This window comes from Panthera onca, chromosome C2 (assembly GCF_046562875.1).
Source record: "Panthera onca isolate mPanOnc1 chromosome C2, mPanOnc1 haplotype 2, whole genome shotgun sequence".
Taxonomy (NCBI): domain Eukaryota; kingdom Metazoa; phylum Chordata; class Mammalia; order Carnivora; family Felidae; genus Panthera; species Panthera onca.
Window position 1 is genome coordinate 80,174,180 of NC_138347.1, and position 66,680 is coordinate 80,240,859.

Below are 66,680 nucleotides of genomic sequence, written 5' to 3' on the forward strand. Positions count from 1 at the left end.
TGGAGCACGAGAGGAACCTGGGAGCAGAGGCCAGGAATAGGTGGAAAAGCAAAGTAGGCTGGACTTGGGTGAAGGTGGTTTTCTCAGCTCAGGTAAGGAGTGAGGCAGGAGCATTTTGATTTATGGTAAATATTTTATTGTCAGTTTCAAAACTTGTCTTTGAAAGAGAGCAAAAAGGTAATGGTGAACAGCAATCCTACTCCTAGTGCCTTCTAGAAACCTTTGAATGCCTGCAGATGTTGAGGCTCGCAACACCTATGTATGAGAGGAAGCGTTCAGTCTTACCTCACTATAGTGTTCATCCAGCCTTCTCTCTTGCCTCAGCAGCTGAGAATAGTCTCAGCTTTCACTTCAGGGATCAGAATGGATGATCTCTTCAAGTGTTCTGCGGGCAATGAGAATCTGGGCTGCAAATCACAAAACTATTAACTTCAGTCAAGGAACACAGAAAGCTTTGTTTATTCAATACCGAAATAAGGTCAACTAACTATTTTAATAATCCCTGAAAGTAGGCAATCTGTTTCTGGTCCCAATTGTTCACGTATGTTGAATTCAACTGAGGGCAGTTACAGTGCAAATGATTTTCCTTTTTTGCTTTTTTGTTCCTTTTTATTTCTGCAATCAAATACATCACTTCCTTAAAGATTTAAATATACATCTGTCCATATCCATTACATATCGTAGATGCATGAAGTAAGAATAAATGTGTCAAATAGAATAAAATACGTAAAACTTTTCATGGTGCGTGTGTGTTCATATATCAAAGTGCTTATATAAAGGATGAGAAAGAGAAGAGCAGTCACGGACATCTGAGGGCTGGTCTGGCTGCCACGGTTACGTTGTGGTGGTCAATTCACATACCAACCTCAGACCAGACCCCTCTGGGACGATGCTGGATCTAGGCAAGCACAGGACCACTCCATAATCGTCTCCGACTACAAATGGAAGCATGAACATTGTCCAAACCACACATCACCAAACTGGCCCCTATTGTGACCAATATGAGTGGTTGCTATTTCTTTGCCAGTCATACCTTCTGTCCTTCCAGATAAGACTAAAGGCACTCCATCATAGAATTATCCCCACTTTCTGATAATATCCACTCCAGAGCACAGCCCATTTACATGAACCTTCCCCTCCCCACCCTCCCCCGCCCACCCCCCTCCCCGCACATGTCCCAATGCTATAGTGTGTCTTTTCTAATACCCTCTTCCTGAGATTCCTCAGGGTTCCTAAGTGCATCCTCCTTCTTTGCAATGAGTCTAAACACCTAACTTTGTTCAGTAACACTAGTGTTCCTCGTGGTCTTTGGCTGAAGGAAACTGACAAGGAGGTTATATAGCCCTTCTTCCACTGTCCATGAGGCTACCAGATGTCTCAGTGAACTATAAATAAATAAATAGATAAATAAATAAATAAATAAATAAATGCAGAAAGATTTTCTCTGACTGTGAGATATTTAACTGAGAAAACCAAACAGTTGACCAAGTAAAATAAAAGTCAAGAATTAAGAAATTTTAAAAGGGTGTTTCTAGGGGCGCCTGGGTGGCTCAGTCGGTTAAGCGTCCGACTTCGGCTCAGGTCATGATCTCACAGTCCGTGAGTTCGAGCCCCGCTTCGGGCTCTGTGCTGACAGCTCAGAGCCTGGAGCCTGTTTCAGATTCTGTGTCTCCCTCTCTCTCTGCCCCTCCCCGTTCATGCTCTGTCTCTCTCTGTCTCAAAAATAAATTAATGTTAAAAAAAAAAAAATTAAAAAAAAAAGGGTGTTTCTAAATCTGAGGATAGAAATGAAATAAACATATTTGCATTTATTTGCAAATTAAGGAATGCAACCCCACGTAAAAATTATTTCTGTTTTAATGCTTTTTAATCCTTTAACGATTTATTTGATAGTATTGCTAGGTTTTTAAAAATCACTTTCCCATGAAAAGTTAAACAACAAATGTCTATTCTAGTACTCATTATCTTTGCGGTTTTAGAAAATGTATTTTTACCCATATTCTTACATCTATTTCAGGGAAGTTACATAAGCCATTAATTCCTTTGGTAGAATGGGGAGAAATTTCACATACCCTCTTCCCTGCCAGCTTGGATTTTCAGTTTTGTTAGAATGAGCTAGTATTTTATAACTAAATTCAGAAAATGCTTTATGGCTTACATGGTTTCTTTAGAGAATTACATTAGACACATGCATTATGTTTCATAATATTAATTTAGGAATTGACTTTTACATTTTACAAATTTATTTCTCCCACCATCTCTATACCAGCCCACTCCACTTTAGAGGTCTTTATTTTGGTTTATTTTCTTCCTTTCATTTGAAGTACTTTTATGAGTAATATTTTCAGAGAAGGTCTGTGCTTGGTTTGGCTGTCTGAGATTTCTGTTGTTCTTATTTCCCCAAAATAGCTTGGCTAAGTACTGTATTCTGTGATCACAATCCTTTTATTTTATTTTATTTTATTTTATTTTCCCCTCTCAAAACTTGGTAGGCATTACTGCAATGTCTTCTGGAATTTATTGAGACAAAAAAAATTGTTATCAGCCTAATATTTCTTTTCTTTTAAATTGCCTGATATAATGTAAATGTGTATGTGTGTATATATGCACAATAGTTTCACAATTCTGGTAAAAATACAATCTAGAGAGTTTCTAAGGTTTTGCTTGTTTCATTTTGTCTACTTTTTAAAAAAAAATTTAAACATTTTTATTTATTTTTGAAAGACAGAGACAGAGCACAAGTGGGGGAGGGGCAGAGAGAGAGGGAGACACAGAATCCAAAGCAGGCTCCAGGCTCCGAGCTGTCAGCACAGAGCCCGACGTGGGGCTCGAACCCAGAAACTGTGAGATCATGACCTGAGCTGAAGTCAGACGCTCAACCGACTGAGCTGCCCAGGTACCCCCATTTTGTCTACTTTTTTTTTACAAAAATGTTTTTAATGCTTATTTATTTTTGAGAGACGCAGGGTGCAAGCAGGCGAAGGGCAGAGAGAGGGAGACACAGAATCTGAGGCATACTCCAGGCTCTGAGCTGTCAGCACAGAGCCTGACTCGGGGCTTGAACCCATGAACTGCAAGATATTACCTGAACCAAAGTCAGACGCGTAACTGACTGAGCCACCCAGGCGCCCCTCTTTTGTTTCATTTCTTGCAGTAACGTCGTCCACAGAGGAGAGGGAGGCATTTATTCTAATTCTTTAGATCGTCTTCATGTGTTTGAACTACAATTTTTCATACCTGTAATGTCTTCTCTGCTGACGTTTACAGCGGGGGGATGGGGAGTGTTCTGTTAGAGATCGTGCCATGTCTCTTTGAATTATTTGCTCTCAAAGGGAGAAGAAAAATGCCTTATTTCACGCAAGTTTTGTTTACTAGAAGAGAGGTCTTGTTGCCAATCGGGTGATGGGAGGGGGCCTCCCTCAGAAGCAGCCTCCCCGCATGGCCGTAGGAGCAGAGCAAAACAATTCTCTGCATTTTGTCGTAGATCAAGTCACAGGATCATTCTCTCTCTGGCTGGCATGAATACCTTATTAGCAGTTGACTTTATTAGGCAGCGTCCCCTTGCTTTACATTTCTGCAAATTTAGTACAAAATGAGTGCAGTGACCAGATGTTCCTGCAAAGGGAGCTGGTGTGGTTCCAGAGGTCGGGTGGAGATTTGCACCCATCGACTGTCATCACTCGCCTTCATCTCTAGCCTTGTTTCTCCAAGCCTGGCAGGATGAGTTCATGCTCTTCTCCTAAGGGAGGTGGTCTTTTCCTCTCATTCCTGAGGTGAACTTTTGTTTGCATATGGAGATCCAGACTGGTCCACCTTCGGTCTCATTGGGCTTGCCACCATATCATACATATATCTCTCAGCATGCTGGGAATACATTTGTGGTTCCCAATAAACGCAGCTCTCTCCCTCCTTTGCATTAGATCATGCCAACAAGGAATTTGGAAAGTTAGGAAGGTTTGGAAAATAGGTGTGTTGGCCAAAGCACACCACCTTGAACCTGAAGCTACTACTTCTACCTTGCATGTTAAAATCTACTCCTGTAAATTAACTTGAATCTTCACTAGATCACGATAGTTGTAAATAAAGAACCTATATAGATTTGGATACATATTAGGTGATATTTCAGGAATTATTATTTTTTTACCCAGTACATTGTATTCGTGTGTCTCCAGTCCTTCAAAGAGTTCCTTTCTTAGCTGTGGCCGTAGTTCTGTCCTAAAATCCTCTGTCCCCTTTTCCGCAGTAATAGGATCTTAGTGGGGCACATGTCTCACAGAGTACAGAGTGCTCACCCGAGACCCCTTTGCAGGTAAGTATGACTATGTCACTAAGTCCTGGTCAATTGGCTATAAGTTACACGGAAGTTACAGGCGAAAAGCTTTGTGGAAACTTCCTTAAAAGACAGTGTTTAGGTTCCTTCTGGCTACTTAACAGAAACTTTGTGGCATAAAACCACAGTAACCATTTTGTTATCTTTCACCGGCTGCTGAGGGTCAGAAAGGACTCAACTGAGGACTTCGGATTCCCTGTGCTTTGTGTCTCCTGCAGTTGCAGTCAGTTGCTGGAGCTGAAGCATGTAGGTCTGGCTGGGTAACTTTTTTTTATATAGTCCTGGGTCTCCTCCATGCGGGCTATTGGGCTTTCTCGCAGCAGGGTCACCTCAGAAAGGGCCAGAGCAGACTGCCCTGATAGCTGAAGGCATCGAGAATGAGTATCCCAGGGGCGCCTGGGTGGTTCAGTCTGTTAAGCATGTGACTCTTGATTTCAGCTCAGGTCATGGTCTCACGGTTTGCGAGATCGAGCCCCACGTCTGGCTCAGAGCCTGCTTGGTATTCTCTTTCTCTCTCTCTCTCTCTCTGTCTCTCTCTGCCCCTCCCCCCCCCCCACTTGCACTCACTCCTTCTCTCGAAATAAATAAATAAACTTAAAAACAAAAAGAATGGGTATCCCAGTGAAGAAAGCAAAAGTTAGAACTTCTTTTATGACTTCGCTCGGCAATCGCACAGTATCAGTGCACCATATTCAAATGAGAACATTCACAAAATCTGCCCAGTTACAAAGAGATGGGGCAGGGACCTCACCTTTCAACAGGAGTTTGTCAAAGGCACATCTTAAAACATACAGAGAGGGAGCTACTGTTGGAGCCATCTTTGAGAACGGCAGTCTTTCACAGGCAATAACCGTGTGTCTCCTTTGCTCTCCTCATTTTATCCTCGTTTCAATCCTGCCGCCTCGACTCAGGTGCTACCATCTTTGGTCGTGAGGCCCAAACCACACACGGCAGAGGGACAGATAGAAGTTACCCACTAGCTAATATCACCAAGTGCCTTATCAGCCATGGATCATCAACCTGGAATTTTATGCAAGAGAAAAAATAGATGTCTTAGTTCTTAAAGCCACCGGCTGCTATTTTGAGTGTTTGGTCACCGGAGCTGAGCCTGTCCACCATGAACACATCAGGCTTGCCTCCCGATTCATTGGTCGGTTGGAGCCTCAGTCACGTAGCACTAGGGGCTGTTCCCCAAACACACCGTGTATTTCTGCTGTCCCTGGTCTCCAGCACACTGATCTCCAAGACTTCAATTCTCTGGTGCTTATTCGTCCCCAATGGCTGGCTTATTCCCTTCAAGTCCAACAACAAGTGCCATCTCTGAAGATGCTGTCTCAGATGCCTAGAGACAAAATTAAGGACACCATCCAGCACATTACCACAACGTGTTTCTTTTTTTTTTTTCTTTGAGAGAGAGAGAGAGAGAGAGAGAGAGAAAACAGGGGCAAGGGGCAGAGAGAGAAAGAGAATGAATCCCAAGCAGACTGGGTGTGAGCCTGGAGACTGGCAACGCAGGGCTCGATCCGACAACCCTGGGATCATGACCTGAGCCAAAATCAAGAGCAGGATACTGAACTGGCTGAGCCACCCAGGCACCCCCCACAACCTGTTTCTTGAACCTATGCATAACAAATCTGTACTATCTGGGATGACGGCTATTAGCATATCTCTGAATCGTCTGCTGCACTGTGAATTTCCTGAGCGTTTTACATTTACACGCTTTCTTGAGAAGCGTTTTACATTTATCTTTCTTGGTCCTCCTGTTTGGCCATTTTCCAGGGCACCAACCTCAGTGTCTCATTAAGTTTCGATAGTTTTGTTCTATGAATCCCTATTTACTATCTCTATGATGATAGGAAAGAATTTTGCATTCATAATTTTGTGTTTATTTTTTAAAGAGGCCTCTCCCTCTGGATTCACTTCTTTCTGTGAAATAAGAAGTTGGAAATGTTCTCTGAGGAGTGAGTAGACTGATAGAAGGAGATGTGCCCACATGTACTACAGACACATGGGACAGGATCAGCAGTCTGAGAGAGACTAAAGAGTGTGGCCATCTTAGGGACTGGTAGGCACATGCATTTTCTGGAGGGTGAAGCATTCATGGGAACCAGACCTGAAGAAATTGAAACCACATTCCCGAGAACCTCAAAAACATGCATAAAGAGTGTGGACTTTTTTCCAGAAGGCAGTGATTTGCATTTGGAGTTTTGAAGGGAGAAAGTTATATCATCAGAAGTGTCTTTAGAAGTTGAATCAGGTGAAGTGTGTAGAATATATGTGAAGGAACTGGGTTGGGGTTTGGGAGAGAGAGTCAACAATGGAAGACCAGTTAGGAAGTTGTTAAAATAGTTCACAAGAGGCGTAATATGGTCTTGAATTAGAGTGATGACCCATTATGACAGCAGTGGTGAGAAACAGCAAAGAAAAACATATTAAAGATTTCACAAGATGTGATTAGTTAAATATATGCCACCAAAAAAGAAAGGGAGATGGGGCCCCTGTGTGGCTCAGTCAGTTGAGAGTCTGACTCTTGGTCTTGGCTCAGGTGGTGATCTCACAGTTTGTGGGTTCAAGCCCTGTGTCGGGCTTTGCGATGACAGCACGGGGCCTGCTTGGGATTTTCTCTCCCTCTCTCTCTGGACGCCCCCTCAACTCATCCTCTCTCTCTCTCTTTCTCTTTCTCTCTCAATAAATAAATAAACTCTAAAAAAATCAATCAATCTTGGGGCGCCTGGGTGGCGCAGTCGGTTGAGCGTCCGACTTCAGCCAGGTCACGATCTCGCGGTCCGTGAGTTCGAGCCCCGCGTCAGGCTCTGGGCTGATGGCTCGGAGCCTGGAGCCTGTTTCCGATTCTGTGTCTCCCTCTCTCTCTGCCCCTCCCCCGTTCATGCTCTGCCTCTCTCTCTCCCAAAAATAAATAAAAAATGTTGAAAAAAAATTTAAAAAAATAAAAAAAAATAAAAAAAAAATCAATCAATCAATAAAGGAAAAGGAGAGAAATATGGTAAGAGAAGAAGTAAATTTAGACATCATTAGTGTAAATATGATCATTGAAGACATTGATTGACAGTCGGGTCAGCATTCATTCAATATCAGCTTTCTGTGAGCATTTCATGTGTTCCAGACAATCTTCTAGGCAGACCAAGATGGGAGGGCATTGACTCTGCTGTTGAGGAAAACCCTTTTGCAAGGAGCCAGACATGCAAACAAAGCATTGCTAGACAATGAGGTAATTGCTACAGTGAAACAAAACAAAACAACACACAGATAGGTGTCTTGCCTCAGAATTATTTAGATGTAGGGGTCTGCCCCTTTGGGTTATGGGTTCTAGAAGGACCAAGGCATATGTGGTTTGCATCAGTCCCCTGGAACTGCCAAGAGTAAATCTGTGCAGAAATGCCCAATCTCTTTTAAAGAAGAAAATGGGACTTTGGAAGGATCTGGAAGACACAGTTTTAGATGGGCATGGAATCTGAAGACTAAAGGGGACGAGAAGGTTATGGTGTGCACTCGTTGCTGGCTGCAGGAAGCTATCCCTACCAGAACTCATCCCATCTCTCCTTGGATCTAAGAACACAGCTTTCCTGCTACGCTAGTCCTCTTGTTAGGAACCCAAAGCTGACTGTGTTCCTCTGTGACCCCTGCTGTCCCATGTTGCTCAGCCAAAGGGTTTATTTTTTGCCAAGGCATGGCCTTGGCTCATCAGTGTACCAGGAAGTTTTTATGACTAGGAAGTGCCAAGCCAGGGTAAGAGGGAGACAGCAAATGAAACAGATGGTGGTATAAACAGGTTGCAAGCTAAGTGGATTTCCCATAATGCTGTTGGAAGAAGGAAACCCTAAGACTCTTCACATTTATGCTTCAGCGTTCCGATAAATACCCATCTGCCACCAGTTCACTGTGTGGTCTGGCCAGATCGTTGCACTCCTCTGGGCTCCCATCAACACACTCACCTACCATGCCTACCGCCATCCTAGGCCTGGTTTCCAGTCTCACCAACTGATGCATGTGTGGGCATTGAGGAACTTACCAGGGAAAAAATTCCACGGTTTACCTAAGTGGGATTTAGTTGATCAAGATATGTCTGTCTGAAGGGGTCTTGCAGTAGCAACCAAATTGTAAGAGGGGCTGCTACAGCCCCTTGGTAGAATCCACCCTTTGGACGAAAACGTCTGGAAGGACAAAGCTGACTCTGTAATGCAGCCTGCGGTTTGGAGGGGGAGGGGCGGTCCAGGTCCAGAGAGTGGCTGTGAGTTGAATCCTGTTCTGTCTGGTTCCCTCAGAGCTGTGGGAAAGGAGAGCCTTGGTTAGTCTCTTAGCTCCCTGTGGCTGCTGGATCAAATTGCCACAAGCTGGTGGCCTCAAACAGCAGAAACACAGTTCTGGAGGGCAGAGGTCTGGAAGCAAAGGGTCAGGCCACGATTCCTCCATAAGCTTGAGGGTCCCGTTCTTTCTTGCATCTTCCAGCTTCTGGTAGCTGAAGGCGCTCCTGACCTCGTGGCCCCATCCCTCCAGTCTATGCCTCTCTTTCACATGGCCTTCTTCCCTGTGTTTCCTCCTTTGTCTCTCACTGGCTTTGGATCTAGGGCCAGCCAGATAATCCAGGATGATCTTACATCCTTAATTATACCTGCAGAGATCCCCCCCGCTTTTTTTTTTTTCAAATAAGGTCACATTTACAGGTTTGGGGGCTTAGGATGTGGACATATTCTTGTAAGGGCTACCATTCAACCCCTTATAGTTAGTGAACGCTGCTGTTTCTACAGCCGGGGGCCAAGTTGTTTAATAGCATAGACTCCTGGCTGCTAAAACAGCAGCGAGACCCTCTGAGAGGACGGAATACAGAGGAGAGAAAGGAGATGGGAGGGGAGCATTGGCTCCCTGGGGCAGCAAGGCCTGCTGCTTGGTGCTCCATGAGGCTGCGTGGCAGTGGGGAGAGCAGCAACCCGGAATTCCCAGGGGTCCAGGCGGAGTGCAACGCACGTGGGCCATGGTCCAAGGTAGCGCGTCTCAGACCGAGGTTTATGACTCAGAGTGAGTCACACAGTTTTAATGGGTCGTGACCAGCATCAAAGACAAAAGAGATAGAAAAGAAGGGAAAATGCCCGAGTTTATTACAAGTATTAAAGGGAAGTATTGTTTGGAGAAATGTGTGCGGGGGTATATGTATGCACCGGATTATGATGTAAAATGTTTTCCTTATGTTGGTTGCAGTCAAAAGTTTGAACGCCACTGGTGTAAGAGCCCTGGGCACGGCAGTTTGGGGCATCATGGAGGGAGCAGTGGTCCAGGGAAGTGTCCTTGGCTCTGGGCGTAACATTGGGAATGACGGGTCTTGCCAGGCACCGCAGTGAGTGATGGTGTGGATATCTGCAAGAGGGAGCATTCAACACGTGTGAGATATCCTTGGGGGCCTCCCCCTTCTGGAGGGACCTTGCAAAGGAACTCACAAGCGGGTGAAAAAGTGATTATGAGACGGGCTATAACTGGGACATTAACTGAGAGGACAGTTCATGCGGCTGGAGGGCATTCAGATGACATATGGGAGGACGGTTGGTATTAGATCTGCAGTTTCCAAACAAGCCTTGTGTTGCTATAAAACTTTGTGGCCGAATCGTGTGCAATGGCACAGAATCCCCGCGACACGCCGTTCCCCTGTCCCAGCAGTCCCCAAGGCCCATGTACAGCCAGCCCTTGGCCTAATTTGGAAAGCTTGTAATGACTAACACTGGCTTGGAAGGCGCTTCTGGTCCCTTCTAGTGCGAATTCTTTGATTCTATGGTTCGGACAAAATTCTGTATCATTTACCAGATCGTGACTTCTTTTTGAAGCCAAGGATTGAATTTGGTCATCTCTGAATCCCCCCCACAGTGCCTGGCACAAAGTGTTCAATTATAGAGTGTTTGAAGAAAGTGGTTCTTTTTTGCCTCCTACTTTGCAATTCTGGGACCCACACAGTGCTCTCTGCAAAGTGAGTGCTCTTAAAATGTTGGAGGACTAAATAAATAAAGGAATGAATAAAATCCTGCCCTGAAACTGTAGAGAAAGCTGTCGTGTACCAGTGGAGCCAGCAGAGAGCAGAAGAGCTCAGTTTAACGACAGCTTCCTCCCCCGGAGAGCTGAAGCAGCCGGGCGCAGCCAGGGCAGGGAGAAGCAGATCGGTTTGTTTTATGGGGATTAGGAAATGCACAACCAGAAAAGGATGGAGACACAAAGCGTGAAGGCCTGATACATTAATCTCCAAAGCTTTCTCTATAGGGTAACAGTCTTATCAGGAAATGGGGTTTTGCTTCAGGCTAACTGCAGGTACGTGGAAAACAGGGCAGGAGTTGCCAATGCTTATAATATGACTTCGACCACGTAGGTGGAAGAGATTCAAGGAACTTCACAGTGCACTTGCATCATGGCACGGAGACAGAACTAAGAATCAGGGGTTGTGACTCTGATATCACTTATGTGACCTTGAGAGAGACCCTTCTCCTGCCTTCAGTTATTCCATATGTCAGTGGAGGGGTAGGAGTGGATGATTTTGAGGGCCCTGGTTCTGTGGATGGGTCCAGTTCTGCTCCTGCCCTCAACTCTCGGGGTGATGTCGGGGGAAGCCAATGAAGCAGGTGCTTTAGCCCTGGGCAAGGCAAAGCCACACCCCCACGCCCAATGTGCTCAGGAGCTGCCCAGTCAAAGTGGGATGGGGAGCAGTTGAAAAGGAGAGGTGGAGTTGACTGAGTAGAGAGGGTGCAAGCCAGAGAATAAATGAGAAGATGCGAGAGAAGGTACACAGGGGCGAGAGAAAGGAAAGGAGAAGAGAAAGGGAAGAAAACAGAGAAGGGACAGAGTGGGGTGAGATAAGGGAGGGACAAGTGGTGGGCAGTGGTTTACGATTCCATCATTGAATGGAATGAAGCTCTTAAAAGACATAAGCCTATGCATCAGAACCTTTGCAGTTGGGACCCCCGCACCTGTGCTTTTAAAATATGTCCTAGGCAGTCGTGATGTGAATCCAGGGTTAAGAATCATCAGTCTCTATGAATACTTGTAATTTTGAATGTGAGGAAGCGGGAGCAGCTGTCCGCAGGGCATCTCTGTGTGTCTACAGCCCCTACCACTCCGTTTCAAAGGTCTTAGGATCAGCCTGCAGAGGAGCTTCTGTCTGTTCCGCTCTATTCCAGGGGACAGGGCTCTTGACTTCTCGCCTCACTCCTCAGACCAGGTCCTCTGCTGCTGATGGCACTGGGAAGGCTCACGGAAGATCCCAGACTTAACACCTTGCTTTTAGGAGGCAAGTAGGTAAAGAGAACTGAGAGATGTCCCCTGGGCGGCACAGTGGGGCAGAGCTCAGTTCCATTTCATTTCAGTGGGGAGCCCAGAGCAGAAGTCATAGATCAACAAGTGGGATGCTTCTGGAGAGACCGATGGACCCACAAAGAGAAAGGGAAATTGAGAGGAGAATTAGGGGCCACGTTTCCTTATTTATCTCTAGTGGGAGAGGCAATGCTGGGGTGGCAGAAAGAGTTCTGACATCAGCCCAGCTCCACACTCCATAACCTGGGCCCTCCGTTCCCTTGTCCAGTTGATACTAACACACTCAATCAAACGTGGAACACCACACAGACAGGAGCCGGCATTGTTATTCGCTTCTATTGTTGTACCACGGACATATGCCCACTTCGGTGGTTATGGATGTGTCCTCCCTAGGCCTTCCAGAAGAGGTAAAAGCTCTTAAATTCTCAGTGACCATATTAGCACTTTCACGTTATGACTTGAGTTAGTTCTTAGCATGTAGGAACAATTACACTGAGTGGTGTTTAAAGGTTTTCCTTTCTGAAGCTCTGAGATGACTAAGGGATCAATGGATGTGTGTTCTTGAGAGTACCCGCAGTCTAGGGTTGTGGGGGGGCGTCATATGATACTGTCATCAGTTACGGGAGGTTCATGATGTTTGTCCTACCTGCAGAATCCACACAGACCTCACACGGAAGGAGAGAGAAATTTGTCTTCAACCCAGCCATTATTTTTTATGGATTTCTCTGTGCTTCGCATATTTATGGTCTCCGAGGAGGATACAAACGCAGCTGAGACAAAGTTTCTGCTCTTCTTATGGACTTCCAAGGAACAGAAACATAAAGTGACCTGTGAAGGTCTCATCCAGGAGCACAAAAGACACAGTTTGGGGCACAGGAGAAGGTGATATTGATTCTAAACGACTCTCTTTAAAAAAAAATTTTTGTTGTTTAAGTTTATTCGTTTTTGAGCAAGAGACAGAGCATGAGCAGGGGGAGGGGCAGAAAGAGACACACACACACACACAGAATCCAAAGCAGGCTCCAGGCTCTGAGCTGTCAGCACAGAGCCCGACGTGGGGCTCCAACTCACGAGCCGCGAGATCATGACCTGAGCTGAAGTTGAACGCTTAACCGACTGAGCCACCCAGGTGCCCCTAAAAGACTCTTTTAACCATCTTAGAATAAGCTGTCTGATCTTAACCGTCAGAGATGAATCAAAGGCGTTCCAGGAGGAGGGAGGGTCATGCACATAAAAATGGGTGCAGGAAGGAGCACCTGGGTGGCTCGGTCCGTTAAGTGTCTGACTTCGGCTCAGGTCATGATCTCTGATTCATGAGTTTGAAGCCCACATCAGGCTTTCTGCAGTCATTTGGCAAGAAGTCTACATACTCACCATAGCCTCAAAACCATCCCCAAAATCACACACCAAGTCTGCCCTCTATTGGGTGCATCACTTACTCCAAATTGATCTCCTCCCAACTTAAGTTAAACCTTTAGCCTAAAAGACAATTTGATAAACGAATTCACACTAAAGTGTTAATAGCTACTGAGTTTTAATGTCTATGTCTCCAAGGAAAAGTATACAAAAGAAAAGAGACTACTTTCTTTCTTTCTTTTTTAATATATATATATTTTTAACATTGGTTCATTTTTGAAAGACAGAGAGAGAGTGCGAATGGGGAAGGGGCAGAGAGAGAGAGGGAGACACAGAATTCGAAGCAGGCTCCAGGCACCGAGCTGTCAGCACGGAGCCCCATGCAGGGCTCAAACTCACAAACCGCAAGATCGTGATCTGAGCCCAAGTCGGCCGTCCAACTGACTGAGCCACCCAGGCGCCCCAAAAACGAGACTACTTTCTAACAGATGGATTTCAGCACCCACCTACCGCATTTTTGTGGAAGAGATCTTCCGGGACCTTCAAATCACACATCCCCAGTGTGAGGAAGGCCTCTCTCCTTTGTCAGATCAGAGGATCAGCAGGGATACTCGGGTCCCAAAGCCTGACTCCTTAATATCACCTCTTGGCGTAGGACTGGCTGTGTTCATCTGAGCGACAACAGCAAAAACAGGTCTTTATTTTTTATCATGTTTTATGGGTTACCAAGCACCTTCACTTACATTGTGTGAGCCGGTTCTTAGATCATATTTTAGCGAAAGCATGGATTATCAGGCCCATTTGAAGCAGGAGAAAACTGGGCACTTAAGTCTAGGGCCTCAGACATCTAAGCCAGTGCTCTTTCTGCTATTCCATGTTGCTTCCTCCACTGCCTGAAATTCTCACTGGTCTTCCGACTGGTAAATCGAATGGTTCCCATTTGCAAAATGTCCCAGAAGTCTTTGTCAGAAATCCACTTCCTGTAGTCTCAGGAATTTTGGGATTTTAAGGCATTTTAGGGAATGTCTGCATCAGTCTTTTGGAGTTACCAATTGTTCTTCCCATTTCCTTAACTTGATATCCAAACAAACCATCAGCTCTACTTCAGGATGGACTTCATACCTAATCAGTTCCCACTTCATGGCTACTCCCAGCCCAGCCCCAAACCCCGTCTTCTCTGGCCTGACTTAGTCTAGGGAATAAGGTCCCCAATAACAAACACAAACCACCTTCTCTTCCATGGAGTAGTGGCTGGGTGTTGGCTGTAGGAGGCCTGGGAGGAATGAAATGCCTTTATGCTAAGCCAGCCAGTTGGGCCGCTGGTGTTTAAGGGACAATGTGTCTCTTTCCTTCTGGCTCCTCTTTTTCTCTTAACTGGTTCTTAGACTCCTCACTTGCCTCTCTGCTTTCACTCTTGCCCTCCTACTGTGAATTTGCCACTTAGCAGAAGGCATTACTTTTAAAATATCAAATCAGGCCAGTCCCTTAGTCAACCGCCCCCTTCCTAATCCCAGTGGTTTCTTTAATAGAGCCTTTAAGGCTGTAAGTGATCTGGGTCCTGCATGCCTTGCTGGCCTCATCTAGTCCTCTCTGGTTCACCTGCTCTGTTCTCGTTCCCTTGCCTTGTTGCTCACGTTTGAATGTACTAAGCATGCTTCCACCCCAGGGCCTTTCCACTGACTGTCCTTGACAAGGAAATGTCTTTATGCAAATATTTGCATGGTTAGTTCCCTCACTTCCTTCCCATAGCTGCTTAAACAGTTCCTCCTCAGAAGGGTGGTCCCTAGCCATCATACTTTCCTTCAATCCTTATCAATTTGAACACACATTAATTAATTAATGTGGTTATGTTTTGTCTCCTGCAGTAGGACTTAGTCTATCTAGTTCGCTACTGAATCACTGGCCTCTCAAGCGGTGCAGATTCTCAGTACTTACTCGTAAAAAGAATCTGAGTGAATTAATTGTACAGGTAGAGGAACTGAGGTCCGGCGTGGGAAGGGCTGGTCAGTAGCAGAAGCATGACTCAAGAGCAGTTTTTCTCTAACAGGCCTGTGAAATATCCATTGCACTGGCCTCCTTCTTCATATTACAAAAAAGCCCGATTCTTTTCCCGTATAAAGTCCTCATTTTCAGAAGGAAATAGCATTTTCATATTACAAGTATAGTCTAGTTTGCCCCTTTACTTCCTCAAACTTAAACTCTTTGATTATCAGGGCTCGGTGGGAACCACAAAAGTTACCTATCAAGCCTTTTATCTTGCAGAAGAGAAAAGCCAAGACCAGAGAGGAAGCTGGATTGTGGTCGAAGGGGAATTAGAACCTAGGTCTCTCAACTGCCAGTACAGACGCTTTCTAATTCCCTCCAGGGCTCGGTGTTGAACATCTGTATCTGCTCACAATTTTACTTGTTCTCATTAAGATAAGTCTCTACGCCTCATTTTGGCAGGTAATCACCCTCAAATGTACATTTCACAGGGTGGTGGGAATCCGTGTACCTAGCGCGTGAACGAGGCCCGGATGCCTTCTACAGACACCTGTATCCTGGCTGCAGGCTGCTCAACCAGATATCTCTGGCATCATAAAGATAGGGGGCGGGAGAGTGAAAATTTCTAACGTGGAGTAGCACCGTCCCTCTGACCTTGCCACTTACTGGCTGTGTGCCTTTGTGTGCAAGGCACTTATGCTCTCAGGACTTCAGTATTCTTCCTTGGGAGATGAGGCTAGCGGGCCCTCAAGTGCAGATGAGGAAGTACTTTGTAAACCACAGAAGGCTGCATACAGATGAGGGAGAGGTGATTCTTGGCGACCAAGGTCTGAAATAGCTCCCCACTGTAACCACAAACCTCTCCCGCTCCCAGCCTTTGGAACTTGGGAGAGAAGCCCTGGGGGGTTAGCTGCAGAGAGCTTAGGTTGGGGAGGTGTGAGGTACCTTTGTGCTAAATCAACCTTTATGCTAAACTTAGCCATGGGGGGTTTAAGGAAGAATTCCTCTGCCCTTTGGTCCTGCCTGGGCTTCTCCAGTGGTTCTTAGATGCCTAACAATGCAAGGATTATAAAAACAAAACAAAACAAAAACAAACCCCAGAAGTCACCTCATTCACAGCCCCAGTACTTCAGGAGAGGTGTGAAGGAAGCAACCCAGACCTCACTATTCCCAAGTAAAGTACTTAAATAGCTAGAGATCTTGATTATTTGTCCTGAGAAGCAGATAAGAAGGAGGGAGCCTCACAGGGAAGGAAAGACTAGAGCAGAGGCTGGGATAGAAGTTCCGCCAGGCCAGGTGGGGTAGGAAGGGAGGAAGTGCCACGAAAGAGAGAAGGAGCCAGATCAAACCAGGCTGAAGTCAGAAAACAACTGAGGAGAGGGAGGAACAACAAAGAGGAATGAAGAGAGGGGGTGCAGAGAGAAGGCAAAAAAGATAGAATGAGAAAGATCCTGGAGGGAAATTCAGAGAAACGTTAGGCAAAAGGAGAAGGAAGAATGAGGAGTGTGGGTAAAGGAAGAGAATAAGGATAGGGGAGGGGAGGGGAGGAGCAGGGGTCTGGGGAGGGGAGGTCCAAGAGGCCCCAGAGCACATAGCCAGGGAGTGGGACTGCTATTTGTTCTTGGGCTGGCTGTTCTTACAGGACAACTCTCCTTCTCTACTCAGTGGGGCCGCCAAGGGCCAAGTCTTGGCTGGAGGAGATGCGAGGTTCTTTCCTGGGAATGCCTGTGGATAGTTGGGCGGGTATAATTAGATTGTGAGTCTTCTGTCAGGGGCCAAGGAGGTTCCAGGATATATAGAGAAAATAACACGTAGTACTTAGGTTGGGTTCCTCTGGCCCAGATTCATTGCTCTCCCAGACTATTCCAACAAATGTGAGTGACTTTGTAATGCCCCACTTATGGTTAGCCTTGCCTGGACATGCCAAACCCGGAAGCTCTAACACTCCTTGCTGTGCATTCTCTCATAGCCTTGGTTAACAGACACAAAAGGAAATGGTGACAGTTCTCCAAGCCATTCAGGACACCTCTCGACCCCTCCTGCCTCTCAACATTGTGGTTATGGCCTAAGCATTGAGAATATATTCAAGATGCATGGCTGGTGACAGGATTGGCCAAGTTCTCTGCTTCACTTAGTTTCTGGAGGCATGCAATATCTTTTAACCTTTTTGTGAGCTTGAAGGCCATAAAATGCCAGTCCTTAAAGAGCCTGCAGAGATCATCTGGTCCATGCCAAGGCTTTAGCTTATCCTTCCTTGATAACACGTTATTTTATTTTATTTTAATTTAATTTTATTTTATTTTTTAAAATATTTATGTATTTTTGAAAGAGAGAGAGAGAGAGACAGAGTTTGAGTGTAGGAGGAGCAGAGAGAGAGGGAGACACAGAATCTGAAGCGGGCTCCAGGCTCTGAGCTGTCGGTACAGAGCCCAACGCGGGGCTAACTCATGAACTAAAAGATCATGACCTGAGCAGAAGTAGGACGCTTGACCGACAGAACCACATAGGCACCCTGATAACACATTATTTTAGAAAAAAAAGCAAACAAAAAAAAGCTGTTGAGACTCTGATTTGGACACCAAACATCTAACCAGACAACAGAATTCTAGGACAGCATTTCTTAACCTTCCTTTTTGTGTGTGGGGAGCAGGGGAGTACTGGATCTAACCAAGGGTCTGTTGATTCTTTGCTCACATAGACAAACAATAATGGTAACATTTGTTCAGGTGGTTCTTGGACTTTTGCATGTCCAGACTGGGGGGTTCCTGACCTAAAACTGCTCCTACTGGCCAGGAATCCAACAGATAATTTAGAGTTGAGTGCAAAGAACCTCAGTCTTGAAATGTGGAGGTCTTGCCCTGATCCAGCTGTGCAATATATGGGCCAGAGCACTTTTCTACCCATTATTAGACTCAGTGGCTCAAGCTCTGAGCTTTAGTAGATGGTTTCTGAAATCACTTTCCAGCTCCAAGTTTCTAGGCACCAAAATGAAATCAGTTTCAGTTTTTTTTTAATTTTTGGTACTTTTTGTCACAGTAGAAAGGCAAGTAGACTGGAAATCTCTCAGCTACTGAGAAAGAGGGACGTGGAGGGTGAGGCTAAGGTATTTATCCTCCTCTAGTACAGGGATAAGTGAAGTGCTGTTAGAACCCATCTCACCTTGACTGACAAGACTTTTTACAGAGATAATGGAGAAAGAAATGATTCACTCCTAATATCCACATTCCATTCGCAAATCTGCTTTTGGAAGAATGATTCTGAATCCCCACTTCTCACACACACATACTTTTGCATTTGTCTGGCCCTCTTAAAATGTTTGAGTATGGTGAGAGAGCTGTCTGGGTACATTCTGCAGCTGTGCATGATGGAGCATTTGTCTCCTCCAAGGCTGAGTGTTTGAGTGTGTGTGTGATTTAGTGTATACATGGGCATGTGTATGAGTGAAATCATGGAATGTGTATGTGAGCAGCAGTGACTGAATATAAAAGGTGGTATAGATAGTGTGGAAAGTGTAAAATCATGTGGGCCTGTGGGTGTGCAGGATTATTATTATTATTTTTTTTTTAAGTAAGCCACTTTGGATTGTGTAGCCTCCTCTTACTTCTGTGATTGATTTCACGAGGGTAATGGTGCGTAAAAGCGCTGGTGAGATCTGGGGGCGCCTCCTAGTCTGACGTCAGAGAGAGAGTTTAAAAGGGGGGGAGCCGGTGGAGAGAACACAAGCCGCTTTAGGAGTCGCAGGTTTCAGAGCCATCGCTGCTGCCTGCGGATCCGCTCCTAGAGTTTGACCAACCGTCTGGCTCGGCTTCCCCAGCGCCGCTGAGATGCTGTCCTGCCGCCTCCAGTGCGCGCTGGCCGCGCTGTCCATCGTCCTGGCTCTGGGCGGTGTCACCGGCGCGCCCTCCGATCCTCGACTCCGTCAGTTTCTGCAGAAGTCCCTGGCTGCTGCCGCGGGGAAGCAGGTAAGGAGACTTCCTCGACGTCTTTTTTCCCCCCTCTTTTGAATCCCCCAGTCTTTTCTCAGGCTTTGCCTTTCCCCCCTGGGGTGGATTTAAGAGGTGGCCCTGCAGAGTGTCGGTGCTTTTCTGGGTCCCTCCGCTCCCAAATCTCTCAGGAAAACTTTCAAAGTCCAGAATCTCCTCTTACCTCTTTTTCCCCCTCTGATCAGCGCAGTTGGCCACAGTTCAGGTAAGTTCTTTGGCATTAAAGAAAATTTCAAGACCTGGGTAGCTGAGCACTAAAGGAAGAGGCATCCCCCAGTGTTAAACACGGAGGTGCTGGCCCAGGTGCTGAAAGCGCGGACCTCTGAAGCTACTACCTTCCTCAGCAGTACCTCCTTCCCATGCTCCTAAAGGGCAGTCTACAGACAGAACACAGTATGTTTAAGATTCTGAAGGGTCTCCTTCCCCACAGTTAACTTAACAAAAACGGTAAGAACAATTCCAGTTTGTAGCTCCTGAGCTGGAAATTGAAATTGAATTAAACAAACTGTTGGCACATGTTTTATCTTTGCAAAACTGTATTAACAATCTACCATTTCTGCGTGTGTGTGTGTGTGTGTGTGTGTGTGTGTGTGTGTGTTAAGCCTATAAAGGCAGAAAACTTGCAGAAACATTTGAGCTTTTCAAGCCTGTCTATGTAACTTGATGATTATAACATCTACCCTTATTTTTATATCCTTAGCTGATTTTAAGTGTGACAAAAGTGCACAGCTGTGAACATTGGGTTTTGGGTGTAGCTGAATCTGCTTTCCAAATCAGGTTTTTTCCATTTCTTTTTCTCCATCACCATCACCTTAATCCCTTATCTCTCTCTCTCTCTCTCTCTCTCTCTCTCTCTCTGTCTCTTACCCTATACAGGAACTGGCCAAGTACTTCTTGGCGGAGCTCCTGTCTGAACCCAACCAGACAGAGAACGATGCCCTGGAACCCGAAGACTTGTCCCAGGCGGCTGAGCAGGATGAAATGAGGCTGGAACTGCAGAGATCCACTAACTCAAACCCTGCCATGGCACCCCGAGAACGCAAAGCCGGCTGCAAGAATTTCTTCTGGAAGACTTTCACTTCCTGTTAGCTTTATTAATTATTGTTGTCCATATAAGACCTGGTTCCTTTCCTCCAAACCTCATCCCTCTTCCCTAACTCCCCAATCCTCAGCAAGACCCTTGCATTAGAAATTGGAGACTGTAAATACAAAATAAAATTATGACGACATTATGAAACACAAGAATTTGTTTCTCATTGTGTATCTTTCTGCTCAAAAATATGTGATTAGCAGTTGTGATTTCGGTCAAGTTACTTGAGGTATGCATGCCAAATCTCACAGACATATGATTCAAAATTTCCTGTGGTAATAAAGATTCTGTCCTAAATGGAAACTCTTATAGTTTGGGTCATTTCAAACAGAAATAATTTCAGATAACTCTATGAATTCTTAACTTTAATCCAGTGGACGTTACTGGGAAAGGCTGCCACAAATATCAATTACACATTACATACACTTAAAATTATATATTGATATGAGTATTTATGGGTAAGCAGACTGGAGTGTCCAACTATTCCACCAGGCTAATCTGTAAAATATATGAAAAGTGGAAAGGAAAAATCATTTGGGAGTTGAAGGAAAGAAGCTGGCTTAAAAGCTAAAATGAAATTCTGAGCCTTTAAAATGTGTTTCTTGTTTGTGGACATTTATCTACAGAAATACTATTGCTTTTATATATTCTTTGACAACGCTCTCTGTAACTGAATGTGGCCAAAAGAGTGCCTATGTTTTAAAAGCAAGCTCCTAATTTTTTTTTCTCAGGGGAAAAATATTTCTTGTACCATAAGTTTCCAGGTGAGGATAGTATGGGTTGCAAATAACATATGTTGGTTCGCCTCAGCGAATACTATCCAAATGAAGGTATCAGAGCACGATTTCGTAATTGCAGAATAAATGAAGGAGAGATCTCAAGCCTTCTTTGGATTTGATTAAAGCAGGCACCAGATAAAAATGCAAACTATAATAAAAACACTCAATACATGTTACTATTATTAGTGGTATTATAATACATACTAAATAGTACCATTCAAGATAGAGATAAGAACGTTGCTGATGTAACTCAGAGACTCTAAATATATGCCCCGTTGGGGATGTATGTTCTAACTATCACCGGTATTTTTGAAGAGCTGCTAGAACAATAAACCCAATATAAGTACAAAAACTCAGTGCAAATCCCCACAGTGTGAGCTTACTGATAGCAGTATATAAAACATCTAACAGGAACTTCATCTTTTATAGAAAATATTTGCGTTAGATAATATACCTTTTAATCTGAACGTGGCTGAGTAGAATTTAATTCCTGAACAGCTGATCAAACAAGAGAAAATCCAAGCCACTTTACCAATCTCTGTGAAAACAGAAGATCCTTCGAGGTTCTGGTGCACCTTTTATTTACAAGACATTTATGAGGGAATTAATGTGTGTCCACTTAGGGGATCTGTCAGTTTTAAATGCCTTGTGGACATCTGGTAACCAATCAACTCAGTGAAATAATAGAATCACATTATTATGATTAAAGTACAGAAGAGAACATAACTTAATTGTTTTCTGTGCGGTGCATAGATTATATGAGTGCCTGGGGATCTTACCTTTTTAGTACTATCTTTAGTTGTCAGTCCCCAATAGCAGTATGAAAATAATTGGCAAGAATTATGTAGTCATGACTCCACATATATATTTATTCTTTACTTAAAGCCTAAATTGAATGGAGCATTTGGTCAAAGTTAATTATCCTTCAGCCTCAGTTTTCCCACCTTCATCAGTAGGGGGTTGTACCGGGAGGGAGAGTGATATCCCTTTCAGATCTGACTGACAATTTGCACTTCAACACTGACAAAGGTGACAGAGGAATGTTGATTTTTCACATTTTAATAAACGTATGGAGCATAGCTCTTTTCTAATGTATGGAAGGTATTATTTTTTACTTCCTAGTTAGTTCATCTGCGTTCTTCCTAAGTTTGATTCACTGAGTGTAGCATTCTAGCCTGTTTATCATCTAGCCAACATTAACCGTGTAGATAGTGTTTTCCTTCCTCCTTGCCACAACCACAGACCTCAGCAATCCTGAACAACCTGCTACTTCTTTTAATGGGAGGGCTTGAACAAGGAACTCCTCTTTTCTAGGCCTTAGTTTCCCCATCTAAAAATAGGCTTACTAGGGTGCCTGGGTGGCTCAGCCGGTTAAGTGTCAGACTTCCGTTCATGTCGTGATTTCACGGTTCTTGGGTTTGAGCCCCGAGTCGGGCTCTGAGCTGACAGCTCAGAGCTTGAAGCCTTCTTTGGATTCTGTCTGTCTCTCTCTCTGTGTCTCTGCCCCTTCCCTACTCATGCTCAGTCTCTCTCTCTCTCTCTCTCAAACATAAATAAACATTAAAAAATAAAATAAAATAAAATAAAATAAAATAAAATAAAATAAAATAAAATAAAATAAAATAAAAAAATAAAAATAGGCACACTAATGGAACCAAGCCCTTAATATTACGAGGCTTCAATAGACCATGTTTTGCAAGTTTTTAGTACGTGGTAAGTAGTTGGTAAGCTTTGAATGTTAGTGGTACTAATTTTCTTGTCACATATGCTGTGCTTTCTAGCCTCTCTTTCTTTTTTAAAAATGTATATTTATTTATTTTTCAGAGGGAGAGAGAGAGAGAGAAAGAGAGAGATAGCATGAGCAGGGGAGGGGCAGAGAGAGAGAGGGAGAGAAATAATCCCAAGCAGGCTCTGCCCTGCCAACACAGAGCCCGACATGGGGCTCGATCTCACAAACCATGATATCATGACCTAAGCTGAAATCAAGAGTTGGATGTTTAACAGACTGAGCCACTCAGGTGCCCCTCTAGCCTCTCCTTCTTCGCCTTTGCTATGTCTTGTCATTTCCACAGGCCCAAATCTAAACCAGCCTTCAAGACTTATTTTACATTCTTCTTGCTTCATAAAATTCTTTCTTTACACCCTCAATTGGAAGAGCTGTCTTCTCTGAGTACCTACTCTGCATTTTCTCCACGGTGTTTATTTACCACTCCCTAACATTTATTATAGCTATATAAATGTACGTAAGAGAGTATTTGTGTGTAAACTTCCAATGAGTAGATGTATGTCCAATTCATAGGTATAGTTCACTCAGCATGTCATGCAGCAGAGTAGGTTCTCAGTGCTCACTGAAGAATAAACGAATGGTCTGTGAGTAGTCTCAAATGGCACAAATCTCTATTTACTTGGTGACAACATTCTTTCTTAATGCCGCAGTTGACAGGGGAAAATGACATCAGTGGCCATTCTATGTTAGGCGTAGGTGACACCAGAAAGATACAGCACATGGTTTGGATTTTAATTGCCATGGCAGCATGTGATGATCAGACTCACTTATACTGGAAGCTTCAATCATTTCAGTTTTCTTTATCCATCTTATGAAGTAAGTCCCAGTAGGGCTTGCTTTGCTATCCACCAACCACGGGGCTCACACTTACAGAGAAAAAGATTCACTAAGACTTCTTTCACATTTGTTTATTTCAAGATCATGCAAATTCACTCTTGATCCTAGCGCAGGACCATTGTTCTTGGCCTTGGCTCACGCTATTCTCAATACACAGACAATTCTGTTTTATGGTGACGTAAAATATACCTTTAATTCCAAATATCAGACATGGAAGAGGGCTCAAAGATCATCTGGTCCTCATTATTCATTTTACTGAAGGCTGACATATGGAGAGGTGAAGCCATCTGCCCAAGATACCCAGTGAGTAGCAAAGATGCAGAGATGGGGCAGAGATGGGGCAAAGCCTAACTCCCCTCTCTTACCTCTTATTCTACCACACTGCCCCAAGGAATCTGCTCTTCTAGATAACTGGTGTGTTTCATTAACCTGATGTGAATGTTAGTTTTGTCCCTGAAATTTCTTCATGTTCCACTACACAACAGGTCTGCATCTGAGCGAGAACAAGACAATTGATACAAAATAGCTTCCCATAATTATAGAAAGACAGGAAGAAGCAGTTAACGGTATTGATTATGAGGAAGAAAAAAAAAACCTCAGTGGAGATAGTCTTTCACTTAATTAGACCCAAGAAAAAAGAATGATTCAGTCTTGGAATGGAGGTGCTGGGGCTGTCCCAGCAAACAGAGGGACTTTCACGCCAAGGAGATGGAACGGTAGTACCTGGAGAGATCGTCTTCAGAGAAGTCAGGATACATACCCACAGGACGAGGCAGCAAATACATCAATGACCACCTGGAATTCTTTAGAAGTGAAAATGAGTGCTTTCATTTGAGGAGTTCAGTTTTTCATTACCTAGAATGTGCTTCAGTGTCAAGGACTTGCTGGAGACTGGGAGAGAATTTGTATGACGAGGCTCCTGCTTTCAGGGAACTGAGTCTAGCAGATAAGACATATTCATTAAAAATCATCAAATGCTCTAACGGAGGTTTTTATAGACTACTAGGAAAGAAGAGAGGTGTCAGTTATTCCCTCTTTTTTTCTTTTCTTCTTTTCATTAGTATTTAAATTTGGCTTGTAAGCCTAAGTTGTTTTATTCTGGGTAGAACAGATAAATTATAGGTATAATGACATAGGATACATTTTTACAACATAATCTCAGTTAGCTTTGAAAGTGTTAATATCCTTTTACATACGAAGAGGCTGAGAATCAGAGAGATTAAATAACTCGCCCAAAGATGTCATCAGCCGGTGTGGTGTTGGAAACAGGTCATCTGATTTCCAATCTAGTGCTCTCCCCACTGTATCTTAGGGGAAAGAAGTGAATTAGAGGGAAATTGTGACTTGCTGGAGAATTAAGAGCAGATCAGCTCCAGACCATCTTAATTTAGCTCTTCTGTATATAACACACATGGGTATTACTTCTCTGTTATTGTCAGAGGAGAATTGGATTTAGGCTCTGGGGTTGAGATTTGGTTCTGTGACCTGATTAGGGGTACGATTTCCAAAGAACTGTTTGTAATCTTTCCTTTCACATACTTAATATAATCGTTTCAGTTTTGCTACGTAAACGAATAAACAAACAAATAAAATTTATAACCTCCGCTTTAAGCACCCCTTTCCCTGCTTAATCTCTCACACCCAGGTTTCAGTAAGACTCAGGCTTGGACATTTTTAGCCCGAAGCAAATACAAGCTATTAGTCTCAGTCTTTATTCTACAGGCCATGGAATCTGCCTCACTTATGACTGGATAGTGGCCATATCTTCCCCCTCTCTGCTCTTATATGTATATCCTATGAAAAGTGGTCTTGAGGCTGGGATTTTCAGAACTGAGAAATTTCATTGAAAAGTATAAATGAGGTCAATTTTTGCTAAGTAGGCTTTTATGCCACTGAAGCTGATAGAGCTCTCAAGGTCTCAGGTAAATATTCTAGGTCACATAAGTAGTTCTCTTCTTCCCATGTTTCAGATGTCTCTGGAATAGGACCCATTAAGATGGTAAAATTGTTCTCCAGATATGAAACAGTTCTATTAAAATAAGAAATATTTCAAAGAAATTCAAGCTTTCAAAGTAGAGTTCAAATACTTAAGAAAGATAATGCATTCTCAGTTAATTGCTGGTTAATTATATCTTTCTTGTATAAAAAATATAAAAGTACATTTTCAGCTCTAATGCTACATTAAGGTCAAATGGCACACTTTAGGAAGGAATACATTAAGCGACTCTAGAATTGCTATCCCTGGTAACAATTTATATGACTATAAAATACACATTATGAAAGTCAAGATTTACTAATTTAACTAGAACATAGCTCTTTATTCCTTATTGTCCATCAAAGTTCTCCCACTTACTCCCCAAACATAAGGACAGAAGGCAATGATTTTACCAGACTTCTCCCCAACATCTTCTTCATCACCATTTGTTTGTTGTTATACACAGATTAACATGATGTACTCATAAGACCACTCAAGTCAACACCACCACAGTGTTATCTGGAACCTCCTGGCTTTCATGCTTTTCTTCTCAGGTGATTTGCCTATTTGTCATTGCAGTGGACAGATTTTTAATATTTTTCTGTGTCCTTCTCCTCCTTTCTCCTTCTTTCTGCTCCCAGTCCTTCTCTGATACCTGTTACCTCCCTAACTGTGGCATTCTGAACTGTTTTGGTAAATAGCCCCCCACCCCCACCCCCGTTCATTTTTAGCCGTGTTGTTGGACAAGATCAACTCACTTCCAGTCTGGTATTGATGCTAGAATGGATTAAGTCATTTGGAATGTACCATCCCTTGGTCCTAGGCATTGGTCCGTGGCTGGGCACAACCAATCACAGTAAACCTTAAGACTTTTTTGGGGCACTGCTGGGACATCTCTTTCTTGCTGATTATGGATAAAGAAGCATGAAAAGCATGAAAGCTTTTGTCAATCATATTGAGACTGGCAATGCAGTCTGAAGTCCTGTGCTGCAGAAGGCACAGTGGAGACACATGAGGACACTGGGTTATTGGTGGCTTTGTTGAACTGTGGTATTTAAACTTATCCCCAACAGCAATAAAAAACAACAACATTTTTACTTTGCTTTTCATATGTATGACCTAACACATTCTCTTAATTTTTAAAAAGTAGTTTCGGGCACCTGGGTGGCTTAGTTGGTTAAGGGTCTCACTTTGGCTCAGGTCATGATCTCGCGGTTGGTGAGTTCGAGCCCTGCGCTGGGCTCTGTGCTGACAGCTGGGAGTCTAGAGCCTGCTTCTGTGTCTCCTTCTCTCACTGCTCCTCCCTCGCTCATACTCTGTCTCTCTCTCTGTCTCAAAAATAAATAAAACATTAAAAAAAATGTTAAAACACTAATTTGGGTCTCCTGTACTTTAGCTAAAAGCTTTCTTATACATACATTAGGGCTACCTCGTACGTATCTATGTTTATCTTAACTTTCCAATTGAGATAAAAGTTCTGAGAAGAAAAAAGTTAGACTTTACTGGACTGTGTCTTCTTGACACGTCATTATGTCACAGACTTATACCAGCTTCTTTATAAATACTGCTGATAATAAAGATGACAGTTGCTTACGTTTGTTTACTTTCTAATTTATTAAAAATACTCTACAAATGTTATCTTATTAAATATTCATTCATTTTATAATTCATAAACTTGGCATTAGGATGAAAATGTATACCTCTGCTTTTTTACAAATATAAAAACCGATGTTCAAAGTATTTGAGTAACTTGCCCAAAGCCACAGAGAGCTCACATGACAGAGCTTAAAATTAAGCCTTGCTCCTCGGAAGAATCAGGTAAAGCTGCCCGTCCATTTCAGTTCTAGGGACACTCTGATCAATTAAACAATGCTGAAAGTCTCTGTAGGTCAAACCGTCTTGATTTCTGCTTTCACTCTGCTGCTTGTTATGGTAAGCACATCCAGCTCATCTCTGGTGATTAAGTCCCACCGCTTGGCCTCTGATATCCGAGGATCCCATCCTACCCACTGGATCCAAGGAGTCCATTTTTATGGTCCGAGTTCTCACGGTCATTCCTGGCCTACAGAGAAGAGCCCTCATAAGCTTCCCAGAGCTCTTTGTGAAGCTTCCCAGATCTTTGTGGATTTTCTCGGGGCGGGGCGGGGGGGGTGGGGGGAGGGAGTGAATGAGTAGGTATTACATGATGAAATCAATCTAGTGTAGTATTCCAATCTAGTGTCTCTGTTTTTGTCCACTCTCTTTACTCTGGGCTTCCCTAGGAACTCCTCAAGTCCTCTGACTTGAGAGGTACATCTTGATGGGGATGAGAATACTGTTGACCATATCTTGAAGCCATCCCCAAGGAGGATCTACCACCCTAGGTAACATTTTATTTGCTTTTCTAAAATTGCCAAGTTGTTAACCATTAATGTATTATTTATTTTGCGTACTCTTGAGTGGCTATCATACTGCAGAATGTGCGTGTGTGTGTGTGTGTGTGTGTGTAGTTTTTGAAATGATGAGTTCTTTCAATTTACAAATATGAATTGAAGGTCTATTTGCTAGATGGAAGCTATAAGGATTCAGCTAAAATCTCCATCCTTAGGCAGTTCAAAGTTTGAATGCATAGTCACTAGTAACTATATTGCAAGACATTGGTTCTCAACATATGACCCAACTACATTAAAATTACTTGGTAACTTGTTAGACACACAAACTCTTGGGCTCAACCCTAGAATGACTGAGTCAGAAATTTTAGGAGTGGGTCCAAAAATCTGTGTTTAAGCAAGCTCTTCAGGTGATTCTGAAGCAATGAATTAAAAATAAATTTTGAGAACCAATAAAGCAAAAAGGGATTTGACTGTATTAGGGAAATCACCATGCTGAAGATATTTAATTTTTTAAAAAATTTCATTCCAAAATTTTTATCAAATAAATTCATAAACAAAGTTGAATCTCCCCAGTTATGTTCCCTTTCCCCTCTCTCCTTGTGGAACTAAATACTATCATCAATTCAGTGTTTACTCTTCTTGTCCAAGGTTTTATGTTTTTACTATATATGTAGGCAATTATAAATAATATGTTATATTGCTTTGTGCTTTAAAAATCTTTATGAATAGTAGCTTACAAATTTTTAAAGTATCACCACTTACATTTTTCATTCATTTTAATTTCTGCATAGTATTTCATTGTACAAATATATAAGAATTATTTATGCATTTCTCTACTGCTAAAGATTTAGGTGTTTTCCAACATTTACAGGAGAGGGAAGCTGTCTTTAGATCTTCCTCAGTGCTATGATACTCAATGATTTCTCTTTACCAAAGACAAAAGTCAAAAGCAAAATAATTCTGCTGGTCTCCTAGTCCCTTTCATTTAGCTATAGGAATTCCATGCTTCCAGGCAACTTTTACATTATAAGTTGCTACATTTAAAAATTTGTATTATAATGAAGTCCATCAACTTATTGCCTCTCTGTTCTTATGCATCCCATCAAGATTTGGCCTCACTGAAATTGCTTCTTCGGAAATTGTCTATAAAGAGAATACGCTGCTGCATCTCAGCAGGTGTTTTAAACTCCCTTGATTCCTATTAGTGTAAGTTCCCATCAGGTAGTCTTAGGGAGATGGACAACTGAACAAATCAGACACTAGTTTTAAAAAACTGAAATATGCTATTTAATATTCCACCTGGAAGGAGCTGAATCAAGAGATTGACCTAGGGGATTAAATAGCAAAGGCTTTACCTGCCTGAGTATATCCAGTCACAAAGAAAATCCATTGCTCACTGGGACTAGGCCACGGCCATTACAGCCCAAGGCTGTTTTATCTGCTCTCCCTCCTTAGAAATCTGTAAACCCACATCTGGTGTATTTCAGGACTGTAACAATCCTGACTGCCTCCCAGTGGTTCAGCAATGCCCTCTGATCCCGGCCTGAGGGCTGCCCCAGAGCCACATGTGGTTAGGACCTAAGGGAGAGAATCTTAGCATTCCCTGGCTATGTGCTAATCCATTATTCAGAACTTGAACCTGTGCTAGAGGCTGTGTTTTAACCCATCATTCTATACTTGAACTTGCTCTACCATACCTCTCCAAGAGTCATCCATACTCTGCTTAAGTTCTTCTAGCGATGAAGGACTTATTGCCTCCCAAGGAGCTTTAGGGCTAGAACAGAGCAAGTCTAATCACTGCTTCAAAGAAAGCCCTCTACAGTTTTGCAGAGAAACCCATGCTTTGGCCCCCTCACAGCACCCACGTACTCTCTTTTCCCTCTAGCTATCTCATTTCCTCCTCCCACTTTTTTTTTTTTTCACATGACACATATTCCAATTTTTTTTACCCAGCTGTGCTTCTCTGCACAAACTTGAATGTGGTCTATTTTTTGTTTTTGTTTTCTGAAAGTAAGAAATTATTCTAACTTTCTTAGGATTTTAACTACAGGGATAAATATATCAATTTCTTTCGCTTTTTGAATGGACTCTGCCTCATGGCACATTGCCTACGTTGATTAGCTGTTGGTTGAAATAAAGGGTAATCTACACTGGGTTTTTGGTTCTGTTTCTGTCACCAAGCCATGGAAGACAATTCCTCAAATACTGAGGACTCTTTTTTTTTTTCATAAGTGACAGAAGTGAGGTTTAGGAAGGAAAGGTGTCATATCCAATGTTACATTCAGTATTAAAGCTTAGTTCTCCTGATTTTCTTACCTATTCTGATCTAGAATTTTCCTTGGGCCTCAAAGTACAGTTCAGGCTGCTGCTTGTTCATACTTTTTTGGGGTGGTATCTGTAGGGAGACAAGTCTTTCTCTTAGATGGATGGAGGGTGAATGAGTTCTGTTTTGAGATGGCACATGAGAATTTTTCAATTTCTTTCTGAAACTAAGAAGCATTTTTAGGGGTGGAAACAAAAAGGGTTTTTTTTGCCATACCTGATAACTCTAAAGTGAAAATAAAATGTTGAAGTAGGCTGTCAAAATATTTTGTGACAATTCAACCTTAAAGCGACCTCAAATAAAAGGCAGAGTGCTGTTTGGAAGGCTGATCTATTAGCATGTAGCTTTTTATTTCTCTAAATTGCTAGGTATATCAGTCTCCTTCCTCTCACATTTGTCTTAATTTGTATGGAATGTTGATCATTTAATAATATATGAATATAAAATTCAGGACAAAGCATTAATCAGAATGTTAGGACTGAAGGGATGACCTATGGGATCATCTAGTGATTAGATCAGAAGGAAGACCTTAGTTTTATTCAAGAAGAAAATAGCTGTCTTTTGAAATTTCCATCTAATAGTTGCAGAGACCTTAATCATTTTTTTTTAACGTTTATTTATTTTTGAGACAGGGAGAGACAGCATGAACGGGGGAGGGTCAGAGAGAGAGGGAGACACAGAATCCGAAACAGGCTCCAGGCTCTGAGCTGTCAGCACAGAGCCTGATGCAGGGCTTGAACTCCCGGACTGCGAGATCATGACCTGAGCCGGAGTCAGATGCCTAACCGACTGAGCCACCCAGGCGCCCCAAGACCTTAATCGTTTACAGGTACTTTTCATAAGTATCAGTTCACTCATTTAAGATAAATGTAGGAGTGTCTTCCATGTGTGAAGGCTCTTGCCTAGTGCCAGAGATATAAATATGAATATGACATAGTCCCTACCATCAGAAACTCGTGGTCGTATGCACAAGACTGTCTTAAAAACTTAGAAATGACTAGGTGTGATAGCCAATACAGGGACAGTTCACAGGCAGGAGTACATAAATTTCTCTGTAAGAGAGGGAGTATCGAAGACTTTGCAAAGGAGGCAATAGTTGAGCTAGGTCTTGAGGATGAGTGAAAACTCATAAGATGAAAAGAGTTGGAGAATGATTCAGTCAGAGGAAAAGTAGACGTTCCACACATTGATGAATGACCGACTCATTTGGTAGCAAGTAAAAGAAACCCATTTCATCTTGCTAAGACAAAAGTGGAAATGGCTGATGGGCATCCCGCTTTGCCAAGGCAGGTTACTGCCACGCCACATGAGGGAGTTGAATAAGGACAGAAAAGAAACCTGCTAAACCACAGGTATCTAATTTATAGCTCTGAGTCTAGATTTTCAATTCTTGGTGGGGAATACAAACCCAGCCAAGCTTCAGAATCGACGCCGGCCCTACTAACATGATCAGAGGGGAAAGATCAAGTGGCACGCTAATGGCTTCCAAGGTTCTCCACTATGGGTGAAAACATCAAAGAAACGGGCTTGAAGAGTACAAAGATAATGCAGAAGGGGTCCGCTATATGCAGATCTGAGACCTCTAATAAGAATTAAGAACTTTGGTATAGTGCCAAAGAGTGGTATAGGGTGGTGGTGAGTATGTTTGTGTGTGTGTGTGTGTGTGTGTGTGTGCGTGTGTGTGTGTGTGTGCGTGTGTGTGTGTGTGTGTGTGTGTGTATGTATTAATGGGGAGATAAAGGAGCTTGGAGAGTTGGCATGAGGAACATTGTGAAAGAGTTTTTACCCTTTTTTGGGTTTTTTTTTTTAGATGGTAAAGGACTTTTAAGCATTTTGAGAGTATGGTCAGATTTGTGTTTGGGGTAGTTAAGCATAGAGCAGGCGCTGAAGATGAACTGGAAAGGGATAAACCGAGAGAAGAAAAGACAAGTTAAAGGTAGTGGAAATCGTCTGGGTCTGAGACAATCAGACCCTTGACTAGGCAATGACGATGGATAAAATGGTATGAAATGGAAAGAAATTCAGGAGAAGGAAATCAGAGAGTATCGCAACCCATTCAAGGTGGCTGGGGATTTACAGGGAAACTAACAGGATTTCCACTTTTTTGATGTGAGCAAGAGTAGCAGAGGGTGCCATTCACCAAGACAAGCAATAGAGGAAGAGAGATTTAGGGGACGCATAATAGGTTGTGGTCGGCATATTGAGTTAAGGCACTGGGGACCACTCAAGGGGGAATAGTGAATAGGAAGATAGACATTCCCCTCAGGAGTGAGCTCTGGTTGGAGATAAGATCTGGGAATCATAACTCATGGATGATAATTGACTTAGAGCAAAGGGTGAAATTTCCAGGAAAAGTGTGCAGAGCCAGCAGAGAAGTAGGGCCAGCCTAGCCAGGCTTCTGAGGGGAGCCCATATGAGGTGGTGTGTGAAAGAAAATAGCCTCAGAGGGGAGGTTGAAAGGAATGACCGTGGAAGTGAAGGAAATCAGAAACGATGAGCGTCTGGGAAGCAAGAATAAAGAATTTCAAGAGAGGGAATTTATCACCATCCTGTGCTACAGACCAGGTAGGTTTGTTTGTTTGTTTGTTTAGTATAGTTGACACAATGCTGCATTAATTTCAGGTGTGCAACTTAGTGATTTGACAAGTTCCTCCATGATGCTACGTTCACCCCAAGTGTAGCTACGAGCCGTCCCGTTATGTTGCCATCACAATGTCATTGACTCTATTCCTTATGCTGTTGGGCCAGGTAGATTTCATTTCCATTTCACAAAGAGTAAACAGAAATTTGGAGACTCAAATGACTCATCAAAATTTGTACGGCTGATCAGCGTCAATGATCAGACTAGAACCCGATAACTTCTTTTTCATTTTCATTCTGTCCTTTTTCAGCTACAGAACCCCGCAGCTGTGCTCTGGCAGAGAAATTCCAGAGCAGCCACTAAACTTCCAGGGGAGGAGAGGTGGGAGCCCAGGGGATGACCCACACTGCAGAACAGGTGTGGGACTGCAGTCAGAGGTAGCCTCAGAGCCCTGGGTGGCTGGGTGGCCGCAGTGCTGGCCTCTCAGGGCAACCCCCGTCCCCCCCCCCACCCCGCCTCCCAGAGACCAGCTCGGACTTCAAGTGTGCCTGTGGCATCAGCCAGGCTGAGCCTCAGTTTCCTCCCCTGTAAAATTGCAGAGAGGTTAAAATGTTTAGTCTTCCACCTCTAATTTCATAATTGTCTTTTATAATATAGCATAATGGGGTTCTCCCCATTGCAGGAAAGGCATCCTCGTAAACTTTCGATTCTGTTCCTAAGCATGAGGAGGAGAGGTGATGAGAGGCCCTGAGGAAAAACCGGAGACCTTATCTTTATAGACACAGATAATGCAGCATTTTACTAGCTTCTATAAAACCATGGATATGACAGGGAGATAGATGAATTACGTGGGGGGGGGGGGGTGCTGTGGAGCATGAATATGGAAAACAAATCAACTAGAGTGATAACAGACGAAAAGAAAGAAAGAAAGAAAGAAAGAAAGAAAGAAAGAAAAAGAAAGAAAGAGACAAAAGACAAAAGACAAGGAAGCCTCACTAATTAAAAATAGCTGAAGCCCTGGAGATGCGTTTAAAAGCAATCACGTTGGAATGTTCAAATTAAGAACAACAAAGAAATGGCAATGCAGCCTCACTCCATATTCTGAGTGCCTTTTATAAAAGAAAAATAAACTGATATTAGGAAAAAGCTTTTCTGTTTGCAAATTCTCCCCTTGTTGCAGAAAAAGAGAAACAGACAACTTTCATATCATTTTCCTCTAGTCTTTGGGTGCTAGAATAAAAGGAGAATGAAATTAAATTCACTTTAAATGTTTTCCTTCCGGGCTGTAAAGCTGCTGACATCATTTATCCCAGCCCTGGCACTTACATAATCTGGGTGCCACGGGAGCCCTTGGAAGTCATTAAATAAAAAGAAGGCATCAAATAATAGAAAAGGAAGGCAATGAAAATGCTAGACCCAATAAGGTAGTCAGAAGTCGCGATTTAAATGTAACCCCAGGACTCCGAATATTAGACATTCAGGAATGAGAAGATTCAACTGGGAAGGATAAAGGGAGTTTAAAAAAAATGCCTTTAGGATTGGGGAGGGGACCACGGTTCCCCAGGGGCAAGGTCGTCCTTTGTAGAGAGGAGGAATGCCACCGTCAACCACAGACTCTGGGAATTCTCGGGCTCCCTGAGCTCTGGAGGGAACATGGGTATTGGGTAGGGTGAATCCAGAGGGTACAGATCTCAAATGTAGACAGCCTGCAGAAATGGGAACTGCTATGCAACAAGACATCTTAGCCTGGGGGATGAGACTTCAGGGCATGCCTTCTTTTGCCTTTCCTTTGCTTCTGGTGTGTCTGATTCTGGGAGTGAGCTCAGGAGGTCTTGTGGCTCTGTGTCCATCGGAAATGGCACCAGCTCAGACAGGTGACTCTTGTATGTACCGCAGGTTCCAACATCCCAAACGCAGGCCCTTCTCAGTCCAGACAGGGTCTGAAGTTACCCTGGGAAACAGGACCCTTCAATCATGTTCCAGAAGGTCATCTTCGTGGTTCCAGCACTGAGACACTGTCCACTTGTGTCAGGATCTCATGGAGTCCCTCGAACTCCTCACCACCCCTTGCATCTGCCCTTGGTTGTCCTTGGGACACTGGCCCAAAACCAGGGACAGGAGCAGAGGGTCTAGCATGTTGTAGCACTATGCATGCTATTTTCCACTCTTTCCTGGGTAGGTTCAGAAGTAGGAAAGCCCAGAAAGAGTCACTGGGTTTAGAAGGGGACTCTAATGGGCTTTCCTGAAAGGGCACAAACTCTCAAATAGGGGAGTGAGAGGTCCCACTGCACACACATTCAGGGTGCTGCCACTTGCTCATTGCCATGGTCCGAGGAACGTGTCTGTTTACAACTGGCTGTGCCGATCTCCATAAGAGTCTTACCGCCTACTGGAATAACTTTTGGGGATGCTCCAGGAAAGAGGGCCTGCCAGCTTTCTGACATTCCATCACATTGGTGAGCCCTCAGATTTATTTTACTTTGGAAGGAGTCAGATTCACCACCCTCTCCTACTTCCTAGGATATCCCCCAAAGAAATCTAGGTCCTAATCCTTGGAATCTGTGAATGTTTCCTTGCATAGCAAAAAGGACTTTACAGATATACTCAAGCTAAGGGTACTGAAATGGGAAGAGCATCCTGAATTGTCTGGGTGGGCCCTAAATGTAATCATAAGTGTCTTTATAAGAGGGAGGCAGAAGGATGCCTGAGTGACTCAGTTGGTTAAGCATCTGACTTCAGCCCAGGTCATAGTCTCATGTTCAGTGAGTTTGAGCCCTGATTTGGGCTCTATGCTGACAGTGAAGAACCTAGGTGGGATTCTCTCTCTCTCTCCCTCACTTGTGCTGTCTCTCTCAAAATAAATAAATAAACTTTTTTTTTTAAAGAAGAGGGAGGCAGAGAGAGATTTGACACAGAGGAAGGCAAGGTGATGCTGAAGCAAGACTCCATCGAAGCTGCTGGCTTTGCAGAGGAAGGAAGGAGCCATGAGCCAAGGAATGCAGGCTAAGACACAGATTATAGCTTCTGGAAGGAACTCTGTCTTTCTGAGTGATTGACCCAGTGAAACTGATTTTGGACTTCTCACTTCCAGAACTATAAGAGAACAAACGTGTGTTTTCCTAAACCTCCAAGTTCACGGTAATTTGTTTAGCAGGCACAGGAAACTAATACAGAACACTCCGTCACAGCTGGTACTTTTATAGGCTGAAAGAGGAAAAGAAAAAAAGTATTTTCAACCCCGGGTGATAGGCACTCAAGTTCAAATTCACAATTTCCTTTTGCTTAAATACAAGTAGGGCTGCCATTCTTTCTGGATGAATGACAGAAAAGACTGGAAAAGAGGCAACTTGCCGGGGGATTGGGAACTCTGCTGAGCTCCTCTTTTGTGGGACATAAATACCCAGGTTGATCACAAGGTGTCTTAAATCCTTAGGCTTCACTGGAGAAGGACTTGACACACTGGAGAAGGACTTCACTGGAGATGCTTGGCACAAATTTGCTCTTCTGCTTGTCCCTTGCTCCCGTTCTCCAGGCCTGCCCACATGGGGCTTAGTCTCCTTGGCTGACCATGCCTGATGCTGGAGAGGAATTTGGTTCTGGAGGCCCGGTACCAAGAACTAAGGGTTAGTTTCTAGCTTAGACTTTAAGGGATGGATTTCAAATGTTCTCATGTCATCAGGCACATCTTGCCATCAAGGAAAGAAGGTGGATATTGAAGGGAAGAACAGGTCTGGGCAAGAAGCAAGTCTTCAGTCTGTGTGTTCCCTGTGCCTTGGATAGGAAATGGTTCCAGCAAAACTAGGCTAAAAATCTCTCAACCTCAGGCTATTTCTTCGAGTAGAGACCTTGGCCTCCCTCAGGTGTTTTGACTCAGGGGAGCACAAGGCTCCTTCTTCTAGCTTCTAGCAATTGTGGAGGCTATAGGTTCAGCTTTGGCTTCTACACTTTTGATTCAGGCAGGCAGACTGGCTCAAGGTTGAAACCAGGGACCCTGCCTGGAGTGTCATATTTTGACATAAGGAAGATATCCTAGAGCTTGGCATTTTCCAGAGTTAGTACCTCTCTCGTGAGGCATCCCCAAAGTGCGTGATGACTGAATCTTATGAGGTTAGTGAGCACGAGAGACAGAAGTCATGGTTGAAAGTCTTGATGTAAAGCAACTCTAAGATGACCAGGAAGATTGTTTTGCACGTGTCATTGCTATCCTCACCTAATGAAATAAACTTTAGCCTTCAATTCAATTTTGTACATAGTTTTTATCTCTAAGCCAACCTATCTCTCTCTTCCCTTTTCTCCCTCTCCCTCTCTCTTGTTCCTTCTTTTTCTCTCTCATAGTTCTTGCAGCATTGGAAGGCTGAAGAAGCTCAAATAGAAGAATCCATTGGACGGAGGGCCTTGTCTTCTATCCTTCAGATCTTGAAACTAAGGCCAAAGATTAGTTGGTGACAGAGTTAATTACTTGGATTTTAGTATAAGATAATCTTTCTTTTGCATTAGGTGATAACATACTGCAGAGACTATCATTAAAGTGACTTTCATTTTAATATCAAAATGACCCTTTTATGCTCCAAGAATTTGTTGGTATAAAAATCTCTGACTGCCCTTTTTTGCTGTCATTAAACTCACAGGATAGCTGCCTATCCTTGGGTTCTATTTATTCTAGCACTGTATGGGCTGCAGATGGGATATCTTCTCATTGACTCTGCAGAGTCAATAGGGAACCAATAAGGGATTGAGGGAAAGGAACCAATAAGAAATTAACATTTTCCGAATCTAAGAGGTTCTTCAGTCTCAGCAGCTTGGGTAAGTTTCAGAATCATGAGAGTTTTTGTTGCTGTTGTTTGTTTGTTTTTCCTTTTCTATTTAAGAATCCACAGGATGTGGGGCGCCTGGGTGGCTCAGTCCATTAAGCGTCCGACTTCGTTGTGATCTCTCGGTCCGTGGGTTCAAGCCCCGCGTTGGGTTCTGTGCTGACAGCTCAGAGTCTGGAGCCTGTTTCAGATTCTGTGTCTCCCTCTTTCTCTGACCCTCCCCTGTTCATGCTCTCTCTCTCTCTCTCTCTCTCTCTCTCTCTCCCTCTCTGTCTCAAAAATAAATAAACGTTAAAAAAAATTAAAAAAAAAAAAAAGAATCCACAGGATGCAGTTTAAAAAGCACTGGACTTTAAACAATAGCATAGATTCTCTCACTTAATCCTTTCAACCTTATGAAATAAGTATTATTATCATCCCTAGTTTACACTGAAGCTCAGGGTGGTGACGACAGAGCTGGGGCTAGAATCCAGCTGTGTTTGACCTCAGAGAAATACTTTGCCATCAGCTCTATATTGGATAAGAGTTATTACCCCCAGGCATCTCCTCCTGTGAAATTGACAGAGGTAAAGGAGTGACTTCCAGCACAGGCAAATTTCTAGGGGGTCTTGTTGGATAGGATGTATAGGAAAGCAATCTGATTGGCGTAAGTATTAAGTAAATAATGGGAAATACAGTTTGAGAGGTAGAGAACCAATTGGAAACCAGTTGGATAAGTTGGATTTGGTGTGAAATCGGTGTCAACCCTGAAAGGATTGTGTGAGTGAGTGCGCAAGCCTGGGACCAGGCAAAGGTCAGAGTAGATGGAGAGGCCACTTCCAAAGCCCATCCCAGCATTCACTGGTCGAATCCAGGATGACCTGGTGGAAGGGAGATCCAAAGTGATTGTTGGATTGGGTAAGAGGTGCAGGCCTGAGAATAAATCATGAGACGTTTTGGAGGAAAAAAAAAAAAAGACAAAATTTGATGACAACTGAAACATAAGACCTTAAGGAGAGGAATTAGTCAAAGGTGACTCTGAGATTCCTTATGGAAGAAAGTGTGTGCACACAGATTTCTTTTATATCTCAAAACTGTACTAAGACAAGGGCTCCACAGGGACCAAGTAGGGCATAACCCAAGGATTTGGGGAGAACATCAGAAAACATTGCTCTCTGGAATAGAATTTAGAAGAAATGTATGACAGTCGCTGTACATGGAGTATTTCCAGGACATAATCAAGTGGAAGGACTTATGAGTGTTGCTAGTGAAACTAGAGCTTTTTTTCTATACTCCTCTAAGATATTTCAAAGATCCCAACTTGAAACAAAATTAATGTAAGATTTACGGTAGCCCTGAAGCTTCTAATTGGTCCTGTCTATCAAGATGTGTTTAGGTGTGACCCTGACTGACGCAAGGTGAGAGGTGTTTTTGTGACTAATTAGGCCGAATAATAAGGGAAAAGTGGAGAAGGAAAATTGGCTGCTGATTATCGTACTTTCTAAGCAAGAAAGAATCAGTACTACAGACCTGAACAGTAAGAGTATTAAAACAAGACACAAAGGGGCACCTGGGTGGCTTAGTAGGTTAAGCGTCTGACTTCGGCTCAGGTCATGATCTTACAGTGTGTGAGTTCGAGCCCCACGTTGGGCTCTGTGCTGACAGCTCAGAGCCTGGAGCCTGCTTCGGAGTCTGTGTCTCTCTCTCTGCTCCTCCCCCACTCGCACTCTCTCTCTCTCTCTCTGAAAACTAAATAAACATTAAGAAAAATTTTAAAAAAATGCCAGAGAGAATTTATTAGATTTTGCCATACTAGAAAAAATACTTGAAAAGATAATCTAATTTCCTCTGTTCTGATTCTTCCATCACTAGACAATCTTCTGATAAACAGTTCCATTTTCAATATCCTGATCCCAGAAATGGGGTGTTTTGGGTGAAATAATGTCAATACATCACAATTAATAAAATTAGTTTCAGGTTGTATTCTCAGACTCTTGTGAATTTGGATAGCTTGAGTCAGTTCCCCAGAACATGATCCACCCCTAGATGAACTCATCCAATTAAGGCATAAGTTGATTTCATCATTATTAGTGTGTTAGTTTCCTATTACTGCTATAACAAATTACCACAATTTATCAGTTAAAAACAACACAAATTTATTATCTTACAGTTTTGGAGGTCAGAAGTCCAAAATCAGTCCACAGTGTCAATAGGGCCACGTTCCTTCTAGAAGTTCTAGGAGAGAATCCATTTCTTTGACTTTTTCCAGCTTGTAGAGACTTCTCCTACTCATTGATTCATAGCCCCACATCACTCTAATTTCCCCTTGCTTTGTCATACCTTCTTCTATGACCCTGACCTTCCTGTCTCCTTCTTATAAGAACTTTGTGCTTTGGATCTGTCTAAATAATCCAAGATAATTTCCTCATCTCAAGATTCTTAACACAATCATAGCTGCAAAATCCCTTTCGCTATGTAAGATAACATATTCACAACTTCCAGGAATTAGGACATAAATATCTTTGAAGAGAGCAGTTATTCTGCCTACCAAAACCAATATTGCTACATTTTGCCAAACAGGCTAAGGACCACTCCTTGGTTTTTTAATGTTCATAACTAAGGCACAGGTGCATTCTCGAGGTCCTCCTCTCTGAGACTGGGTTTGACCCAAGCAGGTCAATGGCAGCCTTAAGATGGGTCATAGGAAAAACATCGTTCATAGCTAACTGGGAACCGTGAAGACAAATAGGACTGTTCCCAAATGAGGGGAGCAGAATGGGGACATCTCGGATATTTGTCACATAATGAACACTTGAAAGAAGTTGGCCCCCAGCCTTTGGATCTGTTCAAGCAGAGGCGAGACTACAACTTGGTAGGAATGTTAAAAGGACATTCAGATGATGGCAGGACTCAATGACCTTTGTGATCCTTCTATTCATGAACATCTATTAGTTTCTTAAATGAATTGGATGGAGAAGTTCCATTTTGTTCAGGAGCCGCTGTCCCTTAGTGGTCATTACCCAATGTATATTTATAATGATGAGTCCGATAAAGCTCCAAAACTTACCATCAAGAAGCAAAAGTCCCAGACAACTAAATGGACTTCACCCTTTACAGCTTCCATTAAACTTAATGAGAAGTTAATCATGTCAATAGAAGTGACATAGTCACATCTTGAGACACTTGGGGGAACGCAAGGACTCTAAATGGTTTTGGTGGAATACTAATTCAAATAGCTCAACTTCACATGGAGGGGGCAGGATAAAAGACAGTGAGAGGTTGTGTTAATGCTGCAGCCACATTACCTCTTAGCCTAAAGTGTTTGTCCAAAGAACCACTTCATTAAAAAAGAGTGGTTTGAGCTACTTAATAGCTTTACTATCAAGTCATGAAGGCCCTGAAAAGATGGCCTTGCCAGAAAATTGTTCCCATCCTGTGTGCAGAAACGCCTGGTCTTCGACCTCAATTCCACCTCTGCTTTTCATATTTTTAACTCTTTGCTGGTAGTTTCACTTTGGGATTCCTTACTGGCATGTTATTATTTTAATCCTATCTGCCTGTGTATAAATGAAGGAATTGAAGGGTCAGGAAAGATAGGTGAAGGGGCAACAAGGCAGGGAATGGAGGCAGGCACTCAGCTCTTGGAAAAATTGCAGAGTCCTAGAATACCAAAGCTGGAAAGGTTTTTGGAGATTATCCAACCCCGTATATTTTATTATAGTTGTGGTGATTGGGGTCCAGAGGAGCATAGGGAATTGCCCAAGGTCTCACCAAGACTAGTAAGAGGAAGAGAAGGGAATAGATTTCATTTCCTTTAGCCATCAGGTAATGTGTGCTTTGTGCTGTCTTCTGGTGGCCATCTGTGGCTTTCCTACCCACTTTGGTCTTATAGACCAAAGGTCTACATTAGTGTTTATTTATCTCTATACCTACCTATATATCTATAACTAAAAAAGCTCTAGTGAGTGGTATTCACTCAGATGACCTCTCAACCTAATTAATTACAGCTTGCATTTTTATTATGAACCAAAGTAGTGAGATTGTAGGTTATTGAAGCATCAAAGCAGGTTGAGTGAGAACAGTCCAGGAGCAAAAGTAGAATCTCTCTCTCTAAATTGTCTCAACTAAGAAATGTCCTGGATTTTCTAGGAAGTGAAAACGAGGAGCGTATCTTGTTGTTAATTATCTTTAAATGCTCTCGGTTATCCTATTTACCTGGGGAGAATCGAGACAAACACCCAAAGGTGTAGGTACATGGAAGCGATAACCAGGCTGTGTTTTCACAAGAGTAAATAGTAACGTTATTTGGTTTTCTTGTTGCCCCATCAAGATAGGTTCCAGAAGCTTTAATAATTAATCAAATTAAGACTTAAAAATCAGTCCCCTTTGAGGAAGTTTGTATCAGTTAGCTATCAATTAACACTGATGACTTCAGTTCCCTTCTCAGCGTGCTCGGAAAAATGCGGGATGGAAAAGTGCCACAGTGTGTTAATGGAGCCATAATACACATTGCCTAATGAAGCATGAAGGCCTTGTTTACTCTGAATGCTGTAATTATTTAGGAGCTTTTAAAACCCAATGTCAAACCTTGACTCTCACCTACCTCTTTCTCACGACTGGAATGATGATGCACTTAATGTTTTATCTCAACACATGGAGGTGAACTGAAAATAAATAGCTAATTATACAATTCCATTTGCCAGATTCTTTCATTGCCACGAAAAGCTTTTGCCAGCCTGGGCTCTGTCACTGAGAGATGCTTCGCAGCAACGTTCAGAGCTACCATTTACTGAAGGAGAGCAGGGCCTCGCATGGGGTGTCCTACGTCATTTACCCCACGAATCCTCACCACCACCCCATGACCCGCAGGTGAGGTATGTGGGACCCAGGTGTGGCGGAGGATACGCAGGAAGCAGAAACCAGGATCCTCGTCTTTCGAGCAGAGTATGGTCTGTGCATTCGTGGGTCTTTGAGTCTGACTCTCTGTGTTTAACCCCTGATTCTGCCACTTTGTGGCTGTGTGACCTCAGACAAGTTATTGAACCTCTCCGTGACTCATCTCTGAGGTATAAAACAGGGATGATGATAAAAATGGACCTCACTTCAAAGAGTTGTTGTTTGGACTCAACGACAAGCTGGTGGAGTGTTCATAACAATACCTGTCACGCTGCAAGAGCCCAGCAATGGCAGTTCCTGCCATTACTTAACTCCTTGTCCCTGATTGCATGGCCTCTGAAGAATGTCACCACGCACTCACTACATGCCCGGAAGAGGCCAGGGGCCAAACACTGGTGAAGAAGAAAGATCAGGAGACAAGAGAGCCGGAGGGGCTGGGATCAGCAGGAGAGGCTTCTTGAAGGAGGTCATGCTAGGGTTAGACCTCAAAGGGTGGAAGACATCTAGACATGTATAGAATAAGGACAGGGCCTACCAGGGGAAGGCAAAAGCACCAATAAAGGCATAGAAGAGGTGACCAACTAGGCATGCCCATTCGAAGGTTCAAAGCCAGGGACTAACTCGAAGGGAGAGTAGTCACCTAATGCAAAAGATTTGGCTTTGGTTTGAATCTCAGCTCTACTTTAATAACTGTGAGATTCACAGACAAGTCATTGGCCTTTCTCAAACTCATTCTCCAAGCCCATGAACTGGAAGTCATAGTCACACACAAATCACGTTTACAAGTCTTCATCAAGTGATGTATGGAAAACATTAAGAGAGAGGGGAGCCAAATGTCAAGAGGGAAGAGTGATGTGATGTGATCATTCGTTGTTCATGTGCTGTATTTCTCCCGAGTAGATTACATATTGTGGGAGGCAGAGTGGCCCCTGGTGGTTGGTCAACAGATACTACCTGGTGTTGCTTATCACTACGACACAGGAAGTAAAAGTAAATTGGGGTCAATTTGAGAAGGACTCGGTCTTTTCAAATGAGAAGTGTGGACTTCGTCCTGTAAGTGTCAGGGAGCCCCAGAAAACTCATAAGCAGGTCAATGAGATGATGCCCACTCAGAGGCAGGGAAGCTATCCTCAAAAGCGGCCTACAAGATGACCACGTATAGGAGTTCAAAGGCTGAGTGAGCCTGGCTTTAATAGGTGAGGTTATCTGCTGGTAGAATCTCAGGTGGCATCTCACATTGTGAGATGAAAAAGAGAGGCATCATTTCCACTGCACATATGAGGAAACAATGTCCTAGAGAATCCAATTTGCCTAAATTTGTATCGTCCATTCACAGCAGACATGGGATTCGAATCCACGTGTTTGGACTTCTGATCTAGGACTTTATCCTACAGATAAATCCATGAGTGTGGGACAATTCAGGGGAGGAGGGATCACAGAGAAGTTCTCTGGTACCTGTCATTAATGCCAAAATGAGCTATGACTCCCAGGCATTGGGTCCTTGTCCAAATGCAAATACCAGCGTATGTAGTGGGAGGAGTGGATCGGGGGGCATAGTAAGGGACCACTCATTTTAGCCATTTATTTATTTATTTATTTATTTATTAAAAATTTTTTAACGTTTTATTTATTCTTGAGACAGGGAGAGACAGAGCATGAATGGGGGAGGGTCAGAGAGAGGGAGACACAGAATCCGAAACAGGCTCCAGGCTCTGAGCTGTCAGCACAGAGCCCGACGCGGGGCTCGAACTCACGGACCGCGAGATCGTGACCTGAGCCGAAGTCGGCCGCTTAACTGACTGAGCCACCCAGGCGCCCCTCATTTTAGCCCTTTAGACCCCAGTGTCGGCAGAATCCTTGGGTGAGGAAAGAGCTTGAGGTTTCTAGCACTCCACAGGGTATGAAGTAGCCAGTGGGCAGGGCACACTTAGAGAGAAAGCCAACTGTGTCAGATTTGCTCAGTGTCATCTGCCCTTTGCAGGCCTTGGCCGGTGTCATGTCTCACCTTCCTGTTGTCATCAGGACAACATATTTCTGGGCAGGATCTCTGACTTAGTGTTCTTTCTGTCCTCCTCCACCGCAGGTCACGGGCAGACAACATTGTCGTGGGTTTTAAAAGTCTGGCGTGGCCAGTGCCCGCTGCCCAAGGCGAGGGCTGAGGTGTGAGGGAGAATCTGGTACCGGACGTTCCCTACAGACAGATCCCTTTTGCTGCCTTACCATTTTCCACCCCCAAGGGTGCTCAGGGAGCAGAGGGTCATGGCAGTGCTCCGGGCGTGCTGACAGTCACAGGCTCACACAGTGTCTGTATAGTGAGTACTGGAAGTTATGTTGACGCAGGGCCCCTCGAGGCCTGTTGGGACAACAAAATGCCACCAGGCCATGTTCCTGTCTTGGAAACAGCTGCTCGAGAATCTATCACGGAGACGAGGAGGTTTACACGAGTCCTTCCTGATAAGGCCCCCAGGCCTCTTCAGCGCTAGAGGTTCACAGGGCTCCCTTCGGGAGAGAGCAACGTGATAGCTTTTTGGAAAATGTTTTATTTTGCCCTGCGTTGTATCATTCTTATCATTTCCTTCAGCTGAAACTAGAGGCTGATGGTGAGAATTTCTGGTTAGACGCCAGCGTCCAGAGTGAATTCTGCGATCTATTTGTGATGATCTGGAGTTACTGCCTCCCTCTCTGCCCAGCCCAGGTTAAATTTCACCCTCTCAAGCATGACCTCTGATTTCTCTTGCCCCAAGGAGGAGTCCCACCATCTACCCTCTTCCATCAAAGGCCTCAGTCTTCCTGCTACTGCATTTCCTATTGATTTCCCCATATGCCTTAAGCTTCATACACTTCCTCAATCTCATTTCTCCAAAGCCCCCAGCTCTGTCCACCTCCTTGTCTTTCTCACGCACTTCTCTACTGGAAAGCTGTTTGCCAACATTGACTATGTATGAAAACCCCCCCTTACCAAAAGTTTTATTCTCTTTGAAACCTTCTCATGTCACTTTCTTAATTAAAATGCAACCTTCAGTGCTCCTAGAGCCTACTGCTTGCACTAGGTTATTGCCTTCTTTTTACTCATGTATTTTATATTTTTTTTAATGTTTGTTTATTATGTTTGAGAGAAAGAGAGAGTGTGAGTAGGGGAGGGACAGAGAGAGGGAGGGAGACACAGTATCCGAAGCAGGCTCCAGGGTCCGAGCTGTCAGCACAGAGCCCCGACGCAGGGCTCGAACTCACCAACTGTGAGATCGTGATCAGAGCCGAAGTCAGACGCTTAACCGACTGAGCCACCCAGGTGCCTCTTTATTCATTTATTTATTCAACCATTCAATATCTATTTTCTCAAAAGCTACTGTATTTATGGTCCATTGTTGCAACTTGTGCAGAGGTATGGAGGTGAGTAACAAGAGAGAGGGAAGACAAATGTCAAGAAAGAAGAGTGATGAGATGTGATATGATAATTGGGATGGGATGTGATAATTAATTGTGCACATGCCATATTTTCCCTGAGTAGACCATATATTTGTGGGAGACGGGCAGGGTTGTATAAAGAAAAAGTGCTTGGTTGTTGTAGTCAAATCAGCCTGGGTACCATTCACATTAACTAGCTATGAAACTGGACTTCAAGTTCCTATTCTGTAAATGGAGATAGTAATATCTCCTTGGGGATATGCTGTGAGATTCAATTGAACAATAAATATAACGTGCCTAGCTCATGACACAAGCAAAACGAATACAACTTCGTGCCCAATTTTACTACACAGTAGATGTTTGATTAATTGAAATTTAGTCTACAGAAAAAAAAAAAATCAGATGTCTGTGTACCTGAAATGAAGATGCTAAAAACTCTACGCATAATAAGGGGTCCCAGGGTGGTTCAGTCAGTTAAGCTTCCAACTTCAGCTCAGGTCATGATCTCACAGTTTGAGTTCGAGCCTCGCGTCGGGCTCTGTGCTAACAGCTCAGAGCCTGGAGCCTGCCTCGGATTCTGTGTCTCCCTCTCTGCCTGCTCCTCCCCCACTCACACTCTGTCTTTCTCTCTCTTAAAAATAAATAGATATTAAGGAAAACCCCAACTATCCATAATAAGGATAAATGAAGGCAAGAAAAGTGTTGTGTTGAAGGTGAATTTTCAGGGTGTATTATTGATTATTCCTGTTTACTACAATCTAAAATATGTTAACCCACCAGTATTTACTAACCTATCATGTACCTAAACTGGGCAAGAATAAAAAACAAATAAAATTGATATCATCTGGAAGGAAGAATCATTGACCCAAAAAGAAGATTCCGAGAATAGAAGAACACTGGATTTCTAAGGAGAAAGAAGCAAGTGTTTATGGATTGGGTAGGAAAACGATTAAAGAAAAGAGTAGATGAATGTTTATGATTAAAAATACAACAGGGGTGCCTGGGTGGCTCATTTGGTTGAGGGTCCGACTCTTGATTTCAGCTCAGGCCATCATTCCAGGGTTGTGGGATGGGGCCCTGTGTCAGACTCCATTCTGAGCGTGGAGCCTGCTTAAGATTCTCTTCCCCTCTTCCTCTGCCCTTCTCCCCTGCTCATGCGTGCTCTCTCTCTCTCTCTCTCTCTCTCTCTCTCTCAAATAAAAAAAAAAAAAGGTACAAAACTTAAGCCCAACAGAGGAAGACAAATACTGTATCACTCACATGTAGAATCTAAAATAAATAAATAAAAGGTCAAATTCAGAGAAACAGAGTGTGGGGTGCCTGGGTAGCTCGGTCAGTTAAGTGTCCAACTCTTGATCTCACGGTTCGTGAGTTCAAGCCCTGTGCTGGGGCTGTCAGCGCAGAGCCTGCTGGGGATTCTCTCTTTTACCCTCTCCCTCTGCCCCTGCACTACTCGTGCACAAGTGCTCTCTCTCTCTCTCTCTCTCAAAATAAATAAACATCTTTTTTTTTAAGAGAGAAAGAGAAACAGAGAATAGAAAAGTAATTGCTAGAGATTGGGGTGGGGTAGGGGCGGGGGGTTAGGGAGAAGTTGGTAAAAGGTACTAACTTTCCCCTGTAAGATGACTGAGGTCTGAAGGTCTAATGGATAACAAGGTGACTATAGTTGATAACACTGGATCGTGTAATTGAAATTTGCTAAGTAGAACTTAAATGTTCTCACACACCCCAAAAGATAAATATAGGGAGCGATGGTTGGGCTAATTAACTAGATGGTGAAAATCCTTTCACAGTGTATGTGTATATCAAATTAGCACAAGGTACACTTCAAACACCTTACGATTTTATTTGTCAATTGTACCTCAGTAAAGCTGAAAAGAATATAACACAACTCTTCACCTCAGTTCCTTTGATCTTGAACATTTCTAGGATGGTGTGCGAGGGCCAGAAACCCAACGCCAAGTGGTAACCACTTGGTAAGCTGGGGAAGTGACATCCTAGCTTATATCAGCTCTAGAGTTTATTACATCCAAACGTAAATTATGCTTTCCTCTCTCCTGTTGGACTGTGAGATGCTTGGGGCAGAGGACAGGATCTCATTTATGTCTGCTCTCCCAGGCCCTGCCTTGAGCCAGTAACTCTAAATCACAGTGGCGGGAGGATAAGGGGGAGAGGAGGCAAGGAGCAGTGAGAGGTGATTAAAGGGAAAGTGGAGACAAAGGAGTATTTCCTCTCTATTCTTCTTTTTATGAAATCATAAAAAACAACCTAACCAGAAGTTAATTTAATTAAATTGTTACCTTTGAGCTGGGTTTACAGATACTTGCATAGTGTGGTCTCAGCAGTTCGCAAATAATAAGTCACTCCGAGTTCACATTAAACAAGCTCTACAGATAATCCTGGAGCAGGTAGTCTCTGAGCCGCTCTTTCAGAGACACTGGGTTACGTCGTTGGCCCATTCTACCATCCATGCAGTTGTTGAGCGTTTCTCAAGGCCCATCGTGCGCCTGGTGCTGTGTTAGAATCTGCAGACCCAGGGATGAACAGGTTGGATACAACCTCACTTCTGAGGTGCTTGTAACTGAGTGGGGAACCCATGTGAATGTGCTCTGAAATAAACATAACAGATGAAAGCCCATTTTCCTCGGGAGGAAATGGAGACCACGCGGGGAAGTGCTTTTCCAACTCAGAGCCGTTCGGAAAAAAAAAAGTAAAATAACACAGCCAAACAGCATCTATAAATATGTAAACATAAAGCATATTGCACCAACTTGATTCTTTTGTGCTCATTCCCGCCATTTCCCTTTGAGAAAAAAAAAGGGAGTGGATGGGCAGAGGGCTCTGTAGTGTGGCTTGTGTATGTGGTTTGCACCACGTTGCCTGCCTTTCGGTGGCTAGCTCCAAATAGGAGGTGGTTAGCGATCTTCCCCTTACTGATTGCTGATAGTGGTTAACAGCATGGAGTGGAGCCCCAGATTCTATCACGGACACCCTGGAACAGGTGTTCCACGTCTGGAACAGCTCACATAACCTTCATGCAATGTTCTTCGCTCCATCAACTGGTGATAAAATAGCACTTGCCCACTAAGGTTAAGTTGGTGAAATTATGTGGATGCTGATGTAACAAGTGTTCAATAAGGTTTAACATTTATTGTTGTTGTTACGATGTCAGCTTCCAAGCCCTTTCAAATACTAAGAGTTCCCTGTGGAACGCCTCTCCCAGGAGCCCATTCTTCAGAGGAACATTCTTTTCTTCCGGTCCACATTCCGCCCTAGAGTGAGCTTGGTATACACAGCAAGGTGCCGGGGGCTGTGGGGGACACGGCCTTTAGGAAGCTCACAACCTGATGGTTGTAGGCACCTACACAGCACACTATTTTCTTCTTCTTTTTTAAATGTTTATCTCAAAATGATTTTTGAGAAAGAGAGAGAGTGTGCATGTATGAGTGGAGGAGGGGCAGAGAGAGAGGGAACAGAGGATCTAAAGTGTGGGTCTCGAACTCACGAACTATGAAATCATGACCTGAGCCAAAGTCAGACGCTCAACCAATGGAACCATCCCGGCACACCAACACACTGTTTTCTATAGCAAAATAGAGCCAGTGCTGAGAAAAGGCATCAACACATTGCTGTGGGGTGATAGGAAGATCTGGGTTGGCCAGGGACGTCTTCACGGGGACCTGGGGCTAGATAGTGGAATGGGAGAACAACAGAAAAGCAGAAAAACATACAGTCCATGCTAGAGATTTAGGACTTGGTTCTCCAGGCCAGAGATCAGGGAAAGTCTTTTTAAGCCATTTTAAGAATGGCTCCAAATGATTAACACGGTGTTTTCAGACAATGCCAATGACGTTGAGGGATGCACTGGAATTGGTTTCAGTTTTCTATACTATTCCATCCTTGTTGATCATAAGTGTCATGAAGGCAGGGAGAGGTGAAGAACATAGCATCTTCGGGAAATGACTAATTTTTGTAATTACAATGACTAAATGTGAAAAGAGGTAATAGGAGGTAAGGCTGAAGGACTAGACAGAAGGAAAAGAACTTCCTTCTGAAGCCAGGGGGAGCTGTTGGCAGCTTGTGTGTGTGTGTGTGTGTGTGTGTGTGTGTGTGTGTGTGTGGTGGGTCCTATGACCCACTGAGGCTGCGTTCAACATACAGATACATACTTGAACGCATCTATCGGTAGGCTGAGATTTTTAGAAAATCTATTTCCGAACCATGAGGTTGACATCAGAACACAAAAAGGTTTCCAATCCTGTGTTGAAAAGTTTGGACTTCATTCTGCAGGATGACAGAAAAGCTTGATAAAAAGGGAAGTAACAAGCACAGCAGTGGAGGCCTTGGTGCCCCATCCAGCTTTGCTACCCGAACACACATCGCCAGGTGGGGTGTGTTGGCCCCAACGCTCACAGCCATGTCGCTTCTCTGAAGAACGGGAGCCTTCCCAGACCAGAGCTCTGCCAGTGGCTAGTGGATGTGGGGTGCAAAGGGCTGCTTCCCTGGCCTCAGGCTGGGTGATTTGCACTACAGTGGGATTGGATCCTACTGAAATTACCCAGTGCCTTGCCCTGCTTTTCTTACTCTCTCTACCAGGAGAGCCGCAGGAAAAATCACTGGAATAAGAATCCCAGCCTTAGGCTCAGCCTCTAAGAAACTTGACCTCAGACGTGTGCTACCCCGCTTTAGGAGATGTTAACTCCAGCACCAGTGTGTAGGGCAGATTGAAGAGAGATTGAAAGCCTCATTTTCTTCCAACTCAGGTAGGAGTTTACAGCAATGATTTAACCACCAGCATGTGCTACCCTGAACCGTTATTTATGTTTTTATGTTTAGTTTTGTCCCTTCTATTAAGCTTACCATTCATTTGTTCATAGGCAATACCCTTTATGATGCCTGCAAAGGGCTAAGAAACAGAAATTCCCAGGGCGCCTGGGTGGCTCAGTCGGGTGAATGTCTAACTCTTGGTTTCGGCTCGGGTCATGATCTCACAGTTTTGTGAGTTCAAGCCCTGCATCTGGCTCTGTACTGGCAGCACAGAGTCTGCTTGGGATTCTCTCTCTCTCCTTCTCTCTGCCCCTCTCCTGCTCGCTCTGTCTCTGTCAGTCTCAAAATAAATAAATAAACTTAAAAACATTGTTTGAAGTTTTTTTAATGTTTATTTATTTTTGAGAGAGAGAGAGAGACAGAGTGCAAGCGGGCGGGGGGTGGGGTGGGGGTGGGCAGTGCAGAGAGAGAGGGAGACGCAGAATCCGAAGCAGGCTCCAGGCTCTGAGCTGTCAGCACAGAGCCCGATGCGGGGCTCAAACCCACAAACCAGGAGATCACGACCAGAGCCGAAGTCGGATGCTTAACTGACTGAGCCACCCAGGTGCCCCCCCAAATGTTTTTAATTAAAAAAAATACAACAGAGAGAGAGAGAGAAATTCCCAAATATCTTTGGGTAATACTGCTAAGTTCCGAACATTTTTTTTGAGAAACAAACAAGCAAAAAACCTTTGCCTATAGGTGGGTATCTGAAGGCCACGGTGTCAGTAAGTTCCCTCGTACTCCCTGAAAACCTGAATCTTATTATGCGCAAACATACACACCCACAACCACCCTACCTTCGCCAGCCTAACGTTCTAGCACAGCGTTGATAAATATTTGTGTTTAATGGCACTTAAGGGGAGCATTGTGATCTCTAAACATTGGCTGGTGAGTAATGATTTTGCCAAGAGCGCAGCAAGAATTTTGCAATCGTGACTATTCCTAGGCTTTTGATGGCATACAATTACTCTGCACTGCAAAAAGGAGGGGGGGGGGGGAATTCTTTAAAGAGCTTGTCACCAGGGAATCATTTCACGGGGAATAAGGGTGGGAGCGGCAAATGACTCTAAAAGATGTTCAATTTTGCATTTTAAACACCATTCTCGCTTTTATCTAAACATTTGAGCCTTCTGCAGGGCTTGTTTTCTGCACTGGGGCAAAAGGAGCAATGGTGGGTCTTGTTCTTGTTCTGCCGGGTCTCAGAAGAGCACCTCCTTGGCGCTCACAGAGATCGAGAAATGAATCCCTACTTGCGGGGGGCAGGAATTGAGCAAGTTGCCAGGCGCCTCCAAGAGGCAGGTGTGTGAACTGAGAAGAGCACAGGAGGCCGCCCAGGTGGGCGGGCCAGGCTCCACTGGCTGTGTTCCGTCGTTCCCATCCCAGGGTCTCAATTTTTATAGATCTAAAATGAGAATCATGGTATTTCTGCAGCAAGTCGCCGCGAGGATGACTGAGACGGCATACAGTGCCCTTCACGGACAGGGCGTGTGGTCAGTGTGAACTCTCCTCCAGGTGCCACGTTCAGAGTCAAAGTCTCCAACTCTGGGTCTCTGAGTCGCAGAGGCACTGAGGACACCCTGCAATGCAGCCGAAGGGCCCTGGCTGGGGACACTGAGGGGGTGCCATCCCCTCCCCCTGCTGCTTGTGTGCTGTGGATAGTTGACAGGTGTGGCCTTTCTGTGAACTTTTCCTCCTATCTTCTTTCCTCCCCCTGTGCGGGTTTCAATACCTCTGCTTTCTGAACCCTTCTGTGCCCTTGAGCACTAGCTACATTGTTTCAGTTATATTTTCAGATGCACCTGTCTTAACTCCCCAATCGGGGTATAAACTTCTTCCTGTTAGGGGCTACTTGTATGTATCTCTGTAGCCACACCCTTCTCTCGAGTTTACAAAATGGGCCCAGCACCCATCAAAGGCCAGCTGGATATGCATTGATGGGTTTGGGCCGGTTTCCGTGAATCAGACTCAATTTATAATATAAGGTACTCCTCTTATACTCATTGATCTTATGTAAATTCATTCGGCACTTATTTCTTGGGTACCTATTGTGTGGTAGGCCCCCTTCTGGCCTCGAGAAAACACTGGTGAACACAATAGAGAAGCCTTGATCATTGTTCACTGAGCTCGTATCTTTGCGAGGAAGGGGCAGTTGATAAATAATTAACTCTGGAAGAAAACAGGTAGTGACACGTGTAATGATGGAAACAGCACAAGGTGATTGGCTGGAGGCGCAGGAGGGAGTTCGTGGGGTGGCCGGGGAAAGCTGAGGTGGAATCTAAGCTGAGCTGTGAATGACCAGTGAGAACCAGCCAGAAGGAGTATTTCGGGCTGACAGAACAGCAAGGCCTAAGGTCTTTGGACAAGTGCTCATGTGAAGGTCCTAGCTCGTTAAGTTAGAAGTTCAGAAAGAATGTGAATGTGCAGAAAACCGAGTAAGGACAATGGTTGGGGACCTGTTTATTTATTTATTTATTTATTTATTCATTCATTTATTTATTTACTTACTTTTTTAATGTTTATTTGTTTTTGAGAGACAAACAGAGCACGAGCAGGGGAGAGAGAGAGAGAGAGAGAGAGAGAGAGAGAGAGAGAGAATCCGAAGCAGGCTCCAGGCTCCCAGCTGGAAGCCCGACCCGGGGCTTGAACTTACAAACTGTGAGATCATGATCTGAGCCGAAGTCAGTCGCCCAACCACCTGAGCCACCCAGGCCCCCCTGGATCGTGCATTTTCTTAATGTTTATTTATTTTTGAAAGAGCGACAGAGAGAGACACAGAGAGACAGGGTGTGAGCAGGGGAGGGGCAGAGAGAGGGAGACAGAGAATCCAAGCAGGCTCCAGGCTCTGAGCTGTCAACCCAGAGCCCGACGTGGGGCTCGAACCCATGAACCGTGAGATCGTGACCAGAACTGAAGTCGGACGCTTAACCAACTGAGCCACCCAGGTGCCCCAGGGACCTGGGTTTTGAATACTTACGTAGTTGAAGTGACCTGTTCTCGAGGCACTGCCATCCTCATTCAGCGGCTCAGTGCTTGTGCTTTTCCTATTCAGCAGGCAGCACTATTTTGAGACATCCTCTTGTCTACATGGAGGAGTAATAGCCCCAAGTTTCTCCTTATTCTTTCCTCCCTTTGAAACAGCAATCTCAGAGCCTTAATCACTGCTAGATTTGCCTCTCTCCCTTGCACGTACATTCTTCAGAATTCGTAAGAAGAAAAGCAAATGTCAGTGGAAGAGTTCTAAAACATGTAGCTACCTACTTACTTAGGCACTTATTTATTCTTTATATTCCACCTGCCTCCCCAGAGGGGTTGTAGTTGCCTATGTTAGAAAGCATAGCTACCAGTTTAAAAAGCACAGATATCAGACAAGACAGGTCAGACCAGAGCCTGCACTGGTGGGATGGTGAGGAGACAGTCACTATGTCAGAGACGTAATTGAGGGGCACAGCTTTGCTGAAGCTTTGCTCCAGCCAAGGCATGAAGGGTGTCTTAAGAGGTTCCACGGACCTGGGCTTGAGCCTCACGTCAAGGACCGACTGTGAGGCCTTAGATAGTTCGCCCCCACTCTGGGCTCCATCTGAAAAGCGAGCAAATTATTAGGTGAGAGGAATTCTCTGGCTTGTCCAATGGCACCATTTTGTGATCCCGGGTGGGGTTGGTGTCACAGAAGGCCAGGGTGGAGTTTGCAGGTGACAGAGGGCACCTGGGAAGGGTCAAGCCCTGCTTTGGGAGGCAGCAGGGGTTCCTGAGGAGACCTTTGTGCTGTTTAGGCGGCGTAGCATGGTGGCCGGGAGTCCACACTCTGCCAGGTGACTTCCCTGGGTTTGCATCCTTGGTTGTGTTACTGAGTCTCTCTTTACCCCAGCGTTCTCATCTCATCTGTAAAAGGGTATAATGGTAGGCCTTCGACAATAGGGGTGTTGACAGAATCAATGACATTCATCCATCAGGAGCAATTCTGGGCACTAAGCAAATGTTCAGGAAATGAGAATGACCGCTGATGCGGTTGCTGCTACCGTTCAGCCACCAGAACTCATCGGAGGAGGGGACGTCATTTCTCCCTTGGGTCGTCTTGCCCAAAGAATGACCGGGTGAGGCCTCTGGATAATTATGCTAGGCAGATAACTCAGCCTGATACCAACTTCATGGGTATGACGTGGGCACAAACAGGGCACTCACAATAACTGCTCACATGATGTGAACACTGCCTGTGTGCCATGCCCTGTGATTGAAACTATACTTGCTTTTCCATATAATTTTGGCAATGACCCTACAGGCAGGGAAGGACCTTGAGGTTCAGAGTAATCCATTCTTGCTGGAACCCACGTCTGTGATTCCAAAGTCCATGCTTTTGAGGCGAATCAAATTCTTGCCACAAGTGTGGAATGAAGCCTTACCTCCGGGCACACACATACACACATACACACACACACACACACACACACACACACATACATACACTCACCACACCAGGGGCGGGAAGCATTTCATTTAGAGCCATAAAACATGGGTTAGTGTTTGCCTTTTCACTTAGCGGGGTGTGGCCTTGGGCAAGTCATGAGTCTTTTAGTTCTGTCTTAAAATGGAGAGTCAGATCCTCCCCAGCTTCCTCAGCAGAGTGTGAACCTCAAATCCTATAGATGATACACGTGAATGTTCTTTAGGAGCCCAGAACAATACAAATGGCATTTAAAAAAAATCATTTATAACCAAGATTACTACAATTTTGGATTGCCTCCCTCCCGCAAGACTTCCTTCCCTTCTCAGAAAAATAGAATTATCCTCCTGCCAATGCTTCTGTCTCTTGGGACGCTGGCGCGGAGCGTGGAAGGACAAATTGCCTTAATTTAGCTCTAAAAATATTGGAGCGGGTCAATTTTCAGAGTGTTGTCAAGTGCGGAGTGTGTGGACAATGAATTTTAGCGAGGAGTAATGGCCCACGTCTGTCAATAAAGGCAACAAGGCAGGGAGGTGGGGGTGCGAAAGCCGTCAACCAAGGTATCTGCTCTGCAGCGAACTGGAGAATTTCCGTTAGGCAGGGAGAAGAGCGAGGTGGCAATATCTCGTCCCTATGTGTTCCTTTCTTTGACGAAGGGTAATTACTCTGTTGATCTTATTCTGGCCAGTCATTCAGGTTTGTTGACTTGGCTATTATTTCATTCTTCCCTGTGTGTGCTCTACCTTAATGGGGTGATTAGGCCTGCAGGCGGTCATCAAATAAATACACTGGGTGCCTGGGAACTTGGCCACCCTTGGGGGCAGGTGAGGTGGGATGCCAAGAAAGGCCTAGTACAGGGGCGAAGCCTCAGGGCTGAGCATTAAGGCTCTCAGTGTTTCTTCCTGAATGGCAGTGTTCACTCATTACTGTGTCTGTTTTGGAAACGTTATCTCTGGAGAGGAGAGTGAGGCAGAGAGGGGAGAGCTGGGTCTGTCCCTCTCAGCCACTTGGCCCGGCCACTTGACCTCTCTGAACTTGAGCCACCTCATATCCAAATAGTGATAATAGTGAGTTGGGCTCCTCAAGGCTGTTGAGAGGCTCAAATACACTGATCTATCCCTTTTTTCCTCCAACATGTGTTAACTAAGCAACTACTGTATCTCTGACACTGTGCTAAGACTTGGGAATATGGCAGTGAAAATAACAAAGATCCTGGCACCCAGCGAGCTTAAAGTGTATAGTAAGGCAGCTGGTGATGACTGGAATGCCATGGAGGGAAAACATGACAAGGGAGGGAGTGCCAGGTGGAGTGAGTGCGATTTCTAGGAAAGGAGACATTTGATCAAGGGCCCAAAGGAGGAGAGGAAGCACGTCAAATAAATATCTGAGGGAAGAGTGTTCCATATAGAGGGAACAGCAAATGCAAAGCAAGATAATATGTGTGGAAATACTTCACAAACAGTGAAGGACTGCCTAAACATATGTTATCATTGATTATATTTCTTATTTTAACGTTTATTTATTTTTGAGAGAGCGAGCACGAGTGGGGGAGGTGCAGAGAGAGGCGGGGACAGAAGATCCAAAGTGGCTCCGTGCCTACAGCAGAAAGCCCGACGTGGGGCTCCACCTCCTGAGCCATGAGATCACGATCTGAGCCGAAGTCAGATGCTCAACCGATTGAGCCACCCAGATGCCCCTCATTTTTATATTTCTTAAATCCAGCTAGCCTACTAGCTCTACTAGCTCTACTAGCTACTAGCTCTACTAGCTCTACTAGCTCTACTAGCTCTTAGAGCCTACTAGCTCTAATTTCATCACAAGATGTATGCCTGCCTCTCAGTGCTGCAGAAACCTCTCTATAGGTTCATATCAAGTCTTAGCACCTCAACAGCTCATAGAGAAAAGTAGAAGGGGTCTCCGTATGATTTTTATCTCCATGTCATTGCTGCTGTAATTAACCATTTTTGAGGCCATGTCTAAAAGGACTACAAGCAAATGACAAGTCAATTAAGTTTAAAAAAAAAAAAAGAAAGAAAGAAAAGAAAGAAAAAGAAAAAAAGCCAGACTGCTTTTGCATTCTGTGAATGACAAAGAAAAAAGGGAAAAGACAAAGCTAGTTGCTGAGTATTTTTTTCTTCGCCCCTTTTTTGCTTGGTTGTGTTCGGATGGCAAAGTCTGCTTTCCTAGTATAAAATGTACATTTCTACTGACATTTAGAAAACGACTCTGAGAGCTTCGGACAAAAGGTTCTCTAGATGTGCAGGAAGTTGCAATTATTCTGCTTGGGAGAATAAGTTTTTAGAGATGCTTTTTGGTATCGGCAGGCCTCAGCTGAGGCAGGTAGGAGAGTTAATGAGTGGAATTGCTAATGACAGGTAGGAAAATTGGTTGTCAGTCAAGAAATGGCAGGAGCACTGGCAAAGAGACCTGTAGGGGGGAGATGGAGGGCAAGCTGTTGGAGATGGATGGGCTGTGGTCAGAGAACAACGCTGTAACTACTCACATAAGAGACTGCCTGCCGGAGATTTTGGCGGGGGGGACCGAACTCAAAAATGCATCATCATTTGGGACTTGAGAGACCAGGAGGCTTTGTGATTTCATTATTTCTAGGCTGCTTCTTACTTCCCAATCTCAAATGGATTCAAGGATGGTAAATAGTGTCAGCCAACATTGCTAAGCCTGGCATTCTCTGCTTAGCCCTTGGATGAGCTGGCTATTCACGGCTTCTTCTATCCCAGCCTTGCTATGGCAGGTAGCAGAGATAAACTTGACCTATGGCCTTATGATATTATGTTATGAGCTTGAAAGAACCTCTGACCTACCAGTCATTTTATACAAGGAAGATGCTCTGTGCCAAAGAGGGAAAGTGACTTTGCCCAGGTCTCACAGGGATTTGGTGGAAAAATCAGAACTAGGGAGCCCAGGTATGATATTGTTGTCTGAAGAATGCCCAAAAAACGACCCCATGTCAATATTCAGCCTTGTTGAATGGCATCTCATCAATGTTTACCCAGGAAACTTACAGAGAGATCTTCTCCCTCCAACCAATGTTCAAATGATAGCTATACTGGTCCCTAAGACAACTGGATTTTGAAACCTTTGGAAAAGCAGGTCAGAAGTTGATGGGATGGATGAAAGAGGCACAGGACCAAGTAGGAGTTGGAGGACTAGGGTTCAGGTCCTGACTGATCACATCCTGGCTGTGAGATTGGGCTAAGGCATAGAATCATGGGACCAGGAAGGACCTTCATGGTCATCTAGGCCAATAACTTTTTCTTTCATAGTCCCCTGTACCATATCTCTGAGAGGTCCTCTGGTCCTGTGATAGGACAGGGGAGTCATTTCCACTGAGGGCAACTCGAATTGTTGGAAAGGTCATTCTTATGCCAACCCCAACTCCTAAATCCCTCTTGAGTAAATTCCTCCAATATTACTTCTCTGGAACTCAGTTATCTTATTAGAAAATTAGGGATTGCAATACCAGCCTCTTCTGCCTCTCTGATAGGGTAGTAGGAAGGTTATGTAACAATATACAGTCAAGAAAAGAAAAAGCAGTCGTGGTAATGTAGGGTCCTGGAAATCACTGCAACTTACTGGAAATGGGAAGTCCCTCTGAAAAGAAAATTCCAGCTTTATGAAATAGAAATGGAAACACCTGCCCTTTCCTTCCATCAGAATTTCCGTTAGGATCCGCCAGAGAAGCTAAGAAAAAGAGGCAACATGATGTAGCTAAAGGAGCATTGCATTTGAAAATTTAACTGCAGGCCGCTGCCATTTAATCACCACACATCTTATACAGAAATCCATCACACTCTTGGAACCTCAGTTTTCCCACTTTGTAAGGTACAGATGGACGTACTTGTCTGTTTGTTTCCTTCTGTAAATTTGCAAAAATCAGTTGAGATCATTGATCTGCGATTTGTGCATCACTTTGGGTGCATGTGTGAGGCTGCTGCCCTTCCTGGGTCAGTAACAGGGAGCCCATGATATCCTGCCGTATCCCCCAGCATGCCGTGCTCCTCCAAGGTCTCAGCTCTTCCTAAGCTGCATGTGATCAGGAGAGAGAGATCTTTGCTGGAGTCTGAATGCCAAGATGATCATCTCAGGCAAGCCCGGGGGATGCTTAGGGCTGAACACTCACTTGTCTCTCACAGAACGAAAGGCAGTGCTCTACTCAGGCCACGTTCAAAATAGATTAAAAAGTATAATAGAGTCGAGTCACTTTTCCCTCTAGGCCTCAGCCACCATCTTGCTTACTCATACTGAAGGCCTTTCATCCAGCACCAGGCTGAGATGCAGACTCCAGCTCTTCTGCATTCATTGGATTAAAAATGTCAGAGCTGGAGGCAATTTTTGATCAGTTGGTCTACCTCTTTGATGGTGTAGTTGGGGAATCTAAGGTCCAAGAATTCTATTGTCCTAGAAGGAATAGCAGTTAATGCCATGGCCAGGCCTGGAACTCAAGGCTTATAACTCTGAGTGTATTGCTCTTTGATTCACGCTCTTTGATTCAACAACTAGTGAGGTCTAACCATGTATTAGACGTGGGGTTCCATCAACAAGCCAGACCTGTCGTGGCCTGCTACAGCTGATTGCTAATTGTGGTGATCGACTTGAAAACAAATAATTCCAGTCCAAGAAAAGCTCTCTCCCATATCCCCTTGTGTCACTATCTTCCCAGCAGCCTTTTGTGCAATTTGGGCCAGATTTCCAACTCTTGCAAGCTTGTTTCAACTTCTTTAACATGGAGACATCCGTGTGTTCGTTCATTCTCTCGATGTTAAACATTTATTAGCGCTTGTTTCTGCCACATTAGTGTCAGCAGGTTTGTGCATGAGGAGTGGCCCTTTAATGCCCTAACCTGGGCTCCACGCCTGACGGGCACAGTGACTTCACAGGTCCAAGGTGAGGCTGGAGAATCTGCACTCTGAATAGACTTGCTCAGGTGACTGTGATGGGCACCCAGGTTGAGAGTTCATGGCCTACTATGCCCGAAACGCGCATATCAGACAGTGAGAAGGCAGAGACACGCAAAGGCCCCACTTCGCTCTCAAGTAGCTCCTGGTCTAGTGGGAGGTGGGGAGTTGGGACAAGTGAACTGGCTCTGATACTGCTGTCTGAGGAATGTGATATCAGAAGCAAGCCCTAGCACCAGGGGAACACAGCACCGGGGCAGCGATGTCATCTAGAAAGCGTCGGGTACGGCTTCTCGTGGGGGAGACGCCTGAGGCGAGTCTTCAAGGATGTATATGAGTCAGCTCCCGGGATGGCCAGTGTGGTGTGGGCAGTTTGGGATCAGGGAAGTGCGGAGAGTCAAGAAGTAGCTGAATGTACTCAGGGAATTGCAAGAAGGAACAGGAAAGGAGGAGGCAGGCGAGAGACCGAGGCTGAGGGCATAAGCATCAGTTCTCAGAGGGCTTTATCCTCTGGCCCAGGCGAGAGGGTGGGAGGATGGGGGGTGGGCAGGGCTTCCTCTGAAGCAGAGGAATGACAGATTGGACCTGATCTTCAGGAGGTCACTTTGGCAGTTTTGTGGAGAGCAGAGCAGGCTTCCGGAGGGTGATGGGACGCTGAGACGGTGAAATACTCCGTGTGCCATCCTCAAGTCGGCTGTCGGGAGATCACTTGGCAATGAGCATCTATCTCTCTGCAGAAGAGACAGGTGCCATTACTCTCAAGAAGTTCCCTACTTTCTGGGATGAAAGACAATGGCTGGTGGAAGAGTTAGAGAGAAGGGGCGGGGGGGGGGGGGGGGGGGGGGGGGGAGGACAGGGATGTACTTGGTGTCAAACGGTGTTTAAAATACCCTCTTTGCATCACACCAGCTCTTAATTGGCACCAACCACTGCGGGGCTGATTGATCCCAGCGAGGGTCCAGCAAAACAGATAATTTCTTACAAGCTCTGAAATTCATGAGCCCTGTGGGGGTCCCACACGCCGGGGCTTTGTGGTGGCTGAGGTCTAAGCCTTCCTTGAAGGGGTAAGTATCCAGGGGTGGCAGGTTTTTTTGCTTTTTGTTTTCTTTTCAAAGTGCAGAATATATTCATGTAGTTAATGCCTGTGGCCTTGCTGAGCAGATTAAGGGAGAGTAGAACAAAGAGCTGGGTTACCAGGCTACTTGTGATAAATTAATTCTTAATATAATGGGCTTACAGAAAGAGAAGCTGGGTATGAAGGATGCCCAGGAAACCTAATTTGAGATTAAGGTCTTGATTCATAAAAGATCTCTCCGCTGCACGCTCATGGGCTGGGTCAGACGTAGCCTCTCTCTTAGGCCCAGGGCTGCATGGGATATCCCCAGATTTGCTGGGCATTCACACAAGAGGAAGGAAACCTATGTTTATGGAGAACCTACTCCTTACTAGGCACTTTGTCTCTGAATACTTTCCCCCCGCCAGAAACCCCATCAAGGTAACTAATATTACTCTTCTCAGATGTGAAAACTCAAACCAAAAAGATTATGCTATATGACCCAGGTCTCACAGCTGGTAAGGGCTTTGGAGAGTCAGCTGGGTCCCAGGCTACAGAGTTTCTGATTTAAAGCATGCATTTGGCTACTCATAGGGTCATGTTTACCGACATTGGCACGATACAGCCAAAGCCTTTAATTTATTTGAAGAGTGTTGATATTGTTCACAGCAGTATGTGCTGTAAGACAGGGCACAGGACACAATATTTCAATACTGGGATATGCTGTGCTGCTTCTGGAAGCCAGTGTGTGTATAGCTCCAGGACATGGGTTTTGTATCTGTGGCTTATGTTACTCTGGCTTTCTTCTCTGCACCTTGAAAACTATGGGAAGAAGGCACAGTACCTTGGCAACCTGTGTCCGATCAGATGGGACATGAAGGGATGCTTTGTGGATGCTGCGCCTTTTCTGGGTTTCCCCTTATTGTGTCACTCACGTTTTCCCCTTCTTTCTGCATTCCTGATTGATTTACTGTAACCATAGCAACAAAAACCTTATTCTTACTGTGTTGATCTGTTTGCCTCATTTTTCTCTTGGTTTGTTTCACCTTTGTTAAAAAACAAAATTCAACTGAGTACATTTAAAGATCGAACTGGCTTTAGTCAATGATTCGGGAATCAGGTATCATTCCATCTGGCAAGCAGAAAGAAGCTCCACCCATGGAGATGGACAAAATGGAAGGATTTCAAAGGCAGAAGGAGGGTGGAACAGGAAGTTAGAAGAGTGGATTATTTCAGGCAAGATTATTTTCCTGTAGGGGAAGGCAGAGGGGTCTTCTCACGCAGATTACCTCCCTAGTGGAGATAAGGAAATTCTAGACTGATTGATTTAAAATTCCGCTTCTGGAAAAGGCTGAAATTGCAGTTGGGTTAGGTACTAAGTCTTGCTGGATCAAAGCCACAGGGACACCATTTGGAGCTTCTCGTTTCTTTTTAACACCTTCAACACGTGGACAGGCACACACGTGCCCATGAGCTCGTCTTTCTGTGCTGCTTTTTTACGCTACACCCTGGGGCAAGCCGTGTGTCCATGTGAGAAGCTCCCTCCTTATTTCCAGGTAGAGCAGCGGTGAAGGCTGGCAAATCCCTCTCGGGTTGGTTAGTGACTCTATGACAAATATTTGCACGCTGTCAGAAAGTGAAATAATGCAGCAAAATATTTGGATCTTTGCTCTCCGTGATGTGAAACTGAGTAATTGACTTTGTTTTTCTCTTTGTACATCGTTTGGTGCCATGCAGACCCAAACTTTTTGAAGATACTGACAGAAATGTCCTGTTAATTTGGCATGGAAACTGATAAGCCCTAACCTCACCATCCATTAGGGAGACAGATGGGGGTCAGATAAATTGGGAACTGAACGTTCCAAGAATATGCCACCCCCAAATACAACTCTTTGCCGTATGGGTTATTTTGCTGTTGTTGTTTTAAGGCCAGAGAAAAGTACTTATTACTAAAACTATACATTAATGTTATAAAAGAATGTGTGAATGTAGAGTGAGACCCAGTATTGATCTATTTAGATCCTGCCAACCATCATGTGAGCTATCTGAGCCGTATTCTTTTTGGCATACCCATAAGTACTGTAAGAATGGCAGTTTTATCTTAGACCCACATGGATTATTTTGAACTGAAGGCACTCGTCAGTGGAGAGCCCACAGATACAGAAACTCTCTTTGCTTCCCTGCATCTGTCTAAAAATAAGAGTATACATTTCTCCTTTTGTAAAGGAAATTTCCATTTATAAAGGAAATTTCCATTTGTAAAAATGTCTTCCTAGCTACTCTGGGAGACAACTCATCATCTGGGAGGCTTCTTAGCTACATAACAGATTACCTTTATTCACCATACAACTCCTCCTCTCCCCTTCCCCTGATTTGCTTCCTGGCCCAGAAGCCCCAAGCCCCCTTTTCCTTTGATTTAGCCTAAGATGGTGTATAAACTTCCATGTCTAGCCACCTTCCTGAGCCACATTTTATCTTGTGAAATCCTGTGCACATGTACATAATTGAAACTTTTTTCTTTTGTTAATTTTTTACCAGTCTGATTCAAGTGCGTCGGCCACTGAACCCATAAGGATAAAAGGGAAATTTTTCTTTCCTCCTCTACAAAACGAAATGATGCAATCAAGAGAAGATTTGCATGACATAGGAGCACTCTCCAGTTTCTATCGCTTTTTCATAGTTGCCATTTTTTTCGATCCCCACAATAACACAGTCCTGCGGGGATGCCAGGAGTAAGAATCCCATTTCCCAGGTGGACAAACTGAGGCTCAGAGGCTGATTAGTTTACGTGTTCTACCCAGCCTGGGTCATGGCAGAGAACTGAACAGGTGCATTTTCTCTCTTACATGGTCCTGTTTGCTGGGTGGGAAAAAAGAGGTGGTTGTATGTTGGAATCTAGGAAAGCAAGCAAGAGGCTTAAAACTTGATACAGGAATAACCAACAGCACAATTTGGCTTAATAACAGATTGTTCTTCAAGTGTCAGGTGTTCTGCTGCTCTCACAGTGCAGATCAATTTCTGAGAGAATCTGAGCAAAACGACCATCCATCCCGACTTCTGCAAAATAGATTTGATCTTTTACATCTTGGTTCTCTCTAGACGTTGCTCCCAGACGAGGCATCTTTCACGGTTGTTCCTCTCATTACTTGTAAGGACAACTTGTTCAGTCTTAGTGACACTGTTATTATAAATAGCGGAAGGGCAATTAATACTCTCCTCTAACTCTTACAAGTTAGAACCCTCCCAGCAACATGCACTGCGGGAACTCTCATTTCAAAAGGCAATGCCATCAATAGGAAATAGTTATTTACTTTTCAAGCAGGTTAAGAGCTTTCCTATGCAAGTATGAGTGAGTTATTATATTAATCACTTTTTTTTTTTTTAATTTTTTTTTTTTCAACGTTTTTTATTTATTTTTGGGACAGAGAGAGACAGAGCATGAACGGGGGAGGGGCAGAGAGAGAGGGAGACACAGAATCGGAAACAGGCTCCAGGCTCCGAGCCATCAGCCCAGAGCCTGACGCGGGGCTCGAACTCACGGACCGCGAGATCGTGACCTGGCTGAAGTCGGACGCTTAACCGACTGCGCCACCCAGGCGCCCCTATATTAATCACTTTTAAATAAAGTAGTTGAAGCAGGAAACTGTTGAAGGATGAAAAATAAGAGAAAGAAAAGTAAAACCACTCCATATTACAAAAAGCACATTTCAAGCAGACCTTAACAAATGGGTCCTTGAGGTTTTTTGCTGCTCCTTGTGCATGACAAGCATATTTGCTAAGAGCCTCTGTGACTGCCTCCAGCCACCCCCACATCTTGTTGTGCAACAGAAAAAAGATAAATGAGCCTGTTGAGGGAGAAATTTGGGAAAGTTTGGGGCAAGACTCTGAGATGCATTCTGGTTGTCAGTACATAAGCCCTCAGAAATGAAGATAATATTCTAATCTCATCAGAACGGAGAAAAGCATGCCTCTCCCTAGACAACCCATGTTGTGTCCATCAGATTTCCCTGTGACATTACCTGGTTTTGACATCAAGCTGCCAGGAGAACACAGGATGTAAAGCTTCCTAAAGCAGCTAGCTACTACCTTGGGGGGTTTTATTCACTCCAGTAAGAACGGCCAAAATCAATTTTGAAGTTGACAGCCTGGGTCCAGTAAGGATATACAGTTGAACTCCATTATTAGTGAATTTAGAATCACAGTAACATGCCTACTGACTTTCAGAGAGTTTCAACTGAAGGCAGCTTCAATCTACATCTTCAGACTCCCCACAAAGACTGTGCTGGCATGTCAGGTAAAGTGACTCTGGCTTGACTGGCAGTTATTTGTCTTTTTTTTTTTTTTTTTTATGCAGGAGATGCTGCGTATCGTTCATGGTCATATTGCAGGGAGGACATAACTCTGTGGTGACTCTGTGGTGAAGACCAGTCTCACACAATTGATGGGAGCAGGTGTTCACGCACCTCTCAGCCCAGTTCCTTTAGAAAGCAACCAAACATGGAGGAAGGGCTAATTTGAAGTGTGGAATTGCCCACTATTTCAATTGTGGAATTGCCCACTATTTATGGGCTATTCATAAACCCTTAATGAGCCCAAACTTCCATTTTGCAATAATTTCACCAAATACTTGGAATGGTTCGTCTTTAGAGGACTTCAAGTTGATTTTGAATGGATATCTAGGGACGCTGGCCGGAGGGTCCAACTGTATGTTTCCTCTCTACCATTGATTGAGGTCTTTATGGGAACATTACCCTGTGATTTTTTTGGTCCAGCTCTGCTCTTAACTGAGGTAGTCTGAATAAGTAAATTGGAAGGTCCTTGCCAACTTGACAACTGTGTGATTTATCTGTTCTTGTAGATCAGTGGACAAGGTTGCTTGGCTGGTAAGTTCCTAGCAGACAAGTCACATCACCTTGGCACAGTTGACGATCTCTCTCTTCCTCAAGAGAAGTTTAGCATCTTCGTGATAAGACCCACTGATACAACATCTTTTCTAAGATCTGCAGGATTCAAGAATTAAAGATTCTTTCCATGTGCTTTCGGCATAAGGAAGGGCTTCTCAAGCCTCAGAGGATTTTAATGATCAGTGTAAGCCCAAGCCAGATAATGTGGAATATAGAGAAAATAAACAAAATTCAGCCCAAGTTCATTACGGCAATTCAGCCATGAGGGCTTGTCCATCTCGTTCCTACAATACCCTTAGGACCGAGAACAGTGCCTAGCACAGTTAAGGCCTGAATGCTATTTGGTAAAGGAGTGAATGAAATACAATTTTTTTTAAATTTTTATTTATTTTTTTAAATTTTATTTATTTTTTTTACCGTTAATTTATTTTTGGGACAGAGAGAGACAGAGCATGAATGGGGGAGGGGCAGAGAGAGAGGGAGACACAGAATCGGAAGCAGGCTCCAGGCTCTGAGCCGTCAGCCCAGAGCCCGACGCAGGGCTCGAACTCACGGACCACGAGATCGTGACCTGAGCTGAAGTCGGACGCTTAACCGACTGAGCCACTCAGGCGCCCCTGAAATATAATTTTTATATATTTTCTTCCACCTCTTTCTCCCCATGCACATTTTTTTAATGGGTAGATTCATGATGCCTGTGTTGGCTTTTGCGCCTTGCTGTTTCTTTGTTTACTTGCCCTTGTATAAAACATGTTCCTTTGGCCCACAGAA

General features: G+C 44.1%; 1 protein-coding gene across 1 annotated transcript; it reads left to right on the plus strand.

Annotated features, from left to right (window-relative positions):
• Positions 1-18,674: 18,674 nt before the first annotated feature.
• Positions 18,675-20,135, plus strand: SST (somatostatin). Its single transcript, XM_060637959.2, has 2 exons — positions 18,675-18,933; positions 19,831-20,135. Exons 1-2 carry the CDS (start codon positions 18,796-18,798, stop codon positions 20,041-20,043), a joined length of 351 nt encoding a protein of 116 aa, XP_060493942.1. The 5' UTR covers positions 18,675-18,795; the 3' UTR covers positions 20,044-20,135.
• The last annotated feature ends 46,545 nt before the right edge of the window (positions 20,136-66,680 follow it).

Coding starts and splice junctions, on each gene's coding strand:
- SST (XM_060637959.2), top strand. CDS start 18,796: ATGCTGTCCTGCCGCCTCCAGTGCGCGCTGGCCGCGCTGTCCATCGTC. Junction 18,934..19,830: donor CTGCTGCCGCGGGGAAGCAG/GTAAGGAGACTT, acceptor TACCCTATACAG/GAACTGGCCAAGTACTTCTT.